General features: G+C 50.2%; 1 protein-coding gene across 2 annotated transcripts; it reads right to left on the bottom strand.

Moving 5' to 3' along the window:
- Positions 1 to 16,424: 16,424 nt before the first annotated feature.
- LOC146075872 (uncharacterized) lies at positions 16,425 to 45,288 on the bottom strand. Of its 2 annotated transcripts, none has more exons than XM_083185540.1 (2): positions 44,983 to 45,288; positions 16,425 to 20,443 (listed from the first exon to the last, which is right to left on the bottom strand). In XM_083185540.1, exon 2 carries the CDS (start codon positions 20,296 to 20,298, stop codon positions 18,964 to 18,966), a length of 1,335 nt encoding a protein of 444 aa, XP_083041666.1. In that variant the 5' UTR covers positions 20,299 to 20,443; positions 44,983 to 45,288; the 3' UTR covers positions 16,425 to 18,963. The 2 variants fall into 2 exon arrangements, with proteins under 2 accessions (XP_083041666.1, XP_083041667.1); XM_083185541.1 differs by lacking the exon at positions 44,983 to 45,288 and adding an exon at positions 20,689 to 21,316.
- Between the last annotated feature and the right edge of the window lie 15,660 nt (positions 45,289 to 60,948).

Genomic DNA, 60,948 nt, shown 5'->3' with positions numbered 1-60,948 from the left:
CATTAGCGAGAATGAGTCTGGAGGACCTAACTGACGAATGGAGGCTACGATGCAGCACACCCCCTGAAGGCCGCTCACACTGCACTCTCATCCGATGGGTGTACGAGCAACAAGAGGACCCGCTACATGCATTCAGCGTGTATAGGAACTATGTCCTGTGTCCAGGAGTACTGAGAAGTGTCCAGGAGCAGTTGCAGTGTCTCCTGCACTGTTATGAGAATGCAGAGAGGGTCGCCCTGGCACAGGGACAGCTGAATTCGCCAGAGTGGCTGGACCAGTGTCAGAGGGTGGAGGCAGAGGAACGTCGGCTGCTGCAGCTTATGCATCCTCAGAGAGCCACAGAACTAGATCCCCCACTGACACAGGGAGAAATCACAGAACTGTTCCCATTCAGTGAGTTGGGAAATGAGGAACTAGCTGTGGAGTGCCCCTGTGATATCGCACCAGGGACCCCGGACTCTAAAGGAGCCCTAACATCATGGACTGTGATTGTGGCAGATGGATATCGGGGAGGGGATATTTATTCCCCCTGCATTGTGCCAAGTAGTGTGGCGGAGCTGGGCACTGTGGCCCCACATGGGGATGATGGACTGGTGCACACGGAGCCCGGGATAGATGGAGCAGTGCCAGTATACAGTGCAGGGGCTGCCCCAGAGACTAGCCCCAGAGCAGAGCAGATCTCGGAGGCTGGGACTGTGATGGCTGAGTCCTCGCCACAGGAGGTACAAAGCAGTGGCCAGCCACTGCTCCAAGCAGCTAGCCAAAGGATGGGGGTGCACCCAAAAATGGCACCCCAGGAAGAATGGCAGTACATCTTCCCTTTTGCAGACGTGGGAGATGGAGACTTTGAAACTAGTGGCCAGGGGGTCTACAATGATTGTGCCCCAGCAGAGGGGGCAGTACTTCTCCCATACATGACCACCAGCGGCCCAGCGAATGAGGGCATCTTGCCCCAGGAGCCCCAGCATATTCAGCAGGGGGAGATGGAAGGAAGTGTGTCTGGGGTGCGCTCTGCCACTCTACCACCCCAGGAAGATTATCCAGGACTGTTCCCACTTAGCCATCAGAGCCAGGAGGATCTGGAGTCAAAAGGCAGGTATGTGACCGGGGTGCCAGAGCAGGGAGTAGAGGCTGGGGTGCAGCGCTTCTGTGAATCCCCTGCAAGAGTGACTGACTGTAATTATGTGCCCGGGGAGCCGCTGCAGCAAACAGGCAGCCAAGCAAGCAAACATGGAGGGGATGGTCAGAGGCATAGCTCAGCACCCCCCTGCGCCTCAGAGGAAGACACCTCACCACCCAGCATGGCACGAGCAAGAGAATGTGAGTTTGCACCTGGGGCTGTAAGGGAGATGCCAGCAGTGCTGCCGTACAATGCCACCCCACCAGTCCCTCTCATCGCCAGGCTGGGGAAGCAGTGCACCCTGGGGAAGATGGAAGTTTGCCCAGGGGAGGCCCAGCAGTTATTGTTCAAAGGGCTGGGGGAGGTGTTCGACCCAAAGGGGGGGATTGTGGGAAAATCAGGGGGAGACTTGCGGATACCCCCTGCTTCTCTGCAGCCATTGTGTGAAGGAGAATCCTCAGGACCGCTGCCTACTGCTGAGGGCAGGTGGGGGCAGAGTGTGCTGAGGCCCTGCAAGGTGGATGAACAGACATGGAGGGAAGGTTGCCCAGGGGAGGCCCAGCAGCTTCAGGGGCTGGGGGAGGTTTCAGGCCCAAGTGGGGTGACTGTGAAGGCTTTTGAAGTTTTGGGAGAAGCATCGTTGTTACCCACTGCTCCCCTGCAGCCAACGTCGGCGCTGTTGTCAAGAGCAGAATCCGCAGCCAGGTTTCCGGATTGTAGCCTGTGTACACCGATCGGGCCCCTCCCAGTTGCGCCAGAGGCGGAGGGAGGAGGGCCAACCAAAAAGGCAGGAGAGAAGGAAAGATTTCCACATGACAGGGGCAAACCCTGTAACTGGGGTACTGGAATGCGGGTTACACATGGTGAACTGCCGACCTCGGACCCCCCTCATCCAGAGCAGGAGGAGCGGAATCACGCCTCCAGGAGATCACTGGGCCCGGTCATCCTGACTGGCTCCGATCTGGGAGCCAGCCCCTCGGACCGGATTTAGGAAGGGGGAGGTATGTCATGATCCCCCTTTGGGCACCCCCACCTGGATCATGAGGGGGTAGGCACCCCAAGATTCCTAAATGTAGCCCAGAGACCCAGACACTCTCTTACCTGAATTAACAACATTTTTCCAATACAATTCCCTGCCTGCCATCTCATGGGAGCTGTGCCTCTCACACTAATAGAGCCTTCCACAGGACTGTGTGTTCTATAGTACTAGGACCGGACTTTATTACATACCAGATGCCTGCCTGCGATGGGAAATAGTACCGCGTGTTTATAAGTATTGCGCCCATCAGGGCATATGCTCCTGAGCCTGATATGTCTCTATCACAGTAATGTATGGTTTATTGCATGTGTGTAATATCTTGTTGGCTAATGCGGACAGCCGACACCCCCCTATCTCATCCCCCTCACAGGAAGCATCAGCAAGCTGAATAGGCTGAGACTTCACAACCAACAACAGGGTCTGTTTTGACTTCACACCTGGGCCGCCCCCTTATCAGCAATGGTTCCTGGCCTTTTGTTCTCCCCGGGGACTTGTTATAGACTGGCCGGCACCAGACCAGCAGGGGGCCAGAGAGTCCCAGAGAACAGCAAGTTGGCAGGGCTACAGCAGCAGCCAATCCCTACACAGGACTCAGGGGCATTTACATCTCAGGCTTCAAGCAACAACCAATCCGGTCGCAGAACTCAAGGATAAAATGGGCTGAAACAACAGCTCTGGGCTCCACTTTTCTGCATCCATCCAGGATCCCTGACCCGGCGAGGCAGGATCCCAGGGGAGGAACTGAGTCCCCTCCAGACCCCACCAGACCATCAGCAGTGGGCAGTCGGCCCTGGCGCAGTGGACCCAATACCACAGCCAGCGGTTTCATCCAGCGTGCCAGCACCCCGACGGCACCCACAGGCCAAGCGGCTGGGATTCATCACCTGCAGGACCAGCAGTGGGCAGTCGGCCCTGGCGCAGTGGACCCCATACCACAGCCAGCGGTTGCATCCAGCGTGCCAGCACCCTGACGGCACCCACAGGCCAAGCGGCCGGGATTCATCACCTACAGGACCGGCAGCGGGCATCGGCCCTGGCTCAGTGGAGTCCGTACCTCCGCTGGGGTTCTGCATTTCCCCCTCACCAAGGCTGCACCAGCCTCAGCTCAGAGACTGCCCAAGGTGACTATTGACTGTGGAAGGGAAGGGGAGGTGTTCACTTTTGTGTGGTTCTGATATAGTTAGTGTGTGCTGTGTATATTGTAGGCTACCTGTATTGTGTAGTGTTAGTGGTGTGGTTATGGTTTTCATGTACTGTTAATATGAAATAAAGGTGCGTTTTGTACCTTGCTTTTGTGGCCTTACTGTGTGATCCGCGAACCGAGGTTCTCCCGGGACTGTGCAAATGCTGTAAACACTGCCTTTCTCAAGGCGGATACGAGCGATAGGCCCCCCCATGCACCCATGAGCCCGGGAGTCCTTCACAATGCTCATGTAACCTAGGTGTCAGGGTCTGTGATGCACATGTAACCTAGGTGTCAGGGTCTGTGATGCGCATGTAACCTAGGTGTCAGGGTCTGTGATGAGCATGTAACCTAGGTATCAGGGTCTGTGGTGTGCATGTAACCTAGTTGTCAGGGTATGTGATGCGCATGTAACCTAGGTGTAAGGGTCTGTGATGTGCATGTAACCTAGGTGTTAGGCTCTGTGATGTGCATGTAACCTAGGTGTCAGGGTCTGTGAGGCGCATGTAACCTAGGTGTCAGGGTCTGTGATGCGCATGTAACCTAGGTGTAAGGGTCTGTGATGCGCATGTAATCTAGCTGTCAGGGTCTGTGATGCACATGTAACCTGGGTATCAGGGTCTGTGATGCGCATGTAACCTAGCTGTCTGGGTCTGTGATGCGCATGTAACCTAGGTGTCAGGTTCTGTGATGTGCATGTAACCTAGGTGTCATGGTCTGTGATGTGCATGTAACCTAGGTGTCAGGGTCTGTGATGCGCATGTAACCTAGGTGTCAGGGTTTGTGATGCGCATGTAACCTAGGTGTCAGGGTCTGTGATGCGCATGTAACCTAGGTGTCAGGGCCAGTGATGCTCATGTAACCTAGGTGTCAGGGTCTGTGATGCGCATGTAACCTAGGTGTCAGGGTCTGTGATGCGCATGTAACCTAGGTGTCAGGGACTGTGATGCGCATGTAACCTAGGTATCAGGGCCAGTGATGCTCATGTAACCTAGGTGTCAGGGTCTGTGATGCGCATGTAACCTAGGTGTCAGGGCCAGTGGTGTGCATGTAACCTAGTTGTCAGGGTATGTGATGCGCATGTAACCTAGGTGTAAGGGTCTGTGATGTGCATGTAACCTAGGTGTTAGGCTCTGTGATGTGCATGTAACCTAGGTGTCAGGGTCTGTGAGGCGCATGTAACCTAGGTGTCAGGGTCTGTGATGCGCATTTAACCTAGGTGTAAGGGTCTGTGATGTGCATGTAACCTAGCTGTCAGGATCTGTTATGCGCATGTAACCTAGCTGTCAGGGTCTGTGATGCGCATGTAACCTAGGTGTCAGGGTCTGTGATGCGCATGTAACTTAGCTGTCTGGGTCTGTGATGCGCATGTAACCTAGGTGTCAGGGTCTGTGATGTGCATGTAACCTAGGTGTTATGGTCTGTGATGCGCATGTAACCTAGGTGTCAGGGTCTGTGATGCGCATGTAACCTAGGTGTCAGGGCCTGTGATGCGCATGTAACCTAGGTGTCAGGGCCTGTGATGCGCATGTAACCTAGGTGTCAGGGCCTGTGATGCGCATGTATCCTAGGTGTCAGGGCCTGTGATGCGCATGTATCCTAGGTGTCAGGGCCTGTGATGCGCATGTAACCTAGTTTTCAGGGCCTGTGATGCACATGTAACCTAAGTGTAAGGGTCTGTGATGCGCATGTAACCTAGCTGTCAGGGTCTGTGATGCGCATGTAACCTAGGTGTCAGGGCCAGTGATGTGCATGTAACCTAGGTGTCAGGGCCTGTGATGCGCATGTAACCTAGGTGTCAGGGCCTGTGATGCACATGTATCCTAGGTGTCAGGGCCTGTGATGCGCATGTAACCTAGGTGTCAGGGCCAGTGATGTGCATGTAACCTAGGTGTCAGGGTCTGTGATGCGCATGTAACCTAGGTGTAAGGGTCTGTGATGTGCATGTAACCTAGGTGTCAGGGTCTGTGAGGCGCATGTAACCTAGCTGTCAGGGTCTGTGATGCGCATTTAACCTAGGTGTAAGGGTCTGTGATGTGCATGTAACCTAGCTGTCAGGATCTGTTATGCGCATTTAACCTAGCTGTCAGGGTCTGTTATGCGCATGTAACCTAGGTGTCAGGGTCTGTGATGCGCATGTAACCTAGCTGTCAGGGTCTGTGATGCGCATGTAACCTAGCTGTCAGGGTCTGTGATGCGCATGTAACCTAGGTGTCAGGGTCTGTGATGCGCATGTAACCTAGCTGTCTGGGTCTGTGATGCGCATGTAACCTAGGTGTCAGGGTCTGTGATGTGCATGTAACCAAGGTGTTATGGTCTGTGATGCGCATGTAACCTAGGTGTCAGGGTCTGTGATGCGCATGTAACCTAGGTGTCAGGGCCTGTGATGCGCATGTAACCTAGGTGTCAGGGCCTGTGATGCGCATGTAACCTAGGTGTCAGGGCCTGTGATGCGCATGTATCCTAGGTGTCAGGGCCTGTGATGCGCATGTAACCTAGGTGTAAGGGTCTGTGATGCGCATGTAACCTAGGTGTCAGGGTCTGTGATGCGCATGTAACCTAGGTGTCAGGGCCAGTAATGTGCATGTAACCTAGGTGTCAGGGCCTGTGATGCGCATGTAACCTAGGTGTCAGGGCCTGTGATGCACATGTATCCTAGGTGTCAGGTCCTGTGATGCGCATGTAACCTAGGTGTCAGGGTCTGTGATGCGCATGTAACCTAGGTGTCAGGGCCTGTGATGCACATGTATCCTAGGTGTCAGAGCCTGTGATGCGCATGTAACCTAGGTGTCAGGGTCTGTGATGCGCATGTAACCTAGGTGTCAGGGTCTGTGATGCGCATGTAACCTAGGTGTCAGGGCCAGTAACAAGGTTGACAGGATCAAAAGGTCAACACAGAAAAGGTTGACAGGGTCAAAAGGTCGACACTGAAAAGGTCGACAGTGTCAAAAGGTCAATATCCAAAAGGTTGACATGGAAAAAGGTTGCCATGATTTTTTATGTTTTTAGTGTGTCTATGTCGATATAGGTCAACATGGACACTGTCTACGTGTACCGCGCCCTATTGGATGGTATGGTATGAAATATAGCCTGTCGGCATATGTCGGCTGAGAGTTTAGTAAAAGAAATACATGTCGACCCTTTTCATGTCGCCCTTTTGACCATGTCAACCTATTGCCTGTCCACCTTTAAACCCTGTCGACCTTTTGACTGTCTACCATTAGTGGTCGACCATATGACTGTCTATCATGAGTCAGACTATGATCAGTCCGGATACCGGGGGGAACTACCGCTGGTGCAGACGGTGCAGTGCACCGGGGCCCAAGGTGTTACAGGGGCCCGGCTCTGCCGTCCGCCCGTGTATTTACAAATATATTTTATTGAACCTCAAAAGACAAAGACAATGAGGAGAGTGATATGCAATGGTAAAGCACTGTGAGTCCTATTGGGAGAAAAGTGCTATATAGAGATCATTATTATTATTATTATTATTATTATTATTATTATTATTATAGAGTACTAATGAGGGTCAAGAGCCATTTTCTACAGTTTTCCTTAACAAATAACACTATAAAGATGAATGAAAGAGTTATCTCGTATCCTCACAGAATCAGAACTGGGGGGGGGGGGGGGGGGGGGGGGGGGCTGTTGAAAGTTCCTGAATCGCAAATAGGAAAAAAATACCTCTAAGTGTTAGATCAGCAAAGACATCAAACCAATATAGTGTTAAAAATAAAATAAAAACTAGAACAATAAAATAAATATATATAACAAAATACTTGCCCAACAACCAACCAGGAGCTCTGATCCATCCACAGACAGATCCAGCCAATCAGCTGGAAACAAATATAGGAAAGACAGGGAGTATGGGGTGAAAGAAAAAGAGGAAAGGGGTAAGATGACATAAGCAAGCCATTGTCAAGGGATACCAGATTATTTTAAAATAATGTACGCGGGCAGCGGGGGGACAGGTTTCTGGTGCATAGCCCACTCTATTGGCCTGTCCTGTAGTCCCACCGCACTCAGCTGCTACTGCTAGTGTGTACGGGCTCAGCAGCACTGCAGCAGCGCAGCGGAGAGAGTGACTCTGGAGGGAGGGCGGTTGCTGCTGTCAGGACAGGATCTGACTGACTGGCCAACCACTGAGAGATCTCGGTCCCCTTGAACTTGCGGCTCCACCTGCATCCATCCCCACAACCATCAGAACCGGTGCAGAGAGAGGCCTATGATGTCCTGCCTATGCTGATACACCCCAGGCCCGCAGCTGGACGGCAGAGCTTAGCCTGAGGTAGTGAGGTGAGCCAGCCTCGTCATTAATGGGCTGCCCCCTGCCCACTGATTGTCCACTCTATAAAGTGTATGAAACTAACTACTGTATGTATATAACCCTATGCAGTGTAACCTATCCCTCCCCCCCCAATGCATTGCAGTGTAGTGTGACCCCATGTGAGCATGTGCTGGAACAGTTCAGTGTAGCCATGTGTGTGTATGTGTTGAAGCAGTTCAGTGTAACCATGTGTGTGTATTGAAGCAGTTCAGTGTAGCCATGTGTGTGTTTGTGTGTGTGTGTGTGTGCTGGAGCAATTCAGTGTAACCATGTGTGTGTGCTGGAGCAGTTCAGTGTAACCATGTGTGTGTGCTGGAGCAGTTCAGTGTAACCATGTGTGTGTGTATGTGTGTGTGTGTGTGTGTGCTGGAGCAGTTCAGTGTAACCATGTGTGTGTATGTGTGTGTGTGTGTGTGTGCTGGAGCAGTTCAGTGTAACCATGGGGCCCATTTATCAAACCATATTTGAGGCTAAATCCCCCAAAAAAGGCACGTTTTTGGGGTTTAGCCGCAAATACTAAGTATCCCCTAAATGTATCATAGGGGGACCGCAGCAGGAATCTCCGATCCCTGCTGCGATCCTCCCTGCAGCGCCGCCGGCCGCATCCCCCATAGGTTTCTATGGGGGATGCGAAGCTGCCCGTTGTATCATCATCGGGCAGCCCGGCATCGCACCCCGTGGCTATCGCCATTCTGGGATGGCGATAGTCCATTGTAGCCTATGGCTACACATCGCACTGCCCGAGCAGGGCAGTGCGGTAAGAGGGGTCGGCGGGGGTCAGCGCATAACCGCGCATGCGCAGACCCCCCAGCTTCCGGCTTAGCACTTCGCAGGGACATGCTCCTTTCGGAGCCCTGTCCCTGCAGTGCCAGGGATGATACATCCCAGTGATCTGATCGCAATTTACAATGCGATCCTGGGTGGTAATATTCCGCCAAGATCGCATTGTAAATGTGATCATGATAAATGTGCCCCCATGTGTGTGCTGGAGCAGTTCAGTGTAACCATGAGTCTGTGTGCTGGAGCAGTTTAGGGTAGCCATGTGTGTGTGCTGGAGAAGTTCAGTGTAACCATGAGTCTGTGTGCTGGAGCACTTTAGTGTAGCAGTGTGTGTGTGTGCTGGAGAAGTTCAGTGTAACCATGAGTCTGTGTGCTGGAGCACTTTAGTGTAGCAGTGTGTGTGTGTGCTGGAGAAGTTCAGTGTAACCATGTGTGTGTGCTGGAGCAGTTCAGTGTAACCATGTGTGTGTGCTGGAGCAGTTCAGTGTAACCATGTGTGTGAACTGGAGCAGTTCAGTGTAACCATGTACAGTATGTGTGTGTGTGTGTGTGTGTGTGTGCTGAAGCAGTTCAGTGTAACCATGTGTGTGTGCTGGAGCAGTTCAGTGTAACCATGTACAGCATGTGTGTGTGTGTGTGTGTGTGCTGAAGCAGTTCAGTGTAACCATGTGTCTGTGTGCTGGAGCAGTTTAGTGTAGCTACTGTATGTGTGGGTATGTGCTGGAGCAGTTCAGTGTAACCATGTGTGTGGGCTGGAGCAGTTCAGTGTAACCTTGGGCCTTATTTTGGTTCACTCTTTCTGACAAAATCCTTCTTAGATGGACAAAACCATGTGCACTGTAGGGAGCATATGCAAAATGTGCAGAGAGAGTTAGATTTGGGTGGGGTTTTACTTCAAAGTGAGATCTATATTGAAGTGTAAAAATAAAGCAGCCAGTATTTTCCCTGCACAGAAACAAAATTACTCACCCAAATCTAATTCTCTCTGCACATGTTACATCTGCCCCCCTGCAGTGCACATGGTTTTGTCCATCTAAGAAGTATTTTGTCAGAAAGAGTGAACCAAAATAAGGCCCCATGTATGTGTGTGTGTGTGTGTGTGTGTACTGGAGCAGTTCAGTGTAACCATGTGCGTGCTGGAGCAGTTCAGTGTAACCATGTGTCTGTGTGCTGGAGCAGTTTAGTGTAGCCATGTGTGTATATGTGCTGGAGCAGTTCAGTGTAACCATGTGTGTGTGTGTGTGTGTGTGCTGTAGCAGTTCAGTGTAACCATGTGCGTGCTGGAGCAGTTCAGTGTAACCATGTGTCTGTGTGCTGGAGCAGTTTAGTGTAGCCATGTGTGTATATGTGCTGGAGCAGTTCAGTGTAACCATGTGTGTGTGTGTGTCATACTTGCCTACTTTTTAAAACTAGTTTCAGGGAGATTATAGTTGGTAGAATTTTGCACAGCGCGCCATTGAGGGGGCGTGTCATGCTCCACCCAAAGGGTGTGTCTAGTTCCATATATGGAGAGATTGTGAAAAGAGATTGTGAACATGGCACCTAGAAGTGTGGGTGTGTACTGCTACATCTGAGAGGAATCTTTGAAAATGATATATCCAAATGTAGATGAGCCCTAAAGCAGTTAGTAAGAGCTACTATACTTGGTAAAGTTCTGAGAAGTGGTGCTGATGATTCATTGTAAATCTATCTGTCTCTCATTCCCTTTTTTTCCCAAAAATGTAAAAGTGTAATGTGGGTTAGGTGAAATGAGGGAGATTGCTAGACTAATGAGGGAGAGAGGGAGATTGCTGTTTTTTCAGGGAGTCTCCTGCTGAATGCAGGAGGGTAGGTAACTATGATGTAACAGTGTAATGTGGGCTAGGTGACATGAGGGAGATTGCTAGACTAATGAGGGAGAGAGGGAGATTGCTGCTATGTCAGGGAGTCTCCTGCAGAATGCAGCAGGGTAGGCAACTATGGTGTGTGTGTGTGTGTGTGGCATTGCAGGAAGGGGGCGCCAGAAACCTTTTTGACAAAGGGATCAATATTTATAGTTACACCACTGCAATAAATAGTGTGCTATGTATTCCAAATGTGCTATGTATTCCAAATGTGGCTGCAAAATCCGATTCGCTTGTGATCCGGCAGCACATAGACAGCGCTCCCCTAGGTGAGGGGGAGTTTTGTAGTTCTCTCACCTGCTGACCTTGCTGCCCTGGTTTTCCCTTGGTTTTTGCTGCAGCATTCCCTTCCCTCTTCACAGCGGCCGCCCTGTCCCCCCTGTGGTCAGTGGAGCTATGTTTTCATCATGCTGCCAACATCTGTGCCCCCGAGGCTGGGGCCTGTGTACCCCCGCTGATGGGTATGGGGCCTGTGTGCCCCCGCTGATGGGTATGGGGCCTGTGTACCCCTGCTGATGGGTATGGGGCCAGTGTGCCCCCACTGATGGGTATGGGGCCAGGGTGCCCCCTCTTATGGGTATGGGGCCAGTGTGCCCCCGCTGATGGGTATGGGGCCAGTGTGCCCCCGCTGATGGCTATGCGGCCTGTGTGCCCCCACTGATGGGTATGGGGCCTGTGTGCCCCCGCTGATGGGTACGGGGCCTGTGTGCCCCATTGATGTGGAGAGGGGCTGTGTGCCCCCGCTGATGGGGAGAGGGGCTGTGTGCCTCCTGCTGATGGGGAGAGGGGCTGTGTGCCTCCTGCTGATGGGGAGAGGTGCTGTGTGCCCCACCGCTGATGGGGAGAGGGACTGTGTGCCCTTAGGGATAGTGGCTGTGTACTCCTGCTGTGGGCAGAGGGGCTCTGTGCTCTTTCTGTGGGGAGATGGGCTGTGAACCCCTGCTGCTGGGAAGGGGGCTGTGTATTCCCCTGGATGTGGAGAGGGGCTATGTTCCCCCAATGATGGGGAGAGGGGCTGTGTATCCTTGCTGTGGGGATCAGGAACTGTGTACTCCTGCTGTAGGGAGAGCGGCTGTGTGCCCCCACTGATGGGGAGAGGGTCTGTGATCACCCGCTGATGGGGAGAGGTGCTCTGTGCTCTTTCTGTGGGGAGAGGGGCTGTGTGCCCCCACTGAGGGGGAGAGGGGCTGTGATCACCCGCTGATGGGGAGAAGGCTGTGTATCCTTGCTGTGGGGATCAGGAACTGTGTACTCCTGCTGTGGGGAGAGCAGCTGTGTGCCCCTAGGGATAGTGGCTGTGTACTCCTGCTGTGGGGAGAGGGGGTCTGTGCTCTTGCTGTGGGGAGAGTGTCTGTGTACCCCTGCTGTAGGGAAGCGGGCTGTGTTTCCTTGCTACTATATGTATGGTGCACGATCCCCAGCTTGTAGCTGTCAAGTGGAGGGGGTGAAAGGGATGGTGTGTTTGCAAACAACACAGGGTGTGGGAGGTGTTAAACAGGGAATTGCCAGGAGCATGGGATGAAAGTGGTAACAATGTCAAAGCTACAGGGGGAAAAGGGATGCCAGTGGTACAGCGAGTCATAGGGTTAACAGGGCAATGTGGCAAAAGGGGAGTAACAATTCCACGACCACAGGTGTGATAGTTGTAACAGGGGCTCATGGGGTGTCAGAGGAGTAGCCCCATATACCCTAAGCAATTTTTTAAAATGATATTACTCATTTTTCCCCTTCTGAACAATATCATTAAACCTCTGAGCGTCTAAAGCTCCCGCCATACTTTTACCCTTAAAGAGACTAAGAAACCCCACCCCCTTAAATGTCCCCCATCCCACCCTTCCCTTTCCACCTGCTCCCCATTTTCCTGAAATAACCAAACAGAGACATTTATTTATGGCAAATTAACCCCTTGAGTGGTATGCCTGGAAATGTCCCGGGCTCAGCTGTGCTGCCGCAGCGGGCTGTCCAGGAAAATTTCCGGGCATACCAGTAACATAGAATAGGTGCGCGCCAGTGGTGTCCAGGTGTGCACCACTGGCGCAGAAACTCTAGAGCCCCCCTTTCCCGGTCACATACTTTCAGTCCCCCCCAGCCATTGCTCCGGCGATCGGTGCGCCGGAGCTCCCTGCCCTGAGCCACCTGCCGTCACTTATTTTACAGTGATGTCGGCAGCACGCCGCGAACATCCCCCAGCCTGCCACCTACGTCACTGCTAAATGTGACAGGCGGCTAAGGCTGGCAGCAGGGACAGCAGCTGCAGGGAAGCTCCGGCGTACTAATGCCGGAGCGGAGGTGAGGGGGGGTTCCAACTTCATGTGGTGGGTTTTGCTGGGGCTGGACAAACCTGCCCTGGTTGGTTTGCCCTGCCCCAGAAAAAACCCACCACCCAAGGAGTTAAAGGTCACATTTATTAATCAGATTACAAAATAATCTTACTCGCTTAGGTGGCAAAGAAAGCACTGCGGTTCACCAGCCCTCGAATGTAACTGAATCAAGTCGACCGTGAGGGGGGGGGGGGGGGGGGGGATGGACCCTTTCTCGAAACTGAAACCTATAACCGACCTGGGTCCCCAATTTGCCCCCCCCCCCGCATTTTATCTCTTTCTCCGAACACCCTGCTTCGAACGCTGCGGTGGCTGCGCCAATTCTAAACGAGTGCGTACCTTACTCCTTTTCCTGCTGACGGTTAGCCTTCACACATCACTTAAGCAGGAATTTAAATTGGTATACCATGAGTGGGGACTTATCCGCGTGCGCCAAAAAGGCCTCAGACCCTCCGTTACCCTCGTTGACTCTGAGCACCAAGTATTCTTTTACCAACCTAACGGGGCAGGTCTCTGGGTTGCTTCCTTCCCGCAATGCCACCCATTTTCCTTTGCCTTGCTGCTCTGTCGTAGATCTGTGTATTTTGCAGGTCACCACCGTTCTGCTCACTGATACTTTGCCCGCCAATATGCCTGACCCCTTGCAAGCTTTTGATGCAGCCACCAGCTCGCTAACCCTAAATGCCCCATGGAATGCCATTGCGAATGCTGCCCTGAGCAACGCTGTTTTGAAAACCCCTTTGCACACATCCTTAGCTGCCACCATGAGCTGCCCCAGCACATTGTCTCGGTAATGGGCCGCCTAGCATCAGGCTCTGTTGGGCTCCTCCTGCCCCAACCTTTCATCATTTGGCTGATGGTAAAGCTCTTTGTCATGTCATCCTCCCCTGCTACCTTTGTAAAGAAAGCAATGGCTGCCAGCGCTACCCTCGCTTGCGCCCTAGACTTCCCGTCTTTGTACATTTCCCACAGTAATATTTTAGCGCTTTGCTTTCCAGCTTACCCTCCTTCACTGCTGTTTTCTTATGTTACCCCATTCCTCCCAAGCTGCCCTGTAGCTTCTCCATGTAGCAAACGCTAACGAGTCTTTCACTAGCTTGTTCACGCCATCTTGATGACCTTGATACTTGAGGAGGACATGAGGTGCCGCTTCCCTAAAGGCTTCCCACTTTCCCCTTGAGAGGGCATGAGCTATGATGTTATCTACCCCTGGGACGTGCTTGGCGCAAAAGTTAATGAAGTGCCGCAGGCAAACCAATAGCAAATACCTGATCAGAATGATCGCTGGTTGGGAGGAGGCACTCTGCCTGTTGATCACCTGAACCACCCAAGGTTGTCACACCAGAAGTTTATTTCCTTGTTGGCTAACCTGTTACCCCACATCTCCACCACTCCTATGATCGGGAACAGCTCTAGCAGCAGCATGTTCCTGGTCAGCCCTGCTTGAACACAGCTCTGCGGCCACTGGGATGCACACCATTCTCCCTCGAGATATGCCCCAAAACCACAAGACCTTGCTGTATCGGTGTACATCTGCAGCCTCTTGCTCGACACAGGCGGTGCCGGCCAGATGTGAATACCATTGAATTCCCTTAGAACGGTCTCCCACATGAACACGTCTTCTCTGATTTCTGTTGTCAGCTTAATCGATGATGCGGTTTTCTTACCCCTACTGTGGCCCTTTCCAGCTGTCGGCAGAAGATTCTGCCTATTGGGATAACTCTGCATGCGAAATTCAGTGACCCCCATAACGATTGAAGCTGTTTTATGGTAATCTTGTTTGCTCTGGCCTGCTCTCCAATCTGCCTCATAAGGCCGGCAACCTTGTCTTCTGGTAATCTACACAGCCTGTCGGTGGTATCTATTTCTATTCCCAGATACGACAGTTTGTTTGTAGGCCCCTCTGTTTTTCCCATTGCTATGGGAACCCCAAAAGTGTGGAAAAGCGCCTGCGTGTATTTTAACAGCCGCTCGCATGTGTCAGTGTTCGCCTGGCCGACCATTAGAAAGTCATCCAGATAGTGCGCAATTGTCCTGCAGCCCGTCCCCACTTCAACGCACCAGTGCAGGAACGTGCTGAATTTTTCAAAGAATGCGCATGAAATGGCGCAACCCATGGGTAAGCATAGATCCACATAATAACTGCTCTCAAACTTTAGTACTGTGAATCTGTGACTATGTGCGTGAAGGGGGAGGAGCCTAAATGCTGGTTTGATATCTATCTTCCCCAATTGGGCCCTTACCCCGCAGCTGCGCACTATTCTGAGCGCATTTTCAAAAGACTGGTAAGCGACGCTGCACTGTTGCTTTTCCAAGGCATCATTCACTGATTTTCCTGCTGGGTATGACATGTGTTGGATGAGCCTGAATCTCCCATGACCTGGCCTTTTGGCATGCGCTTTGCACTCCCTGCGCTAACACATCTGACCTGCAGCTTCTCCGTGCCGCTGTCACTAATGCTTTCTTCGCTATGGCAAATGTAAGGCTCTTGCTACTTTATGCACATACTAACACAGCGTGCGAGGAAATGTAGGGCCATTGGAACCTGGTTATACCATCATTTTTCCACCACACTAGAACTCATTCCTGTCAAGAAAGAGTACGTTTTCATACTACGCTTTTGGCATTGCTGTAGCTCAGCGTCCGTCCAGGTCATCAGCCGGGCCACCCCCCCCCCCCATCCTTAGGTATCTGCAGGTGGAAGAGGAAGGGTTGCACTGCGAGGTGACATATTACACGTTAGTTTGTACTGTGTGTAAATACATTGCACCATGCAGCCTCCCAAACCTGAGCAATAATCCTATAATGCCGCCTTCCCTGCATCCTCCTTTTTCAATTTCCTACCCTGCCTCTATCTGATACAAGTGACTGAATAGCTACCCCCATGGAATTTATAACGTCCCATTAAGCCCTGTTGTCATTAGACTTTTCACTAAGCTTGTTCAGTAAATAGTGCATTACCTTTGTTCTAAATGACCGTGAAAAAGAACTTGTACTAAGCTTCAAAAGAAGGGGCTGTTATCCCTTGTATTAGCATAAAGGTTGTAAGATGTTGCCACCACATTGCTGGCAGGTGCACTGCACATAGGTCTCCTTGCACCCTTCTGATTCCTGTACATAATTTGCTCTACACCCTGCTCATGCTATTGCACCTGTGACTGTTTACCACCCAAGTTACACAAAATGACTTAGATTTTGCTGTGATTATTCTGCTTTGCTTATTCCATTTCCAAATTTCCAGCACATTCCACCTTATTGGCAAGCTAACATGCACTGAGCGGTTATCTGCCCTGTGTAGTTATCCGTAACCCATTTTTTAAAATGTTTTTTTTTTTTTTTTTTTTTAATGCGTAATCTGTTAAAGGGCCCATCTACTTTGCACCCAGCTTCAGCAATATTACTTCCCTGCTAAGTCAAAGCATGTACCCCTTAAAAACTTAACTTAGTTGCTATGAGAACTATGGTTCCTCCCCTGTGCCCTAATTATATTCATTACTTCTTATACAATTGCATGAATTGACTTTAACAGAATTCTAACAGCAAAAGATTTTGTATAAAGCAGCAGATTACCCCCAGCACTTTTCAGGAAGTAACGTAAGTTGCTCTGGCCTGAACGTATGGCGATTTTATATCGGACCCGATTTTTGTAATGCATTCACTGACAGAGAGCAGTGAATAAATTACATAGGAAAATTGCATCTCATTGCATCGCATGTCATACAATACTGTGATTTCACTACATTTGCTTAAGTAATAATATCGGGCGCCGTGCTAGGAAAAAAGTACCTATAAATACACTGTACTTGTTGTTACTCGCTGTTACGATGTATTCCTAGTTTTATTTGTGTTATAATGATACAAATATTTCTTACAATGACAAGCTGACACATGTTTATGCATATTATTGGTGTTTTTGCTTATACTCATATTGATATATTTTAAAAAAAATGTGATAAAATTCTAACTGCATTAAAGATTAAATTCATAAAATTACAGAGACGTTGGGAGTTTGTAACAGCAGATTGCAGCAGGGTGGCCGGGTGCCAAATATGGAATTAAGTAAAAGAATAAGAAGGAATACTTGCAAATAAAATATCCCTAGATACTTATCATAATATTTCTGGTTCATTCCTCTGCTGCTTTCTGGGTGTTCTTGCTGGAGAAAGACAATCCTTTCTGCATCACCTGTTGCTATTTCTGATCCTCCCCCTATACTGGTCCTGTCCTTAAGTATGGGTATACGACCCTGGGGAGGGGCCTGCTCCCTATAGCCCTCTCTTACCTTCCCCCATCTCTTCCCTACTATCTCCTTGCCCCATTCCTAATACCAGCAAGACAATTGGGCATACCTCCTGGCCTTGGGCACCCAGACTAATAGTTTATGGTCTCTCCCGGCTAATCGCCACTTGCTCCTATTTCTGGGAATCAGTAGTTCAGTGGTTGCAAACTTAGATTCTTCACGGTGCATTCTCCCCCTATTTGTGGGGGATCTACCTGCAGTCTGTCCACTGGCATCTCTCCTGGATGCATTGCTGGGGGCATTTTATGCCTCACGAGGTTTCCTACCACTCACCCAGACCATACTCTCCAAAGACTCACACCTCCTGTCCTGCTTCTAGGGTACCTTGAAAGTGGGGATCTTCCTTGTTTCTTCCACTGCTGCCTCATGCTGTGGCTGCTTACCTTCCACTGATCTCTCCTGCTGCTCTCACACTGTGCTCTCCTTTCCATAAGGCCAGGGGCTATGGAATATAATACTGCCTGTTCTCCACACCCCCAGCCTGGGCTCTTACCCCTGGACATGCTCTCCTGTGTATTGTATTATCTTCCTCAGTTCACACTCAACTATAGACTGTCCTTTTTTCTAAAACCGTAACATCCAGTCCTAACTCCCTTCACTTCCTGTCCTATCCCCTTACATGTAGTAGGATCTGGAAGAACTGGTTTGGGGATCATTAACTCCCCCACTCACTGATAAGTCTGCATAGCTATTCTAAAACCCCTGCAATGCCTGCAGTTCAGCTAAAGGCTGGGATGCCACATACACACCTGCTATAATCTTGCATGTCCTCATGCAAACCGATCCTTAACATAAAACATGATAAACCAGCATAATTGGAGTATATAAGAGAGACTGCGAACCAAGAATACTGTTACAGCTGCTGTATATGGGAGTGTGTAAGGCTCCCTACTAAGTACGAATCAAGAAAAAGAAGGATATACAGCTCTTGGGTTAGTCTAATCCAAGTGCTGTATATCCTCCTCTTTCATAATTGGAGTATATATTACACAATATAATGAGCACCTGAACAGGAAACATGATAAACCAGCATAATTTCAGTATATATTACACAACATAACGAGCACCTGAATAGGAAACATGACATGCAATACATCACATAAAACACATACTGCTTCCTTTTTACTGTGAATTACAGTCCTGAGTCACAGATTTTAAATGTTTGAACATCTTCTGGCAATTGCACTGAACACTAAATTCAGATGGATTCAGATGGATCGGGCAGTGAAATCAGGCCAAATCGCAGGTTTAGACACCGGGTCCGACCCGATGCACGGTTCCGTGTGCATCGGGTCAGAGACGGCAGGTCGGACCTCACGTGGTTTCCTTCCACTCACCCAGACCATCCTCTCCCAAGACTCACACCTCCTGTCCTGCATCTAGGGTACCCCTGGGGAAGTACATAGAAGTCTTGGTTGTATTGGTCAGACATTTCTAGCTGTGTAACGTCACATTATCTTGCTGGAAGATCCCAGCAACCCCAGCATGTATGGTTGCATGTTATTTGCTAGGATGGATTCATAACTAAATTGGTTGAGTGCTGCCACATGGATGACTGGGTCCAGAGAATGCCATTATAACATCCCCCAGGGATTGCTGAGCTGTCTGGTAGCCCTCAGGTTCATGTTGATGGTGAGCTGCTCCACTGTAGCACGTCAGATGTCCCTCATGCACCTTTGGAGCCAACGTTCACCACTTACATCAACGGCATTTGGGGATTCTCAGTTCTTACATCAATTATTCACAATGGTCCCATCTGCCCAGTCACAATACACAATAACCACAGCGGCATGTTAACAGATCACAATCTGCGCTGTTTCAGAAATACTGCCACCCTTGCCCGAAGGCTGATAATTATCCCTCTTTGCACATCAGATAAATTCCCCCTTTTATTTACGACAGCAATGAGTGAATGACCTTATATACCCACCAAGCCAGTGTATGACACATGAAGTACTTCATGGGCTACATGCTGCTGTCATATGTAGGAGTTCATCATAATTATGTGACTCATTCAGAACATTTATATGGCTTCTCTCCTGTGTGAATCCTCTGATGTCGGACAAGCTGTGACTTCCAGGGAAAACATTTGTTGCATTCAGAACATTTATATGGCTTCTCTCCTGTGTGAATCCTCTGATGACTGACAAGCTGTGACTTCTGGGGAAAACATTTGCTGCATTCAGAACATTTATATGGTTTCTCTCCTGTGTGAATCCTCTGATGTATGACAAGATGTGACTTACGGGGAAAACATTTGCTGCATTCAGAACATTTATGTGGCTTTTCTCCTGTGTGACTCCTCTGATGTAAGACAAGCTGTGACTTCTGGGAAAAACATTTGCTGCATTCAGCACATTTATATGGCTTCTCTCCTGTGTGACTCCTCTGATGTATAACAAGATATGACTTACGGGGAAAACATTTGCTGCATTCAGAACATTTATATGGTTTCTCTCCTGTGTGACTCCTCTGATGTATAACAAGATCTGACTCCTGGGTAAAACATTTGCTGCATTCAGTACATTTATATGGCTTCTCTCCTGTGTGACTCCTCTGATGTCGGACAAGATGTGACTCCTGGGAATAACATTTGCTGCATTCCGAACATTTATATGGTTTCTCTCCCGTGTGACTCCTCTGATGTTGGACAAGATGTGACTTATTGGGAAAACATTTGCTGCATTCAGAACATTTATATGGTTTCTCTCCTGTGTGACTCCTCTGATGTTGGACAAGATGTGACTCCTGGGAAAAACATTTGCTGCATTCAGAACATGTATATGGTTTCTCTCCCGTGTGACTCCTCTGATGTTGGACAAGATGTGACTTGAAGGGAAAATATTTGCTGCATTCAAAGCATTTATATGACTTCTCTCCTGTGTGAATCCTCTGATGTATAACAAGATATGACTCCTGGGAAAAACATTTGCTGCATTCAGAACATTTATATGGCTTCTCTCCTGTGTGACTCCTCTGATGTACGACAAGATGTGACTTCTGGGAAAAACATTTGCTACATTCAGAACATGTAAATGGTTTCTCTCCTGTGTGTATCCTCTGATGTATGACAAGATAATGCTTGTGGGAAAAACATTTGCTGCATTCAGAACATTTATATGGCTTCTCTCCTGTGTGAATCCTCTGATGTAGGACAAGTGCTGACTTCTGGGAAAAACATTTGCTGCATTCAGAACATTTATATGGTTTCTCTCCTGTGTGTATCCTCTGATGTATGAGAAGCTGTGATTTACATGTAAAGCCTTTGTCACACTCAGAACACACATGTGGTCTCTCTCCTGTGAGACTCATCATGTGTGAGATGGGAAAAATTAACTGTTCCATGTTTCTTCTATTCAGAAAATAAAGTCACTTGTGTTAATCCTCCAGGTGTAAGAAGAAATGATGACTTTAGTTGGCTAGATCAGAGAACAACGTCCCTTTCAGCTGGATTTGGACTAAGAATATTAGAAGATGTTGTGCAATCGTCCTGTAAGAAATGTAAAAAGTAAATAAAAAAAGTTAACATAGTCTAACTGTTTTGTCTGGGTTATATTGTGTAAGGAACTATTATATATATATATATATATATATATATATATATATATATATATATATATATATATATATATATATATATATATATATAAAATATACATACACAAAAATAATGAAAAAGATATGCACCATTAAACAGTTTATAATAAAAAATATTTACTAGAAATAATTGCTCACCTACTGTACATAAATGTAAAGATGAAACAGCTTGCTTGATGTCTATGAACATTTACAGTGGAGTGATTTTTTTGGAGGGGGGCACAAGGGCACGTGCCCACATGTTGTTTTATTTAAAAATATCTGGACAGGAGAAACAGGGGGGACAGAGCTGCAGCTGCCAAGAGCCAGCAGAGTGTTTGACCGATCTGTAGACAGAGTTACTGGGAGCCAGCTGATGTAGGGGTGGTGGTAAAGCTCCCGGGAGCCAGAAGAGCAGGAGACAGAGCTGCAGCATTCAAAATGGGAGACGCTGCTGGGAGCTGGCTGATGGGGTGCCGGACGAGGTCCCGACAGTCAGGATCCCGACAGCCATTCATCCAACGTTGGGATCCCGACTGTCAAAACACAGACAGACGGGTTCTCGATGGCCGTCGGCTATTTTCCCTCCCATAGAGGGAGAATAGAATAGGTGGCTCGCGTAGTGAGCCCACAAGGGGCTTTGTTGTGCTCACCATGCTGTCTGGGTCTGGCCAGTCAGGATCCCAACATTGGGATAATGACTGTCGGGATCCCGACTGTCGGACCCATATACCACACCCTGCTGATGGGGCAGTGCTGGCAGAGCAGGGTACAGTACTGAAGCTGCAGGGAGGTGGGATGGTGCACGGATCCAGCTAAGGAGGGATGGTGCTGCAGCTCCTGGAGTAGGGACTGATCTGCAGCTACTGAGAGCTGGCTGAGGGGGGGGGGGCAGTGCTGAAGCTCCTGGGAGCTGGCATAGCAGGGTTCAGAGCTGAAGCTGCAGGGCCCCAACTGAGGGACGGTGCTGCAGCCACTGGAGATGGGGACTGAGCTGCAGCTCCTGAGAGCTGGCTGAAGAGGGGGGGGGGGGGGTGGCGCTGAAGATCCCGGGAGCTGACAGAGCAGGGGACAGAGCTGAAGCTGCAGGGCCCCAGCTGAGGAGGGATGGTGCTGCAGCTCCTGAGTGGGGGACTGAGCTGCAGCTGCTGAGAGCTGGCTGAGGGGTAGTGGTGGTGCCGAAGCTCCTGGGAGCTGGCAGAGCAGGGGACAGAGCTGAAGCTGCAGGGCCCCAGCTGAGGAGCGATGGTGCTGCAGCTCCTGGAGTTGGGGACTGAGCTGCTGAGATCTAGCTATGGGAGGCAGTGCTGAAGCTCCCGGGTGCTGGCGGAGTGCTGTTGGGGGCAAAGGTGTTCCTGTCAGCAGATGAGTTGATGATCTGTTGATGCCAGGAGGAGCCAGCAGAGGGGGAATGAAGCAGCAGGTGATGGGAGCTGGTGGAGTAAGGGATAGATATCTGCTGCTGCCTGGAGAGAGATAAAGTGGTGGACAGATCTGCCCGCTGCTTGGTGTAGGCCAGGGGGATGGAGTTGCTGCTGGCAGTGCAGAAGTGATGCAGCAGAGGAGAGGCTGTTGTTAGAGTGACTGTGCAGGGCTAGGAGAAAGACATCAGCAGGTCAGTGCTCATATAGGTGTCCCAACATGTATTGACAATCCCATAATACCAGCCCAGTGTCTCCCAGCCATCACTCCCCCAGCTCCCCCACCTACCTTATCACCCACTTCCTTCAATATGTCCTTCTCCTGTCAACAAGTGTTTCTCCATCCCACTGTGCCTCTTCCTCCCCAACTGTGTCTATCTGTCTCCCTCTACCTGGCGTCACCCACTACTTCTCCTCACCATCCACTACATCACCTAATGCTTTCTCATGTCACCTATCCCCTGGGATCACCTACTGCTTTCCCATGTCACCTATCCCCTAGCATCACCCACTGCTTCTCCTCGTCATCCTCTACATCACCTAATGCTTTTCCATGTCACCTATCCCCTAGCATCACCCACTGCTTCTCCTCATCATCCTCTACATCAGCTAACGCTTTCCCATATGACCTATCCCCTGGCATCACCCACTGCTTCTCCTCATCATCCTCTACATCACCTAATGCTTTCCCATGGCACCTTTCCCCTGGGATCACCTAATGCTTTTCCATGTCACCTATCCCCTGGCATCACCCACTGCTTCTCCTCATCATCCTTTACATCAGCTAATGCTTTCCCATAGCCCTCCCGCCCGGTGGATACGAACAAAGTTAAGTACAGGGGAAATCTCGCGAGAGCTATAGACCTCTCGCAAGATTTTATGCTTTGTCAATATAAAATTAACCCTTTCTCAAGGTGAGTCGAATGATCCGGATCTTTCAACTGACTAATCCGCTGGATCCCGGCTCGACTAGGTGATCCGTTTTGCCCATCTCTACTCCCTCTTGTGATGCCCCTCCCAGTTTTTCAACACACGTAAAATAACTCCTCCCTCACTTCCCCTGCCATGGTACACCCCCCCCCTGTAAAACATTTCTAGTAAATATTTTTTATTGCACACTGCTCATTGGTGCGTATCTTTCTCCTTCTTTAACAAGTATTCAGCCAGGTTGTTGGTAAGGATTCAATGAAAGAGGCTGCAGACATCTATTAACTTTTCTGGACTTAATTAATCACACTGAGAGGACTTTGCGCTGGGAATCACACTGTACAATGGATATTTTGCAAGAAGCAAAAAATAGTCGTCACTCTGCGATTACAATGGTACAGCAATACATTACATAATGTGCCATCAACGTTTCCTGGCCCCAACCACCATTTCATCAGGATGTGGTCTGTTTAAGTGAATTGTTGCATGTGCAAGAGAGTGACAATCAGAAGCGTGCCTACCGGATTCTTATAGTGACAGGGGTGCCCAGTGGCGTAACTTCAAATATTGCTCCTCCCCGCCAAAGGTTTCTGGTGCTCCCCCCTCCCCCTCCCTGCCCGCCCGCCACCCATATAATAACTTACTCATAGTCCGGCTGTCAGCTGGGATGCCTGTCGGCGCCAGGGCCGCCGAGAGGCAGGGGGGGGGCGGGTACATTTTACCTGGGCCCGGGCCTGCCAGGGGGGCCCGGGTCGGGACACACACTTTAAAATATATTTTTTGGGCTGCGGGTGCGTAGGGAGGACAAGGACCTGTGTGCCCGCCCATGTGTCCGGCCACCCGCCCGTCAGCTGCGGCTGCCACAGTCTTCCCCTGTCTGTCCTTCCCCTGCACACAGAGAGACAGACGCTAAAAGTCATAGTTCACCTCTAGCGTCTGACAGGAAGCACAGCTCTGCACTTCCTGGTAACGCTGCCGGGCTGTGCTTCCTGTCAGAGACGCTGGAAATGAAAAATGACTTCTAGCGTCTGTCTCTCTGTGCGCAGGGGAAGGCAGGATAAAGCAGGGGGCAGCAGCAGCTGATGGGCGGGTGGCCAAGCACATATTAACCCCTTGGCAACAAGCTAGAACCCCTGGCAATGGAAATAAACCCCCCCTTGGCAACGAGCAAGAACCCCTGGCAAAAAATATTAACCCCTTGGCAACATTTAAAAAACCTTGGCAATGAGCAAGAACCCCTGGCAATGGACATTAAATCCCCCTTGGCAACGAGCAAGAACCCCTGGCAAAGTACATTAACCCCCCTTGGCAATGAGCATTAACCCCTGGGAACAAATTTAAACCCATTGGTAACAAGCAATAACCCCTGGCAATGCATATTAACCCCTTGGCAACGAGCAAGAACCCCTGGCAACAGACATTAACCCCCCTCTTGGCAACGAGCAAGAACCCCTGGCAACAGACATTAACTCCCCTTGACAACAAGCAATAACCCCTGGCAATGCATATTAACTCCCTTGGCAACAAGCAGGTAATTTATAATGTATTAGAAGCCTTACTGTGGGGGGCAACGTGGTGTGGCATAGTCAGTGTGTATCGATTTTTGTGTGACATCCCATTTTTTTGGGACGGTTCTGTGGGAATTAGACACTGGCCATGCCCTCACAGCGACAAAACGGCGCCCAAAAATATTTGACGCGTGCCTGCGGCATGCACATATATTCCTTTCTCCACTGCCGTAGTTGGGAGGTATGCATTAGGTGTGAGGGGTATTGCAATGTGTGGCATAATGTGTCAGGGGCATTACAGTGTGCAGCATAGTATCAGGCATTGCGGTGTGCTGCATCATGTTTCAGAGAAATGGCGGTGTGTGGCATAATGTATCGGGCATTACAGTGTGCAGCATATTGCGCTGGGGCATTACGGTGTGCGGCATAGTATTATGGGCATTGTTCAAATTTTAGTAGCTCTCGGGGACTTTTGTTTGTCTTTGTCACGAGTAGCTCTCGCTCAATTAAGGTTGGAGACCAATGGACTAGGAGAGTGGGCATGGGGTTAGCTGTGTCCATACACCAACTCACGCATTCACATGTGCAGTCTAATGCCGGGCAGCGTCTGAGCACTCGCTCAGACACTGCCCGGCTGTTCCCGACCTGGCGTGTGGCCTGCGCTGTGTGATTCGGTCATAGGTCACGCTGCGCAGGCCGCAGCGCTGACCACCAGTGCCGAAACCTGTTTGCCGCCGGGCCTCCCACATCATACCCGACACCGGAACCTGCTCGCCGCCGGGCCTCCCACGTCGCACATGTCTACCCGACGCCTGCCTATGCACTGCGGCCGCCTGCCCCCCTCCACAGCAAGTCAGTGTGGGGGCACAGGGGGAAATTTTCTTTTAGGGATGCCAATCCCTGGATCCCGGGAATACAGGGTTTCAGCATTTTTCAATCCCAGTGATATTGGGGTACTGGCCCCAAGATTTCTGTAGAAATGACCTTCTAGACCTACTTTGTCTCTGTCCCTGCGTCCCCACCGTCTGGTCCTTCGTCACCACCGTCTCTGTCCCTGCATCCCGCCATCTCGCTCTATGCACCTTTGTCCCCGCCATCTCTCTCCCTGCATCCCCACCATTCATCTCACTCTCCCTGAATATTGCCTCAATCTGTGTGGAATAATTTGAATTTTGTGTCATTCCATGTGGCATAATGTGAATTTTAACACATTCCATGTGAATTTTGGCTCATTCTGTGTAGCATAATGTGTAAGGGTCAAGTATAAGGGGTCTACTATTGTGTTGCATAAAGGGTATATGGTGTGGTACACACCCCTCTATCCTTTAATGGCCACACCTCTTTTCTGTCGCTTGCCACTCCAGGGGGGCCCCGTGACGCTGTTGTACCGGGGCCCAGGATTTCTCTTGGCAGCCCTGGTCGCCGCTGCGGTGGTCCCGGCTCCCGAGTCCCGTCCTGGCTTCATTCTGATATGAAAAATGGACCATCACAAAATGTCCGCCCCCATACAGCAGACAGTTTCAGAGAACTGTCTGCTATATAGGGGCGGACATTTTATGATGGTCCGTCTCCATAGGCTCAGAATGAAGTCAGAGCGGGAGCCGGGACAACCGCATCGCTGACCGGTAAACCTGCGGGGCATGGGGGGGGGGGGGGGGGCATTACAATAGCACCGCAGCCCCCCAGCGCCCGCACTTACACTGCGCCTCCCCGCAACCGCGGGGGCTGCTGTGCTATTGTTACGCCACTGGGGGCGCCCATGATGTGTGTGGGAGACGCCACAGGTTCCCGCGCGCCGGGCTGGACGGTGTCTGCACCACTTCTGGGTCACTTAGCATCACCTTCATCCTGTTCTATGGCTCCCTGCTGCTTCCGGGTTTCAGTGACACGCACGTTGGGCCGACCTGTGGTTCCTCCTTGTGAGGAAATAAGGATAAGGGGAAACAGACGCTTGTAAGCCCTTGTCATAAAATAGTGTTGAAAAGAACACAAATAAGTGGAAACAGCGCATATAATGCTGCTTTCCCACTGCTGAAACGGGTCATTACCCATTATTTTTAAATGGGTTTTTAAACAGCAAGAGCCATAAAGACCCTTTCCCACTGCAGCTTTTAAACGGTAAATTACCGTTTAAAAGCCGTTTTTGGCACATTCACACTGCCGTTTAAAAACCCCTTTAACCCATAAAAAATATGAGGGGGGATTAAAAAAAAAAAAAAACGGCGTGGGGTCCCCCCACTGCCATAACCAGCACCAGGCTGAAAGAGCCGGGGCTGGTATTAAAAAATCAGGAAACAAATAGGGCTTCACTGATTTTTTAAAACCAGCCCCAGGCTCAAGGGCCAGGGTTGGTTCCCAAAATATGGGGGACAAAATGAGTAGGGGTCCCCGTATTTTAAGAACCAGCCCCAGGCACAACCAGCCAGCAGGGTAATGCCACAGCCGGGGGACACTTATTATATAAGGTCCCGCGGCCAAAGCATTAACCCTACCGACCAGTCAGCCTGGCCAGGGGTCCTGTGGGAGTGGGGACACCCCCAATAAAGGGGTCCCCCCCTCCAGGACTTACCTGACCAGGCTGACCACTGGGGGTGGCGTAAGAACCAGCCCCAGGGGGTGGCGTAAGAACCAGCCCCAGGCACAACCAGCCAGCAGGGTAATGCCACAGCCGGGGGACACTTATTATATAAGGTCCCGCGGCCAAATGCCCCTGGGCTGTGGGCATCGAGCTGATCTTTGTGTAAAAAAATTGATTAAAAACTATTGTCTTATACCGTGGAACTATGAGTCCCAGCAAGTCTCCCCTGCATGCTGGGACTTGGAAAACCACAAGTCCCAGCATGCGTGGCATTAACGGGCCCGCTGGCACTTGTAGTTCCACAGTACAAGAAATAGTTAAATAAACACACTGTCAAGCCAGAAAAATAAAAGTTTAATACATACATTACACAAACACACTGATACTTACCTATCTTTAGCCCGTCGGTAGGTCCCTGGGTCCGGTCCGGTGGCTTGGTTCCGGGGCCTTGGTGCCGGGGCTGGTCCGGGTCCGGGCAGTGCCGTCTTTCCCATTGGGCACGATGGGCAGTTGCCCGGGGGCCCTAGGACCTAGGGGCCCCCGGCCCAGCCCAATGGGAAAGATGGTGGCCGGGGTCCGGGAATCCGCTCACCCTCGCTGGGGGATCCGGGCAGGGGGATCAGGGCGGTGGCGGTAGCTAGAAGCCTGATTCGGCGAAGCTCTATTTGCCGGCGGGGCGGGAAGCGCTGTTGCATTTGAATAGACTGGCCGGACGCTGATTGGCTGAATTCAGAAAATCAGCATCCGGCCAGTCTTTGAAAAGGCAACAGCGCTTCCCACCAAGCCGGCAAATAGCGCTTTACCTCCTAGCTAGCAGTGAATTTAATTTCGGGGGTCCGTGTGCCGGGGTTCTGATCACCCTCACTGGGTGATCCGGCAGGGGGATCAGGGCATCGGTGGCGGTAGCTAGGAGCCCGAAGCGGCGAAGCGCTATTTGCCGGCAGGGGGGGCGAGAAGCGCTGCTGCATTTAAAATGACTGGCTGAATGCTGATTGGCTGAATTCAGCCAATCAGCATCCGGCCAGTCTTTTCAAATTCAACAGCGCTTCCCGCCCCCGCCGACAAATAGTACTTCGCCGCTTCGGGCTCCTAGCTACCGCCACCGCCGCCCTGATCCCCTTCCCCAGCGAGGATGGTCGGATCCCCGCCACCCGGCCACCATCTTTCCCATTAGCGCTATTTGCCGGTGGGGCGGGAAGCGCTGCTGCATTTGAAAAGACTGGCCGAACGCTGATTGGCTGAATTCAGCCAATCAGCATCTGGCCAGTCTTTTCAAATGCAACAGCGCTTCCCGCCCCGCCAGTTAATAGCGCTTTGCCACTTCAGGGCAGGCTCCTAGCTACCGCTGCTGCCCTGATCCCGCTGCCCGGATCCCCCAGCGAAGATGATCGGATCCCCGGCCGCCGGAAGCTGACTGGCTGCCGCACGGAGCCAGAGAGGTGAGGGTTGGGGAGGTGACTGTGGGCTCCTGGGCAAACTAATTTGGGGGGGGGGGGTCCAGTGAACTAGGTTGCCCAGGGGCCCTTCCTAATGTTAAGACGGCCCTGGGTCCGGGGCTCCAGGGCTGAAGAGTCCGGGGTCCAGGATCCGTAGTAATCCAAAAGGGTACCTGTGGAAGGAAATCCTACTCACCTGGTCCTCTGGCGAAGGATCCCGGCATCTTCTCTTCAAGTCGCGCTTCTCCCGGCTGCTGGTACCCGCTCATACACTGGAGAGAAGCAGAGATCCTTCATCTTCTGCGCCTCTCATCCGAATGATTCTATTGGCCAATCAGGAGCTGACTTTCTTGGCCTAAAGCCATGTCGTCCTAAAGTCATGTTGACCTAATTGCCTGTCGAACTAGCCACATGTCGACCTTTCAGAATGTTCACCTAATGGTGTCGACCTAATGCTTGTTGACCAACTTGCTGTAAACAAAACGATCCCAACCTGCCCGGGGAATGCGCACTCGGCCACCTGAAGCCATTAGGTCTTGGGGGGCTGGGTCTCCAGATTGATTGATTGAGTGTTTTTCTATGTATGTGAATAAAACCAACTGTACTTCACTATATAGATATATTTTTTTATCCTTTTATGCCCTACTTGAATGATGGAGGTATATCATCATTGTGACTTACCAGCGCAGGCTAAGTGTCATTATTCAAATTTTTATGTCTTGTGTATTAACGGGGAAGGAATAAGGAATCCTTTACTTAGGATATTGCACACAGCGTATATCAGGGTTGCCTACTTTGTTATTCTCCTCTCTGGGAGAAGCCCGGAGAGGAGAGTTTCAGCAGCCGCTCAGGGGGCGGGGCTTAAGCGTGACATCACTAAGCCCCGCCCCATGATGCTAAACCAGAAAATTTACGGATCCCCGTGGAAGGGGCGGGGCTAAAATGACGCGATTGTGTCATTTTAGCTCCGCCCCCTCCTCTGAGATTTGAGGATTGCGGGGGTGCCCCCTGAATCCGGGAGGGTTGCCCACCCGGGGGCCGGGAGGGGGGACACGATTTTCGGGAGACTCCCGGAAATTCCAGGAGGGTCGGCAACCCTGGCGTATATATTCATTATACACTTTCACCCTTTTTCCCTCTTGCAAAGTATCTCACTCCCTGTATACTGTATATCCCCTGTATTACACTGTATCTCACTCCCTGTATACCCCCTATATTACAATGTATCACACTTCCTGTATACTGTATACCCCCTGTATATGGCTGTATTCATGTAACACAACTGTCCTGTTACTCTCTGCTGAAGCAGTTACACAGCATATGCCCAGACCTGGGAATTACAAGGTATCTCACTCCCTGTATACTGTATACCCCCTGTATTACAATGTATCTCACTCCCTGTATACTGTACACCCCCTGTATTACAATGTATCTCACTCCCTGTATACTGTATACCCCCTGTAATACACTGTATCTCACTCCCTGTATACTATATACCCCCTGTATTACACTGTATCTCACTCCCTGTATACTGTATACCCCCTGTATTACACTGTATCTCACTCCCTGTATACTGTATTACACTGTATATCTCTCCCTGTATACTGTATACCCCCTGTATTACACTGTATATCACTCCCTGTATACTGTATCTCACTCCCTGTATACTATATACCCCCTGTATTACACTGTATCTCACTCCCTGTATACTGTATTCCCCCTGTATTACACTGTATCTCACTCCCTGTATACTGTATACCCCCTGTATTACAATGTATCTCACTCCCTGTATACTGTATACCCCTGTATTACACTGTATATCACTCCCTGTATACTGTATACCTCCTGTATTACAATGTATCTCACTCCCTGTATACTGTATACCCCTGTATTACACTGTATCTCACTCCCTGTATACTGTATACCCCCTGTATTACAATGTATCACACTCCATGTATACTGTATTACACTGTATATCTCTCCCTGTATACTGTATACCCCCTGTATTACAATGTATCTTACTCCCTGTATACTGTATACCCCCTGTATTACACTGTAAATCACTCCCTGTAAACTGTATACAATGTATCTCACTCCCTGTATACCCCCTGTATTACACTGTATATCACTCCCTGTATACTGTATACCCTTGTATTACACTGTATATCACTCCCTGTATTAAACTGTATCTCACTCCCTGTATACTGTATACCCCCTGTATTACACTGTATATCACTCCCTGTATACTGTATACCCTTGTATTACACTGTATATCACTCCCTGTATACCCCCTGTATTAAACTGTATCTCACTCCCTGTATACTGTATACCCCCTGTATTACACTGTATATCACTCCCTGTATACTGTATACCCCTGTATTACACTGTATACTGTATACCTCCTGTATTACAATGTATCACACTCCCTGTATACTGTATACCCCCGTATTACAATGTATCTCACTCCCTGTATACTGTATACCCCTGTATTACATTGTATCTCACTCCCTGTATACTGTATAACCCCTGTATTACATTGTATCTCACTCCCTGTATACTGTATAACCCCTGTATTACATTGTATCTCACTCCCTGTATACTGTATATTCCTGTATTACAATGTATCTCACTCCCTGTTTGCTGTATACCCCCTGTATTACAATGTAGCTCAGTCCCTGCATACTGTATACCCCTGTATTAAAATGTATCACACTCCATGTATACTGTATTACACTGTATATCACTCCCTGTATACTGTATACCCCCTGTATTACAATGTATCTCACTCCCTGTATACTGTATACCCCTGTATTACAATGTATCTCACTCCCTGTATACTGTATACCCCCTGTATTACAATATATATCAATCCCTGCATACTGTATACCCCCTGTATTACACTGTATATCACTCCCTGTGTAATGTATACCCCCTGTATTACGTTGTATCTCACTCCCTGTATACAGTATACCTCCTGTCTTACAATGTATCTCAATCCCTGTATACTGTATACCCTCTGTATTACAATGTATCTCACTCCTTGTATAACCCATGTATTACAATGTATCTCACTCCCTGTATACTGTATACCCCCTGTATTACACTGAATATCACTCCCTGTATACTGTATACCCCCTGTATTACAATGTATCTTACTCCCTGTATACTGTATACCCCCTGTATTACACTGTAAATCACTCCCTGTAAACTGTATACAATGTATCTCACTCCCTGTATACCCCCTGTATTACACTGTATATCACTCCCTGTATACTGTATACCCTTGTATTACACTGTATATCACTCCCTGTATACCCCCTGTATTAAACTGTATCTCACTCCCTGTATACTGTATACCCCCTGTATTACACTGTATATCACTCCCTGTATACTGTATACCCTTGTATTACACTGTATATCACTCCCTGTATACCCCCTGTATTAAACTGTATCTCACTCCCTGTATACTGTATACCCCCTGTATTACACTGTATATCACTCCCTGTATACTGTATACCCCTGTATTACACTGTATACTGTATACCTTGTCATGATCCCCCTTTGGGCACCCCCACCTGGATCATGAGGGGGTAGGCACCCCAAGATTCCTAAATATAGCCCAGAGACCCAGACACTCTCTTACCTGAATTAACAACATTTTTCCAATACAATTCCCTGCCTGCCATCTCATGGGAGCCGTGCCTCTCACACTAATAGAGCCTTCCACAGGACTGTGTGTTCTATAGTACTAGGACCGGACTTTATTACATACCAGATGCCTGCCTGCGATGGGAAATAGTACCGCGTGTTTATAAGTATTGCGCCCATCAGGGCATATGCTCCTGAGCCTGATATGTCTCTATCACAGTAATGTATGGTTTATTGCATGTGTGTAATATCTTGTTGGCTAATGCGGACAGCCGACACCCCCCTATCTCATCCCCCTCACAGGAAGCATCAGCAAGCTGAATAGGCTGAGACTTCGCAACCAACAACAGGGTCTGTTTTGACTTCACACCTGGGCCGCCCCCTTATCAGCAATGGTTCCTGGCCTTTTGTTCTCCCCGGGGACTTGTTATAGACTGGCCGGCACCAGACCAGCAGGGGGCCAGAGAGTCCCAGAGAACAGCAAGTTGGCAGGGCTACAGCAGCAGCCAATCCCTACACAGGACTCAGGGGCATTTACATCTCAGGCTTCAAGCAACAACCAATCCGGTCGCAGAACTCAAGGATAAAATGGGCTGAAACAACAGCTCTGGGTTCCACTTTCTGCATCCATCCAGGATCCCTGACCCGGCGAGGCAGGATCCCAGGGGAGGAACTGAGTCCCCTCCAGACCCCACCAGACCATCAGCAGTGGGCAGTCGGCCCTGGCGCAGTGGACCCCATACCACAGCCAGCGGTTTCATCCAGCGTGCCAGCACCCCGACGGCACCCACAGGCCAAGCGGCTGGGATTCATCACCTGCAGGACCAGCAGTGGGCAGTCGGCCCTGGCGCAGTGGACCCCATACCACAGCCAGCGGTTGCATCCAGCGTGCCAGCACCCTGACGGCACCCACAGGCCAAGCGGCCGGGATTCATCACCTACAGGACCGGCAGCGGGCATCGGCCCTGGCTCAGTGGAGTCCGTACCTCCGCTGGGGTTCTGCATTTCCCCCTCACCAAGGCTACACCAGCCTCAGCTCAGAGACTGCCCAAGGTGACTATTGACTGTGGAAGGGAAGGGGAAGTGTTCACTTTTGTGTGGTTCTGATATAGTTAGTGTGTGCTGTGTATATTGTAGGCTACCTGTATTGTGTAGTGTTAGTGGTGTGGTTATGGTTTTCATGTACTGTTAATATGAAATAAAGGTGCGTTTTGTACCTTGCTTTTGTGGCCTTACTGTGTGATCCGCGAACCGAGGTTCTCCCGGGACTGTGCAAATGCTGTAAACACTGCCTTTCTCAAGGCGGATACGAGCGATAGGCCCCCCCATGCACCCATGAGCCCGGGAGTCCTTACAATTGGTGGCAAGCAGTGGGGATCACACAGTCCTGTAGACCAGGCAGAACCAGGGGCCCGTATCGTAATACGGCCAGGTTCTGTTGGCGCAATAGCCCATAACCAGTAGTATAGAACCACACAGAGGTGAGCTCTTGTAACCCTAGCAGGGATGCCGGGGAGGAGAAAAAGGATAATTTGTGAGGGCATTAAGCGAGGGAAGAATTCCGCTTAAGTGCCGGCTTGTCCAGGGGACAATCCCTGCAAGCGAGGGAACGGCGGAGTGTGCCGTGGCCCAGAAACGGAAGCTGACGTAAGGGGGTCCAGCAAGTGACGCTGACCAAGCTCTACGAGTGCAGCCCGTGTGGAGAATGGCTCCAGGAAAAGGACAGAGACGTCCAAAGAGAGGCAAGAGGTGCCCACAGTCACCCAGAGCAGTGAGGCTCATAGATGAGGAATCGTCATGGAGTCTTCTGGCTGAGGAATGGGACTGGAGAAGCCCATCCACGCTGATGCAGCCCCTCTGGGAGGATTGGGAAGCAGCATATCGGTGGATTAATGTATGGACAGGTGCTACTACAGAGGAGAAAGCAGCTTACCTGACCGATGAATTTAAGCAGTATGTATCTGAGGCTGCTGCAGGAAACCTGCTGCATACGGTGGCGTGGAAGGCTTTTGTCACAGAAGTAAGTAGCGCCACGCATCAGCTAATGCACAGAAGCCGGGTCGCTGAGGCCAGCGTGCCAGCACCGGGTAATGTGGGTCCTGGGAAGGAGCCCGCAAAGAGAACTCAAAGGGAGGAGGAGTTGATGGTGCCACCGGGGTGGATGACCGAGGGGTCCACTACCGAGATCCCAGGGGGGGAGGCAGAGGAACTGTGGCCTGCAGAATCTGGAGCTCCATTAGCGAGAATGAGTCTGGAGGACCTAACTGACGAATGGAGGCTACGATGCAGCACACCCCCTGAAGGCCGCTCACACTGCACTCTCATCCGATGGGTGTACGAGCAACAAGAGGACCCGCTACATGCATTCAGCGTGTATAGGAACTATGTCCTGTGTCCAGGAGTACTGAGAAGTGTCCAGGAGCAGTTGCAGTGTCTCCTGCACTGTTATGATAATGCAGAGAGGGTCGCCCTGGCACAGGGACAGCTGAATTCCCCAGAGTGGCTGGACCAGTGTCAGAGGGTGGAGGCAGAGGAACGTCGGCTGCTGCAGCTTATGCATCCTCAGAGAGCCACAGAACTAGATCCCCCACTGACACAGGGAGAAATCACAGAACTGTTCCCATTCAGTGAGTTGGGAAATGAGGAACTAGCTGTGGAGTGTCCCTGCGATATCGCACCAGGGACCCCGGACTCTAAAGGAGCCCTAACATCATGGACTGTGATTGTGGCAGATGGATATCGGGGAGGGGATATTTATTCCCCCTGCATTGTGCCAAGTAGTGTGGCGGAGCTGGGCACTGTGGCCCCACATGGGGATGATGGACTGGTGCACACGGAGCCCGTGATAGATGGAGCAGTGCTAGTATACAGTGCAGGGGCTGCCCCAGAGACTAGCCCCAGAGCAGAGCAGATCTCGGAGGCTGGGACTGTGATGGCTGAGTCCTCGCCACAGGAGGTACAAAGCAGTGGCCAGCCACTGCTCCAAGCAGCTAGCCAAAGGATGGGGGTGCACCCAAAAATGGCACCCCAGGAAGAATGGCAGTACATCTTCCCTTTTGCAGACGTGGGAGATGGAGACTTTGAAACTAGTGGCCAGGGGGTCTACAATGATTGTGCCCCAGCAGAGGGGGCAGTACTTCTCCCCTACATGACCACCAGCGGCCCAGCGAATGAGGGCATCTTGCCCCAGGAGCCCCAGCATATTCAGCAGGGGGAGATGGAAGGAAGTGTGTCTGGGGTGCGCTCTGCCACTCTACCACCCCAGGAGGATTATTCAGGACTGTTCCCACTTAGCCATCAGAGCCAGGAGGATCTGGAGTCAAAAGGCAGGTATGTGACCGGGGTGCCAGAGCAGGGAGTAGAGGCTGGGGTGCAGCGCTTCTGTGAATCCCCTGCAAGAGTGACTGACTGTAATTATGTGCCCGGGGAGCCGCTGCAGCAAACAGGCAGCCAAGCAAGCAAACATGGAGGGGATGGTCAGAGGCATAGCTCAGCACCCCCCTGCGCCTCAGAGGAAGACACCTCACCACCCAGCATGGCACGAGCAAGAGAATGTGAGTTTGCACCTGGGGCTGTAAGGGAGATGCCAGCAGTGCTGCCGTACAATGCCACCCCACCAGTCCCTCTCATCGCCAGGCTGGGGAAGCAGTGCACCCTGGGGAAGATGGAAGTTTGCCCAGGGGAGGCCCAGCAGTTATTGTTCAAAGGGCTGGGGGAGGTGTTCGACCCAAAGGGGGGGATTGTGGGAAAATCAGGGGGAGACTTGCGGATACCCCCTGCTTCTCTGCAGCCATTGTGTGAAGGAGAATCCTCAGGACCGCTGCCTACTGCTGAGGGCAGGTGGGGGCAGAGTGTGCTGAGGCCCTGCAAGGTGGATGAACAGACATGGATGGAAGGTTGCCCAGGGGAGGCCCAGCAGCTTCAGGGGCTGGGGGAGGTTTCAGGCCCAAGTGGGGTGACTGTGAAGGCTTTTGAAGTTTTGGGAGAAGCATCGTTGTTACCCACTGCTCCCCTGCAGCCAACGTCGGCGCTGTTGTCAAGAGCAGAATCCGCAGCCAGGTTTCCGGATTGTAGCCTGTGTACACCGATCGGGCCCCTCCCAGTTGCGCCAGAGGCGGAGGGAGGAGGGCCAACCAAAAAGGCAGGAGAGAAGGAAAGATTTCCACATGACAGGGGCAAACCCTGTAACTGGGGTACTGGAATGCGGGTTACACATAGTGAACTGCTGACCTCGGACCCCCCTCATCCAGAGCAGGAGGAGCGGAATCACGCCTCCAGGAGATCACTGGGCCCGGTCATCCTGACTGGCTCCGATCTGGGAGCCAGCCCCTCGGACCGGATTTAGGAAGGGGGAGGTATGTCATGATCCCCCTTTGGGCACCCCCACCTGGATCATGAGGGGGTAGGCACCCCAAGATTCCTAAATATAGCCCAGAGACCCAGACACTCTCTTACCTGAATTAACAACATTTTTCCAATACAATTCCCTGCCTGCCATCTCATGGGAGCCGTGCCTCTCACACTAATAGAGCCTTCCACAGGACTGTGTGTTCTATAGTACTAGGACCGGACTTTATTACATACCAGATGCCTGCCTGCGATGGGAAATAGTACCGCGTGTTTATAAGTATTGCGCCCATCAGGGCATATGCTCCTGAGCCTGATATGTCTCTATCACAGTAATGTATGGTTTATTGCATGTGTGTAATATCTTGTTGGCTAATGCGGACAGCCGACACCCCCCTATCTCATCCCCCTCACAGGAAGCATCAGCAAGCTGAATAGGCTGAGACTTCACAACCAACAACAGGGTCTGTTTTGACTTCACACCTGGGCCGCCCCCTTATCAGCAATGGTTCCTGGCCTTTTGTTCTCCCCGGGGACTTGTTATAGACTGGCCGGCACCAGACCAGCAGGGGGCCAGAGAGTCCCAGAGAACAGCAAGTTGGCAGGGCTACAGCAGCAGCCAATCCCTACACAGGACTCAGGGGCATTTACATCTCAGGCTTCAAGCAACAACCAATCCGGTCGCAGAACTCAAGGATAAAATGGGCTGAAACAACAGCTCTGGGTTCCACTTTCTGCATCCATCCAGGATCCCTGACCCGGCGAGGCAGGATCCCAGGGGAGGAACTGAGTCCCCTCCAGACCCCACCAGACCATCAGCAGTGGGCAGTCGGCCCTGGCGCAGTGGACCCCATACCACAGCCAGCGGTTTCATCCAGCGTGCCAGCACCCCGACGGCACCCACAGGCCAAGCGGCTGGGATTCATCACCTGCAGGACCAGCAGTGGGCAGTCGGCCCTGGCGCAGTGGACCCCATACCACAGCCAGCGGTTGCATCCAGCGTGCCAGCACCCTGACGGCACCCACAGGCCAAGCGGCCGGGATTCATCACCTACAGGACCGGCAGCGGGCATCGGCCCTGGCTCAGTGGAGTCCGTACCTCCGCTGGGGTTCTGCATTTCCCCCTCACCAAGGCTACACCAGCCTCAGCTCAGAGACTGCCCAAGGTGACTATTGACTGTGGAAGGGAAGGGGAGGTGTTCACTTTTGTGTGGTTCTGATATAGTTAGTGTGTGCTGTGTATATTGTAGGCTACCTGTATTGTGTAGTGTTAGTGGTGTGGTTATGGTTTTCATGTACTGTTAATATGAAATAAAGGTGCGTTTTGTACCTTGCTTTTGTGGCCTTACTGTGTGATCCGCGAACCGAGGTTCTCCCGGGACTGTGCAAATGCTGTAAACACTGCCTTTCTCAAGGCGGATACGAGCGATAGGCCCCCCCATGCACCCATGAGCCCGGGAGTCCTTACATACCTCCTGTATTACAATGTATCACACTCCCTGTATACTGTATACCCCCGTATTACAATGTATCTCACTCCCTGTATACTGTCTACCTCTGTATTACAATGTATCTCACTCCCTGTATACTGTATACCCCTGTATTACATTGTATCTCACTCCCTGTATACTGTATAACCCCTGTATTACATTGTATCTCACTCCCTATATACTGTATATTCCTGTATTACAATGTATCTCACTCCCTGTTTGCTGTATACCCCCTGTATTACAATGTAGCTCAGTCCCTGCATACTGTATACCCCTGTATTAAAATGTATCACACTCCATGTATACTGTATTACACTGTATATCACTCCCTGTATACCCCCTGTATTACAATGTATCTCACTCCCTGTATACTGTATACCCCTGTATTACAATGTATCTCACTCCCTGCATACTGTATACCCCCTGTATTACAATATATATCAATCCCTGCATACTGTATACCCCCTGTATTACACTGTATATCACTCCCTGTGTAATGTATACCCCCTGTATTACGTTGTATCTCACTCCCTGTATACAGTATACCCCGTCTTACAATGTATCTCAATCCCTGTATACTGTATACCCTCTGTATTACACTGTATATCACTCCCTGTATTACAATGTATCTCATTCCCTGTATCCTGTATACCCCCTGTATTACACTGTATCTCACTCCCTGTATAACCCCTGTATTACAATGTATCTCACTCCTTGTATAACCCATGTATTACAATGTATCTCACTCCCTGTATACAGTGTATCCCCTGTATTACAATGTATATCACTCCCTGTATACTGTATACCCCCTGTATTACACTGTATATCACTCCCTGTATTACAATGTATCTCATTCCCTGTATCCTGTATACCCCCTGTATTACACTGTATCTCACTCCCTGTATACTGTATACCCCCTGTATTACAATGGAGCTCACTCCCTATATACTGTATACCCCTGTATTACAATGTATCTCACTCCCTGTATACTGTATACCCCTGTATTACAATATATCTCACTCCCTGTATACTGTATACCACTGTATTACAATGTATATCACTCCCTGTATTCTGTATACCCACTGTATTACAATGTATATCACTCCCTGTATTCTGTATACCCCCTGTATTACACTGAATATCACTCCCTGTATACTGTATACCCCCTGTATTACACTTTATCTCACTCCATGTATACTGTATACCCCCTGTATTACACTGTATCTAACTCCCTGTATACTGTATACCCCCTGTATTACACTGTATATCACTCCATGTAAACTGTATACCCCCTGTATTACACTGTGTATAACTCCCTGTATACTGTATACCCCCTGTATTACAATGTATCTCACTTCCTGTATACTGTATCCCCCCTGTATTACAATGTATCTCACTCCCTGTATACTGTGTACCCCCTGTATTACACTGTAAATCACTCCCTGTAAACTGTATACAATGTATCTCACTCCCTGTATACCCCCTGTATTACACTGTATATCACTCCCTGTATACTGTATACTCTTGTATTACACTGTATATCACTCCCTGTATACCCCCTGTATTAAACTGTATCTCACTCCCTGTATACTGTATACCCCCTGTATTACACTGTATATCACTCCCTGTATACTGTATACCCTTGTATTACACTGTATATCACTCCCTGTATACCCCCTGTATTACACTGTATATCACTCCCTGTATACTGTATACCCCTGTATTACACTGTATATCACTCCCTGTATACTGTATACCCCCGTATTACAATGTATCTCACTCCCTGTATACTGTCTACCTCTGTATTACAATGTATCTCACTCCCTGTATACTGTATACCCCTGTATTACATTGTATCTCACTCCCTGTATACTGTATAACCCCTGTATTACACTGTACCTCACTCCCTGTATACTGTCTACCTCTGTATTACACTGTATCTCACTCCCTGTTTGCTGTATACCCCCTGTATTACAATGTAGCTCAGTCCCTGCATACTGTATACCCCTGTTTTAAAATGTATCACACTCCATGCATACTGTATTACACTGTATATCACTCCCTGTATACTGTATACCAACTGTATTACAATGTATCTCACTCCTTGTATACTGTATACCCCTGTATTACAATGTATCTCACTCCCTGTATACTGTATACCCCTGTATTACATACCTCCCAACTGTCACGATTCCGTCGGGACAGTCCCGATTTTCGGGTCCTGTCCCGACGTCCCACCCGCGGCAGGCATTGTCCCGCTGCGGGGGGTGGCAGTTGGGAGACCCCCCAATTTAGTAGAATAGACGCTGTGCGCATGCGCACAGCGTCTATTCTCGTATGAAAATGAGGTCGCGGCTAATTAGCATGAGCCGCGCCCTCATTTGCATATGCCGCGCCCTCATTTGTATACCCCCTGTATTACACTGTATATCACTCCCTATATACACCCTGTATTACAATGTATCTCACTCCCTGTATCCTGTATATCCCCTGTATTACACTGTATCTCACTCCCTGTATACTGTATACCCCTGTATTACAATATATCTCACTCCCTGTATACTGTATACCCCTGTATTACACTGTATCTCACTCCCTGTATTCTGTATACCCCCTGTATTACAATGTTTCTCACTCCCTGTATACTGTATACCTGGGTTGCCGTCTTTAAGATTCTCCTCTCCAGGAGAAACCCGAAGAGGAGAGTTTCAGTAGCCGCTCAGGGGGCGGGGCTTATGAGTGACATCACTAAGCCCCACCCCATGCTGTTAAAGCAACAAATTCACGGATCTCTGTGGAGGGGGCGGGGCTAAAATGACGCAATTGTGCCGTTTTAGCTCCTGAAACCCGAGGATTGCGGGCATTTTAATGCCGCGATCCGGGGGACAACGGGGGTCCCCCCTGAATCCGGGAGGGTTGCCCATCCTACCAGGGGGCCGGGAGGGGGACCCGATTTTTGGGAGACTCCCGGAAATCCCGGGAGGGTCGGCAACCCTGCTGTATACCCCCTGTATTAAAATGTATCTCACTCCCTTTATACTGTATACCACCTGTATTACAATGTATCTAACTCCCTGTATCCTGTATACCAGGGGTGGGGAACCTCCGGCCCGCGGGCCGGATACGGCCCCCGCACCCAGTATGTCCGGCCCGCCCGCCTGCCTATATTACAGCCGCCCGCCCGCCCGCCTATATTAAAGAAGTATCATCCGCCCGGCCGCCTATATTTCATTCCAGCCGCCGGGGATGGCTGCTGCTGCTGCTGCCGGGGAGATGTGCATAAGACGCGCCAGCCAATCACTGCCGGCGCATCCCCTCCACAGCCACTGTGATTGGCGGGCGCGTCTTCTACACATCTCCCCGGCGGCAGCAGCAGCAGCCATCCCCGGCGCCTGGTATGTAATATAGGAGGGAGGATGGGCGGATGATAATACATCAGTAATATAGGGGCAGGCGGGCGGCTGATAATACATCAGTTATATAGGCGGGCGGGCAGCTGATTAATCAGTAATATAGCCGGGCGGGTGGCGGGGAAGATGTGCGCCCGCCAATGCTGCTTCTCTCACCCTCCCTTCCCCAGTGACTGACACATCCAGGGGTTGTCATTTACCCCTGGATTCACCCCCAAACAGGTTAATGTGATTATGTCTGATTCTCATAATCAGACATAATCACATTAACCTGTTTGGGGGTGACACCCCCCTTCCTCCACACTGTCACTTTTTATGGTGTCTCTGCCCACATGTATATGCCATTGCCCGTGTGTATAATGCCCACATGTACATGTATATGCTGCTGCCCTTGTGTATTATGCCCACATGTATATGCCGGTGCCCTGTGTATAATGCCCACATGTATATGCCGCTGCCAGTGTGTATAATGCCCACATGTATATGCCGCTGCCCTGTGTATTATGCCCACATGTATATGCCGCTGCCCTTGTGTATTATGCCCACATGTATATGCCGGTGCCCTTGTGTATTATGCCCACATGTATATGCCGCTGCCCTTGTGTATTATGCCCACATGTATATGCCGCTGCCCTTGTGTATTATGCCCACATGTATATGCCGCTGCCCTTGTGTATTATGCCCACATGTATATGCCGCTGCCCTGTGTATAATGCCCACATGTATATGCCGCTGCCCTGTGTATTATGCCCACATGTATATGCCGGTGCCCTGTGTATAATGCCCACATGTATATGCCGCTGCCCTGTGTATTATGCCCACATGTATATGCCGCTGCCCTTGTGTATAATGCCCACATGTATATGCCGCTGCCCTGTGTATTATGCCCACGTGTATATGCCGGTGCCCTGTGTATAATGCCCACATGTATATGCCGGTGCCCTGTGTATAATGCCCACATGTATATGCCGCTGCCCTTGTGTATTATGCCCACATGTATATGCCGGTGCCCTGTGTATAATGCCCACATGTATATGCCGCTGCCAGTGTGTATAATGCCCACATGTATATGCCGCTGCCAGTGTGTATAATGCCTACATGTATATGCCGCTGCCCTGTGTATAATGCCCACGCGTATATGCCACTGCCCTGTGTATAATGCCCACGCGTATATGCCACTGCCCTGTGTATAATGCCCACATGTATATGCCGCTGCCCTGTGTATAATGCCCACATGTATATGCCGCTGCCCTGTGTATAATGCCCACATGTATATGCCGCTGCGATGTGTATAATGCCCACGCGTATATGCCGATAATTGATCATTTTTATATGGCCCCCGAAGGGTTTTCAAATTTTCCAAATGGCCCTCGGTAGAAAAAAGGTTCCCCACCCCTGCTGTATACCCATGTATTACACTGTATCTCACACCCTGTATACTGTATACCACTGTATTACACTGTATCTCACTCCCTGTATACTGTATTCCCCCTGTATTACACTGTATCTCACTCCCTCTATACTGTATTCCCTTGTATTACACTGTATCTCACTCCCTGTATTCCCCATGTATTACAGTGTATCTCACTCCCTGTGTACTGTATACCCCCTGTATTACACTGTATATCACTCCCTGTATACTGTATACCCCCTGTATTACACGGTATATCACTCCCTGTATATCTGTATACTCCCTGTATTACACTGTATATCACTTCCTGTTTACTGTATACCCCTGTATTACAATGTATCTCACTCCCTGTATACTGTATACCGCCTGTATTACACTGTATATCACTCCCTGTATACTGTACACCCCCTGTATTACACTGTATCTCACTACCTGTATATTGTATACCCCCTGTATTACACTGTATCTCACTTCCTGTATACTGTACACCCCCTGTATTACAATATATCTTTCACCCTTAATACTGTATACCCCTGTATTACAATGTATCTCACTCCCTGTATACTGTATACCCACTGTATTACACTGTATCTCACTCCCTGTATACTGTACACCCCCTGTATTACAATATATCTTTCACCCTTAATACTGTATACCCCTGTATTACACTGTATCTCACTCCCTGTATACTGTATACCCCCTGTATTACACTGTATCTCACTCCCTGTATACTGTACACCCCCTGTATTACAATATATCTTTCACCCTTAATACTGTATACCCCTGTATTACACTGTATCTCACTCCCTGTATACTGTATACCCCCTGTATTACAATGTATCTCACTCCCTGTATACTGTATACCCCCTGTATTACACTATCTCACTCCATGTGTACTGTATACCCCCTGTATCTCTCTCCCTGTATATTGTATACTCCCCTGTATTACAATGTATATCACTCCCTGTATACTGTATAACCCCTGTATTACAATGTATCTCACTTCCTGTATACTGTATACCCCCTGTATTACACTGTATCTCTCTCCCTGTATACTATATACCCCCTGTATTACAATGTATCTCAGTCCCTGTATACTGTATACCCCCTGCATTACAATGTATCTCACTCCCTGTATACTGTATACCCCCTGTATTACAATGTATCTCACTCCCTGTATACTGTATACCCCTGTATTACAAAGTATCTCACTCCCTGTATACTGTATACCCCCTGTATTACAATGTATCTCACTCCCTGTATTACACTGTATCCCTCACCCTGTATACTGTATACCCCTGTATTACAATGTATCTCACACCCTGTATACTGTATACCCCCTATATTACAATGTATCTCACTCCCTATATACTGTATACCCCCTGTATTACAATGTATCTCACTCCCTGTATACCCCCTGTATTACACTGTATCCCTCACACTGTATACTGTATACCCCTGTATTACAATGTATCTCACTCCCTGTATACTCTATACCCCCTGTATTACACTGTATCTCACTCCCTGTATACCCCCTGTATTACAATGTATCTCTCTCCCTGTATACTGTATACCCCCTGTATTACAATGTATCTCAGTCCCTGTATACTGTATACTCCCTGTATTACAATGTATCTTAGTCCCTGTATACTGTATACCTCTGTATTACACTGTATCTCAGTCCCTGTATATAAACATTTGCTGGGATCTGTGCAGTAAATCAGTCAGCAGCTGTCTCCTTGTATTCTTATTTAGTCTGCCTGGTTATAGGACACAAGTGCAGACCTACAGTGACTACCAGCTGTTAACTAATGTAAATGACCTTTTTAAAACCTAATACTAGATTTTGGATGCATGTAGAATACAGGGGGCAATTCAGAACAGCTCATATGTCCCAGATGTACAGGGTGCAATTCAGAACAGCTCATATGTCCCAGACATACAGGGGGTAATTCAGAACCGCTCATATGCCCCAGACATAAGGGAGCGCAGGCAGCCAAGATGGCGCCCGGAGCGGCATAGGGGGCGGGGCAGTGGCGTTCCGAGGCCGAACGGCGGGAAGCTAGGGGGGACAGGCAAGTATGCCTGACCCCTTTTCACACCTGGCACTACGGCCAGCCAGTCAGGGGGGAGCGGGGGAGAGCCCGGCCGGGAGGGGGTTAAAAGGCAGAGCTAGCGGGGGAGGCTGCAGTCCACGAGGAAACGCAGCTAGGCAGCAGATACACAGGTCCCTGCAGCAGCAAAGGAGGAGAGGACAAAGGGCACGTTTTCTCCTACCTGCCTAGCACCGAGCGGAGCATCCATCAGCCGGGGGCAGAGTATTCACAGGTCACCCTCCCAGCGGCAGATCAGTCGCAGGCCACCCACCATCTCCCTCACAGCTGCTGGCATAGCATAAGGGAGACAGCTGCATCATACACCCAGCAGCCTCGCAGGTCCAGGAGAAAGGCCACGTCCAGAGGTCACAGGGCAGCATGGAGGTCTCTGCAGCCAGACCGTGCAGATCCAGGAAGCAGCCGAGAAGACTCATGCAGGAAGCGGAGGAGGGGCCCAGTACTAACAAGGGAAAGCACACAGCTACAGGTCGGCAGCAGCAGCAGCAGCAGCACAGAGGCCCACGGCAGGGGAGGGCTCCCCCTGGTGGACGCAAAGCAGCAAAGCAGCCAGCAGCAGCAGCACAGAAAGTTATGGAGAATTCAGCACTACAGGTACACAGCCCAGAGCAGCCGCAGGAGAGAAGAGTTGCAGCAGCAAATGAGGACGACGGGCCGACGGCGACAGAATCGGACAGGCCAGAGTCCGACAGCGGTGAGCAGAATGCACCCATTTCCACGCACCCAAGCAGCACCCACTCAGCCTTCACACAGCGCACGGAGTACACCCACACGGCATCGGAGGAGCGAGCGGCGTGGGTACAACGGGCAGCGACGCAGCTGTATGCTGTTTTGTCGCAGCCTCCCACCACAGCAACGGCATCTGCAGCCCATCACGGCAGGGTGCCTTTCCAGCACACGGCGGCAAGGGGCCGCTCATACCAGCGTCAGGCCCTATTTGATTCACTACCGGGGAGCAGGCATCGCCACCCCAGGTCCCGCACCGAGCATCATGGCCGCCGCAGTTGCAGTTGCACACGGCGGTCGTAAGGGCGGGAGCAAGCTTACCATCATACCGAGCGCGATTTCCAGCTCGGGGAAAGGGAGAACATCAGAAGGCGGAGAAGTCCACTACGTCGTTACAGCAGAAGTCCGACACGGGGATACTTTAGGCCAGAGGCCAGGGGATCCCCCCACAGATCACCACAAAGGAGCAAGAATCACCTTTACAGCACGCCAAGAAGGTATCACGACAGGCACTCAGGCCGAAGGGAGCAGGAGCAAGTACATCAAAGCACGGCCAACGCTATGGTCGGCGTGGCTCCGACACTCACGCCTCAGCGGATGGAACACACTCGGTCACCTCCTTGCGCTTTGTTCGGCGTAGGTAACGGGGGACACGAGCGAAACCTCCCGAATATCGGCACAAGAACGGACCAGACGTCGCACAGGATTGGTAAGACAAATGTTGTTAATGATACCCAGCATAGCATGTTTAGCACACCAGAAAATGTATGCAATAGCCTGAATGTTAGCAATGCTATAGGCGAGGGTTTGAGGGTACCCAGTGTTGTTTCACAAAATGTATGCATTACATCGGCAGGGGCTCAGAACTTTAGCAATGCCACAGGTAATGTCGTAGGTGGAGCTAGTAGTTTGGGGTTGCAGAATCCATGCGTTCCACCGGAAGGGGGTGGGAACGGGTCACAAGGGGACCTTAATTTAATGGGGGGCACCACGGAATCAGACGAGGACGAGGCATGCAGAGTTTTAAGGGAACAGTGGAGGGCCGCAGTAGCTAAATGGAGAAGCAAGAAGGGCAGCATCCCAGGAGCGGACGCGGTCAGGGATCAGCTGGGCGGTATACAGCCGGATAAGGTGACATCCTTTGCGCAGGGCAACACCGCCATGGGATATGCGTTCGGGTCATTAGCGGCACATCTGCCACCGGTGACCCGGAAGGAGATAGAGAAACGGGCATTTATAGACATATGTTCTTTAACTAAAGAAGGACTAAAGGATAAAGAGAAGGCCAAGCTGGAAGGGGGGGAGCTGGATGATAGCTACAAAACAATTGAGCATTGGCTGAGCGGCATGTTTGCTTACACTGCTTGCTATACTGAGGCCTACCCCGGGGCACGGGTAGGGTTATCAAGATATACTGATTTTATTTACACAGCTTACAAGGAGCAGGGGGGGTCGGTATGGCGCAAATACGACGAGGATTTCAGGGCAAGGGCGGCGGGCCAAAAGCCCATAGACTTCGGGTCTAGGGACGTTGACTTGTGGCTGAATGCGCAGTCAGCAGGGTTGGCAGAAAAGGCAGCAGCGCAACAGGAAGGGGGCGCAGCGGGGCCTAGCAGCCAGGAGCAGGATCGTAAATGCTGGGCATTTAACGATATGCGCTGCACCCGCGTGCAGTGCAAATTCAAACACGCATGTAGCACATGTGGCGCTAACCATGCAGCCAAGGAGTGTACCAGGCAAGGGGGTAGCGGCAGGAAGAAGGTTCCCGTAGCAGCAGAAGAAGAGAATAGCGGTGAGCCTCGTCAATAATGCAGACGGGGCTAGCCACATATCAAAGGGCAGAAGCCAAAGGGCTACGGGGAGGGGGAGAGAGGTTTTATTACCATCGTTGCCTCCGCAGTCGATGGTTGCCATCGACTGCGAAAGCGCAACTACTCATCGATAGTGTATAGCCATTCAATACGGGACCATCGAGGGGGGAATATCGAGGGTCTTCCATGTTTAATGAAGCGGGCCAGTCAAAAGGCGGGGGCGGTGCATCAGGGGCGGAGCTATGCTCCATATACCTGCACTTTGGAAGCAGAAAACAAGGAAGGAGCTATTTCTTTAGGTTTTACATCGAAGGCGGAAAACCAGCTGGTTCCCCGCCATCGATGGCAAAACTATTAGACGGCGGCCGTAAACCATCGACGATTGCTTATCGTCGACGGTCAAGGGCCATTCCTAGAAAGCGGATCGGCAGGTAAGACCGGTATGCAGCGGTGCAATCGGGCGACGGGGTGCACCAGTCAGAGGTCGGTGCAGAGCTGTGCAGCAACGGGCGGCAGGAGGCGGGGGAGGGTCGAGCTAAGCGCATAGTGCAGGGTGGGGGGTGTTCGGCCCCGGGTAGAGGGGCCTCAGTGGCGGGAAGAAGCGGTGCGCAAGGCATCGGGACAGGAGGAGCCAGCTGAGGTTCGCAGATTCACCCTCGGTCGGGCCGCACGCCAGGCTCTAGCTGTCGATGGCAGGCCGTCCGGCTGCGCGCCAGGAAGGGGGTGATCCGCAGGGGGCTGGCTCACGGGAGGGGGCGTAGCCGAGGGCCTACAGCGTAGGCAGGGGCACGCCCCCACGTCATAAATCAATAAAGGTCATTGACAGGTTGCTTGCCTTGCCCACCGTTCTCTGTCCCTACCCTGCATTATGTAATTAGGAGCCTAAATAAACTGTGGCCAATGATTCAATCCCAAGTACTGTCTCGGAGCATTATTTCGGTTGGGGTTGGGAGTGAGGTCACACGAGGGACACAGCACACAGCCCTCGCACCCTTATGGAAGCAGCAGCATGTCAGTGTGATGCATACTGTATAAAGCACTCCCTAACTATTCCCTGTACTCCAGCTCTGGGTCCTCTCATCTCCCCATACCAGATATGACCCTGCAATGGTGATTATACTGACCAGGACATTCCCATAGGAGTGTAATAAAGCAGATATCCTACGTTATTTCTGCCCTCATAGAACCGTGCAGCCTCACTCGCTTCTCCGCTGGACACTGCCACAGGGAACAGCCAACAGTCCAAGTAGGAGGTATGATGGGAAGCAGCAGCTGCAGTCTCTGTGGGTCTATAGCACCTCCTCCCCCTACTCATTTCACCTTACCCTACCACAGCTTTATCTCACAAGGGACTGTATAATACCTTGTACCCTGGTTCTCCCGGTGCCAACTCATTAATAACAATATTGTTAAATAATAAATAATGAAATAAATAATAAATATTATGGGTGTCTAAATACACAGAGATATTGTTTTTCCATATGTGTGACAATCTACAGAAAGAGCATTAATGACATGAATCCATTCTCGGATTCAGGGTCTGTGATGCGCATGTAACCTAGGTGTCAGGGTCTGTGATGCGCATGTAACCTAGGTGTCAGGTCCAGTGATGCTCATGTAACCTAGGTGTCAGGGTCTGTGATGCGCATGTAACCTAGGTGTCAGGGTCTGTGATGCGCATGTAACCTAGGTGTCAGGGTCTGTGGTGTGCATGTAACCTAGTTGTCAGGGTATGTGATGCGCATGTAACCTAGGTGTCAGGGTCTGTGATGTGCATGTAACCTATGTGTTAGGCTCTGTGATGTGCATGTAACCTAGGTGTCAGGGTCTGTGAGGCGCATGTAACCTAGGTGTCAGGGTCTGTGATGCGCATGTAACCTAGGTGTAAGGGTCTGTGATGCGCATGTAACCTAGGTGTCAGGGTCTGTGATGCGCATGTAACCTAGCTGTCTGGGTCTGTGATGCGCATGTAACCTAGGTGTCAGGGTCTGTGATGTGCATGTAACCTAGGTGTCATGGTCTGTGATGTGCATGTAACCTAGGTGTCAGGATCTGTGATGTGCATGTAACCTAGGTGTCAGGGCCTGTGATGCGCATGTAACCTAGGTGTCAGGGCCTGTGATGCACATGTAACCTAGGTGTAAGGGTCTGTGATGCGCATGTAACCTAGGTGTCAGGGCAAGTGATGCGCATGTAACCTAGGTGTAAGGGTCTGTGATGCGCATGTAACCTAGGTGTCAGGGTCTGTGATGCGCATGTAACCTAGCTGTCTGGGTCTGTGATGCGCATGTAACCTAGGTGTCAGGGTCTGTGATGTGCATGTAACCTAGGTGTCATGGTCTGTGATGTGCATGTAACCTAGGTGTCAGGATCTGTGATGTGCATGTAACCTAGGTGTCAGGGCCTGTGATGCGCATGTAACCTAGGTGTCAGGGCCTGTGATGCACATGTAACCTAGGTGTAAGGGTCTGTGATGCGCATGTAACCTAGGTGTCAGGGCAAGTGATGCACATGTAACCTAGGTGTCAGGGTCTGTGATGCGCATGTAACCTAGGTGTAAGGGTCTGTGATGTGCATGTAACCTAGCTGTTTGGATCTGTGATGCGCATGTAACCTAGCTGTCAGGGTCTGTGATGCGCATGTAACCTAGGTGTCAGGGTCTGTGATGCGCATGTAACCTAGCTGTCTGGGTCTGTGATGCGCATGTAACCTAGGTGTCAGGGTCTGTGATGTGCATGTAACCTAGGTGTCATGGTCTGTGATGTGCATGTAACCTAGGTGTCAGGATCTGTGATGTGCATGTAACCTAGGTGTCAGGGCCTGTGATGCGCATGTAACCTAGGTGTCAGGACCTGTGATGCACATGTAACCTAGGTGTAAGGGTCTGTGATGTGCATGTAACCTAGGTGTCATGGTCTGTGATGTGCATGTAACCTAGGTGTCAGGATCTGTGATGTGCATGTAACCTAGGTGTCAGGGCCTGTGATGCGCATGTAACCTAGGTGTCAGAGTCTGTGATGCACATGTGACCTAGGTGTCAGGGTCTGTGATGCGCATGTAACCTAGGTGTCAGGGCAAGTGATGTGCATGTAACCTAGGTGTCATGGTCTGTGATGCGCATGTAACCTAGGTGTCAGGGCCAGTGATGTGCATGTAACCTAGGTGTCAGGGCCTGTGATGCGCATGTAACCTAGGTGTCAGGGTCTGTGTTGTGCATGTAACCTAGGTGTCAGGGTCTGTGATGTGCATGTAACCTAGGTGTCATGGTCTGTGATGCGCATGTAACCTAGGTGTCAGGGCCAGTGATGTGCATGTAACCTAGGTGTCAGGGCCTGTGATGCGCATGTAACCTAGGTGTCAGGGTCTGTGATGCGCATGTAACCTAGGTGTCAGGGTCTGTGATGCGCATGTAACCTAGGTGTCAGGGCCAGTGATGCTCATGTAACCTAGGTGTCAGGGTCTGTGATGCGCATGTAACCTAGGTGTCAGGGTCTGTGATGCGCATGTAACCTAGGTGTCAGGGTCTGTGATGCGCATGTAACCTAGGTATCAGGGTCTGTGGTGTGCATGTAACCTAGTTGTCAGGGTATGTGATGCGCATGTAACCTAGGTGTAAGGGTCTGTGATGTGCATGTAACCTATGTGTTAGGCTCTGTGATGTGCATGTAACCTAGGTGTCAGGGTCTGTGAGGCGCATGTAACCTAGGTGTCAGGGTCTGTGATGCGCATGTAACCTAGGTGTAAGGGTCTGTGATGCGCATGTAACCTAGGTGTCAGGGTCTGTGATGCGCATGTAACCTAGCTGTCTGGGTCTGTGATGCGCATGTAACCTAGGTGTCAGGGTCTGTGATGTGCATGTAACCTAGGTGTCATGGTCTGTGATGTGCATGTAACCTAGGTGTCAGGATCTGTGATGTGCATGTAACCTAGGTGTCAGGGCCTGTGATGCGCATGTAACCTAGGTGTCAGGGCCTGTGATGCACATGTAAACCTAGGTGTAAGGGTCTGTGATGCGCATGTTACCTAGGTGTCAGGGCAAGTGATGTACATGTAACCTAGGTGTCAGGGTCTGTGATGCGCATGTAACCTAGGTGTAAGGGTCTGTGATGCGCATGTAACCTAGCTGTCAGGATCTGTGATGCGCATGTAACCTAGCTGTCAGGGTCTGTGATGCGCATGTAACCTAGGTGTCAGGGTCTGTGATGCGCATGTAACCTAGCTGTCTGGGTCTGTGATGCGCATGTAACCTAGGTGTCAGGGTCTGTGATGTGCATGTAACCTAGGTGTCATGGTCTGTGATATGCATGTAACCTAGGTGTCAGGATCTGTGATGTGCATGTAACCTAGGTGTCAGGGCCTGTGATGCGCATGTAACCTAGGTGTAAGGGTCTGTGATGTGCATGTAACCTAGGTGTCATGGTCTGTGATGTGCATGTAACCTAGGTGTCAGGATCTGTGATGTGCATGTAACCTAGGTGTCAGGGCCTGTGATGCGCATGTAACCTAGGTGTCAGAGTCTGTGATGCACATGTGACCTAGGTGTCAGGGTCTGTGATGCGCATGTAACCTAGGTGTCAGGGTCTGTGATGCGCATGTAACCTAGGTGTCAGGGCCAGTGATGTGCATGTAACCTAGGTGTCAGGGTCTGTGATGCGCATGTAACCTAGGTGTCAGGGTCTGTGATGCGCATGTAACCTAGGTGTCAGGGCAAGTGATGTGCATGTAACCTGAATCGCAAATAGGAAAAAAATACCTCTAAGTGTTAGATCAGCATAGACATCAAACCAATATAGTGTTAAAAATAAAATAAAAACTAGAACAATAAAATAAAATATATATAACAAAATACTTGCCCAACAACCAACCAGGAGCTCTGATCCATCCACGGACAGATCCAGCCAATCAGCTGGAAACAAATATAGGAAAGACAGGGAGTATGGGGTGAAAGAAAAAGGAGGAAAGGGGTAAGATGACATAAGCAAGCCATTGTCAAGGGATACCAGATTGTTTTTTTTATAATGTACGCGGGCAGGTGGGGACAGGTTTCTGGTGCATAGCCCACTCTATTGGCCTGTCCTGTAGTCCCACCGCACTCAGCTGCTACTCAGCGGCGTAACTATAGCACCGCAGCCACCGCGGGGGAGCGCTGTGCATGTGGGGGTGCCGGGGGCTGCGGTGCTATAGTTAAACCCCCCCCCCCCCCCCAATCCCCTGCAGACTTACCTATCTCGCTGGTCCCGGCGGCTCCGTTCTTCTGCTGAGGACCACCACAAAATGGCCGCCCCCATATAGCACACAGTTCTCTGAAACTGTCTGCTGTATGGGGGCTGCCATTTTGTGGTGGTCCTCAGCAGAAGACTGGAGCCGCCGGTACCAGCGTGATAGGTAAGGCTGTGGGGGATTGGGGGGGGGGTTGCACAGGTGGCGGGGCGGCAGGGCAGGGGGGTGGCGGTCCTTGGCAGGGCGGTGGCGAGAGGGGGCGCCCAAAACTTAGCTACGCCACTGCTGCCACTGCTAGTGTGTACTGGCTCAGCAGCACTGCAGCAGCGCAGCGGAGAGAGTGACTCTGGAGGGAGGGCGGTTGCTGCTGTCAGGACAGGATCTGACTGACTGGCCAACCACTGAGAGACCTCGGTCCCCTCAAACTTGCGGATCCCCCTGCATCCATCCCCACAACCATCAGAACCAGTGCAGAGAGAGGCCTATGATGTCCTGCTAGGGACGTGCAGTCAGGGGAGGCAGGGGAGGCACTGCCTCCCCTGTAATAATTGATTGAAAAAAACATACAAAGATATTTATAACACATATAGGGGCAGATGTATCAAGCTTTAACAAGAGATAAATGCAAGTGTGATAAGGAGAGATACATGCCCAGCCAATCACCTGCTAACTGCCATGTCACAGCCTGTGTTTGAAAAAAGTCAGTAAGGAGCTGATTGGCTGGACATTTATCTCTCCTTATCACCCCTGCATTTATCTCTTTTTTAAAGCTTAATACATCTGCCCCATACTTTGTAATAAATATCTTGTTTTTTTTGCAATAAATTATGACGTGAGACACTGTGTGGGGAGGCTGTAAGGCAGCGGGAGCTGTGCCTCCTGCTGACCATTGAAAACTGTCAGCAGCGGCGGGGGGGGGGGGGGGGGGGGGGCAGGGCTAAGCCACGGGGAGAAAAAGTGACTGCAAAGCCCATTGAAAATCAATGGGGATGCGGCATCTACACATCTGCCTCAGTGACAGGGAAGTCACTGAGGCTGATGTGATAGGACAGCGGACCAGGCTGTCACACACTGACAGCCTATATCCGCTGTCACTGAGTCTACTCTGTAGTGCTTGGGCGTCACATGCGGGTACGGACTGGCCATGTGGGCCGATTTTGCAGTCTGGGCACCGGGCACAACTCCCTCACCCCTATGTCCACATCCCATACGTCCCCGTAGCCACATCAGGCGTTGACTGTGAGCTGACTTAAAAGTCACTCACAGTCAGACTTATTCCCGGGTCCCAGCGCTGCGCCAGTGTCCGGTCTCAGTGTCCGGGAGGCTATAACCGCAGCCGTATCCCAGCGCTGTGCTGGAGCCTGGAGGCTATAGCCGCGGCCATGTCCCAGCGCTGTGCTGGAGGCTATAGCCGCGGCCATGACCCAGCGCTGTGCTGGAGGCTATAGCCGCGGCCATGTCCCAGCGCTGTGCTGGAGGCTATAGCCGCGGCCGTGTCCCAGCGCTATGCTGGAGGCTATAGCCGTGGCCATGTCCCAGCGCTGTGCTGGAGGCTATAGCCGCAGCCTTGTCCCAGCGCTGTGCTGGAGGCTATAGCTGCGGCCATGTCCCAGCGCTGTGCTGGAGGCTATAGCCGCGGCCATGTCCCAGCGCTGTGCTGGAGGCTATAGCCGCGGCCATGTCCCAGCGCTGTGCTGGAGGCTATAGCCGCGGCCATGTCCCAGCGCTGTGCTGGAGGCTATAGCCGCGGCCATGTCCCAGCGCTGTGCTGGAGGCTATAGCCGCGGCCGCGTCCCAGTGCTGCGCCGGAGGCAGTTATCTGCTTTACACTGCTGCAGCCGGGTCACAGCGCTGATGTGCGCCCGGCTCTTGTGCTTGTCACTGCTGGGTGCCCACATGGTGTCTGCCTGTTTGCAATACCTGCTGCTGGAGCCATACAAGACAGGTAGGATTTAACATTAAATTAGAGAATGTGTCCTGTCCCCCCTGCATTCCCTCTCACACTGCATCCTCTCGCACCCTGTACCCCTCCTCTCACCCTGCACCCACCTTCTAACCCTGCATTCTACCCCACCCTGCACCTCCGTCCATCTCACACTGCATTTCCTCCACCATGCATTCTTTCCCACACTGCACCCACCTTCTCCCATTGTGTCCTCACCCACCCTGCATACCCTCTTACCCTACGTCCTCTCCCACTCTCCATCCCTCCACTCAAACTGCACCCCATCTTATAACCCTGCATTCTACCCCACCCTTCACCTCCCTCTCACACTGACATTTTAATTAGAGGACAGTGGGATGTTAATATTAATAATACTGGAGGGGCTGTTATGTGGGCAATGTATAAGGTGCACTACTTGGGGGAATTATGTGTAAGGGACATTACTAGGGGCATAATATGGGGATAACTTGTGTGTAACAATATTTAATGTGCAATACAGTGTGCAGGCATAACGGTGTGTTCCATAATGTGTAATGCCTCCTTTTTGTGATGCCACGCTTCCTTTCCATGGTGGGCCTGTGTGCTGAAAATGCCAGGGCCGTTCTGGTCCCAGTCCGGCCTTGGTCACATGTGGTGCTGGCGGAACCCTGCGGCACCCACCTTGCCCTCACTCCCTCCCTGTTTATCCCTGCTTAATGTTTTACGGGCGATGGCGGCTGCTGCTCCTGTCTATGTGACAGCGATGGGGAACCCTGCAGCGCCGCTATTCCCCTCTCTCTCCCGCTTGATCTTGCTTGTGCGATGGCAGCCGCCGCTGCTTCTGTCAAGCTATGTGACAGACAGCGGCAGCTGGGAACCCTGCAGCGGCCGTCCTTCCCCTCCCTCCCCACTGGGGAACCCTGCAGCGGCTGTCCTTCCACTCTATCCCCACTGGGGAACCCTGCAGCTGCCATCCTTCCCCTCCCTCCCCGCTGGGGAACCCTGCAATGCCCGTCCTTCCCCTCCCTCTGTTGGTCCCTGCTTAAGGGACTTTTACCGAGATCTGGCTCCTCCCATTATTTAAAAGCACTGGCAGCCATGGTGATGGGGCTCAGCACACCTGCAGCCACTGTCATGGCTGTTGCAGGCAGGTGAGATATCTGATGCGGCATTACAGCATCTCAGCCGCCACACGGCTGTCCCTGGCTGACTACCTAACCTTGGCCAGCTCCGCCTTCTGATTCTACACATCATTTTGTGAGGAGCGCTGATGACAGGAAACCACACATCTGGAGGGACAGACCCAGCCACATTCAAGCCTAAAAATGGTAAATCATAATGTGATATGGGCATTACGGTGTGCCATAATATGATATGGGCATTACAGTGTGTGGCATAATGTGTAAGGAGCATTACAGTGTGCGGCATAATGTGTAAGGGGCATTACAGTGTTATTGGTACATTTATGTGGCCATGTCCGTTCCCCACGAAGTGACACCCTTAAGATGTCGGTGCGCACCTTTCCTGTTCCCATTTTGCGAAAGCGCCTGCCTCACCTGTCACTAACCTCACCGCACGTCACTGTGTCCTGCCTATGCTGATACACCCCAGGCCCGCAGCTGCATGTCAGAGCTTAGCCTGAGGTAGTGAGGTGAGCCAGCTTCGTCATGAATGGGCTGCCCCCTGCCCACTGATTGTCCACTCTATAAAGTGTATGAAACTAACTACTGTATGTATATAACCCTATGCAGTGTAACCTATCCCCCCCCCCCAATGCATTGCAGTGTAATGTGACCCCATGTAAGTATGTGCTGGAACAAGAGAAGAAGGGGCGGGGTCACGCTGGCGTGCACGTGAGGGAGGAAGGCTTGTCCCTCCGGAGGAATGGCGCAGAGATGAGAGCCTGAATTCTCTCCCCTGATCTACCCCCCACGGGGTACTGGCGGGCCAAACACAGAGTGGCTGGGATAACACATCGAGAGAGTTGGTGCGGCGTGGAGCGCCTGAGGAAGGAGACGCAAGGCCCTGCTGACGAGCGTGTGACATCATCTCCCGGTGACTAGGATACAGCGGCGAGGTCTCGTGGACATAGCGGATGCGCCGGGCGCGTGCAGCTGGGGAGACGCGGTGGTATCCTGAGCGGGAGCTAAGCAGGGATTGGTCCTGGTGTCTGCTGCTACCCAGCGATTGTATGGGACTTCAACTCCCGGAGACCGGGATATAGCGGTGGGATCGTGTGTATGCTGTGGCTGAGCCGGGTGCTGGCAGCCGGGTGGACGCGGCGGTGCCCCGCACGAAAACTGAGTTTGGATCCGCCCAGACGTTATCAACTAACCCAGCGATTGCGTATTACAGAGGAAAGCGCAGAGAACCCTGACAGTAAGATATAACTGCCATAACACGCTCCACAAGACTCTGTAAGTAAGACTGCTTTGATATACCACACTACTTGTCCTGATGACCGCCGCGAAGTCATAGAGCAGGACTCCCGTGCACGACCGTTGTTTGATCTGCTTGCTTAAGACTCTCTAAGTTTATTTTAATATAAATCTAAGATCTCTCCCAGCGTTTGGTCGACATCAGTCCTTAGACATGGGGAAGTCGACACAGAGTGCAGCGGCCGCCAAATTAGAGAAATTCGCCCGGTCACAGACCAATGCCCCTTCATCCTCCAGAGAAAACACCCCTTTGAGTACTCCTACTAAAACCAGCACAAATCCTCAACCCCAAGAGGTGACGTTGTCACAAGTATTAGAAGCCATTAATTCATGCGAATCTAGATTGTCGGAGCAAATCCATAGCTTACAATCAGATGTTATGCTTCTAAGGGACGATGCGCAAAAGACCCGCGATAGAGTCTCAGAAGCTGAAGCCAGGATTTCAAATACGGAAGATGCTATTCTTCCTATGCAAAATCAAATTAAAATTCTAACGGCCCAAATATCCGAGCTAAATTCAAAAGTAGTAGATATGGAAGGGCGTTCTCGCCGGAATAATATCAGATTTGTTGGATTCGAGGAGAAGATTGAAGGAAATCACCCTGAAAAATTTATTGAGGACTGGGTAACTAAATGTGTTGGCAGAGAAGCGCTGTCCCCATTATTCTCTATTGAAAGAGCCCACCGGGTCCCTGCCAGGCCCCCAATACCAGGTGGTCCCCCACGAACCTTGATAGTGAGGGTGTTGCTGTCGAAAGATAGAGATACCATTCTGCGTCTTGACAGAAATAATGGGGTACTTTCCTATAACGGAAAAAAGATATCTGCCTTCCCTGATCTCCCACTTGATGTCAGAAAGGGGAGAGCAGAATTCCGTGATGTGAAAGAAAGGCTAAGAATGTTAAACATCAAGTACTCAATGTTATATCCAGCAAAACTGCGGGTGGTGGATAAGGATACCACCAGGTTCTTTTCAACCTCCAACGATGCGGCAATATGGATCGACAAATGTTATCCAGGCCCCAGACAATTGGCAAAAAGTTAATATACTTTAAACAGCTCCTGGCAGTTTACTTATCAAAAAGGATAACCTGGAAGAAAATGGAAGAGAAAGGGAGTTTTTTTTTTTTTTTTCTCTTTAAACCTGTATGGTATACAGAACGGGATTTTCTTATATATGACCTGTAAAAGATAGGAGGACTTGTTTATTGTATATTTTCCTTCTATAACGTACATTAATGGCCGAATGGATGCATAACTGTGGGACAGGATACCCAGGTGATATAAGATCTAAATACTTGACTGAAAATGACTGTGGAACAGAAGCCATACCAGTGGATTTAGTTGATTCTAAATGTTAAGTTGATATGTTGGGCTTCTTTTTTTTTTTTTTTTTCTCCCCTTCTTCACTCAGATGGGATACCGAAGGGGCAATATTGCCCATATACTCTCGGGAAAATGTTAGGAATTATGTTAGGCATTATGGATCTGTATGTGTAATTGGACGGTGAATCGGAAGCCACGCTTTTGGATTCACACAGCTATATATATATGATTTTGTTTCTTTCCGAGAAGATTTCTAGAAAGAGGGATACCAATAATGTGAATATAATAATAGATTGTCCTTAATTCTGTACTGAAATATTATCCGTTTGGACACGATGGCCTAGCTGGGGGTTGGGGGTGGAGAGGAGGGGAGGATTGGGAGGAGGGGTACGATTATACTGAAAACCTGTTTATCCTTTTTTTTCTTTCTTTGTTGTGGGATGTACCCCCCCCATTTCCAACGAATGCGCTGATGGGTTATTGTTCCGGAGGGACGGGCACGCCGTGATTGTGATTGTAATAAATCGCCTTGGGATAGGTTATTAGATAGGTTATTAGGTGGGATGGGGATCAAGGTCGGCCTACAGGGGCGGGTCAGACAGGGAGGGTTAGGGAGGGTGGGTATATGTGTGTCTTTATGTGTTGTCTTCTGTGTAGTGCACAGTCAAATGGCGTCACAAAAATGGCCCCCTTAGGTAGTAACACACTAAGGTAGGAAATGTATACATGTAACAATTATGGTAAAAGTAATATCTTGGAACACACGTGGGCTAAATGATAAGCTAAAGCGTTCCCTAGTTCTTAAACAATGCCAGAATTTGAAGGCGGAGATTATATGCTTACAAGAAACTCACTTAACTCATGAGAAGACACTATCTCTCAAGCGACCTTGGGTCGGTTGGTCATATCATTCGGTCTTTACATCTGCATCACGCGGGGTGTCTATATTAATTAAAAAGAGTGTTGCTTTCGAATGTATTTCAATTGAGATTGATACGTTGGGGCGATATATATTTCTTGACGGAATTTTTAATTCCTTCAGATTGTCTATATTAGTAGTATATGTCCCCCCACCGTTCTCATATGCCACACTTAACAAAGCGGTGGACTTTGTCTCCTCACGTCCAGACAATATGGTTCTATGTGTGGGGGACTATAATGCTGTGATGGATCCGGCTGTAGATAGATGGAGATTGGATCCAGGGGCTTGTAGAGATGAAAGGGGAATGGCAGCTTTTATATCAGAAATTGGATGGTGTGACGTTTGGAGGATTCGAAATCCACACAAACAACAATTCTCATGTTATTCAGCCTCCCATAATACATTCTCACAAATAGATATGGCATTTGCTTCCTTAAACCTTTTAAGATACATATCCCATATAGACTATAAAGCACGAGGGATCTCCGATCACTCCCCGGTTGTTATACAAATGGATTTTGAGATGGATAAAGGCTATACATACTGGCGACTGCATCCATCTTGGTTGCAGGTGTTCAACCAGAATGATGATCTTACTCCGCAGATAAAGGGTTTTTTTGGGGATAATATAGGATCTGCAAAATCGGCTTGTGTTTGGGAAACCTTTAAGTCTTTCCTTAGAGGCTTACTAATTAAAAAAATATCGGTAGTTAAAAGGAAATGTCACCAAAAAGAGTTGACCCTAGAGGCCCAAATGTTAGAACAGGAAGGAATTTATCTTCGGGATAAGGACACCCCCTCAAGATCGAATTGGCTAGAGGCCCAAAAAAAATGGATTGAGCATCTGCAAACCATGGCTATGCTAAGGTTAATAAAACAATCCCATCAGATATATCTTAACCACGATCGAGCAGGCAAATATCTAGCATATCTATCCAAAGTTAATGAATCATCAAAATCAATAACTGCCATTCGGACTCGCTCGGGTGAGATAGTCACTAAAACACAGGATATGGTAGCTATTTTTGTGGAACATTTTTCTGAGGTTTACGAAACAAGAGCCAAATTTAATGAGGAGGAAATTAATAAATATCTTAATAACATCAATATCCCCAGACTTTCACAGGAAAGTAGTGATTACCTTGAAGCACCTTTTACAATAGAAGAAGTGCAGACAGTGATTAAAGAGCTTCCCTCTGGGAAAGCCACTGGAATAGATGGCTTACCATCAGAAATTTACAAATATTGTACCGAGATTCTGTCTCAGAATTTATTACTATCTATACAAGGCATGGAAGAAGATGGTAGCTTATCGGATTCTATGACAGAATCAATTATCTCTCTTATACTAAAGCCAGATAAAGATCCTAAGGCGGTTGATTCCTACCGTCCAATATCTCTAATAACAACCGATGCTAAAATATATGCTAAAATATTGGTGACAAGACTGGGTAAGGTAATAAGAGAAGTTGTCCACAACGATCAAACGGGATTTATGGAGAGATGTTCCACTGCCATAAATATTAGAAGAGTTTGTTCATATATTCAATTGGAAAATTATCTGGGGAGTGAATTCGGGATCGCCTCCTTCGACGCAAACAAAGCGTTTGACTCAGTCGAATGGGGATATCTTAGGTGTGTAATGGAAAAAATGGGGTTTGGTCCCAGATATATACGGTGGGTCTTTATGTTATACCGGAACCCCAAAGCGCGGATTCTAGTCAATGGATATGTCTCAGATTCCCTTTATTTAAAACGTGGG

This window comes from Crinia signifera, chromosome 4 (genome assembly GCF_055691185.1).
Source record: "Crinia signifera chromosome 4, ASM5569118v1, whole genome shotgun sequence".
NCBI classification, from domain to species: domain Eukaryota; kingdom Metazoa; phylum Chordata; class Amphibia; order Anura; family Myobatrachidae; genus Crinia; species Crinia signifera.
Note: the sequence above shows the minus strand (reverse complement) of the source record. Positions and strands in the feature narration are given on the sequence as shown.

Coding starts and splice junctions, on each gene's coding strand:
- LOC146075872 (XM_083185540.1), bottom strand. CDS start 20,298: ATGGAACAGTTAATTTTTCCCATCTCACACATGATGAGTCTCACAGGA.